This window comes from Nesoenas mayeri (assembly GCF_963082525.1).
Source record: "Nesoenas mayeri genome assembly, chromosome: 9".
NCBI classification, from domain to species: domain Eukaryota; kingdom Metazoa; phylum Chordata; class Aves; order Columbiformes; family Columbidae; genus Nesoenas; species Nesoenas mayeri.
The window spans coordinates 12,336,123-12,391,249 of NC_137557.1; the positions used below are offsets into that span (position 1 = coordinate 12,336,123).

At 39.5% G+C, this 55,127-nt stretch overlaps 2 protein-coding genes across 3 annotated transcripts; one reads left to right on the plus strand and one right to left on the minus strand.

The window, feature by feature from the left end:
- Positions 1–679: 679 nt before the first annotated feature.
- On the minus strand, positions 680–28,999 carry ECT2 (epithelial cell transforming 2; the record flags this gene model as incomplete). The annotated part of the gene is made up of 25 exons (XM_080349784.1): positions 28,908–28,999; positions 26,285–26,442; positions 25,355–25,434; positions 25,162–25,254; positions 24,043–24,225; positions 23,414–23,503; positions 22,298–22,405; positions 21,112–21,185; positions 20,856–20,986; positions 19,880–19,995; positions 19,625–19,687; positions 19,040–19,262; positions 17,336–17,472; positions 16,532–16,651; positions 14,821–14,889; positions 13,725–13,835; positions 12,621–12,717; positions 11,813–11,894; positions 10,770–10,848; positions 10,461–10,580; positions 9,161–9,299; positions 7,443–7,597; positions 5,360–5,467; positions 4,525–4,671; positions 680–769 (listed from the first exon to the last, which is right to left on the minus strand). The coding sequence occupies exons 2-25, from the start codon at positions 26,412–26,414 to the stop codon at positions 680–682; spliced, it is 2,745 nt and encodes a 914-aa protein (XP_080205910.1). The 5' UTR covers positions 26,415–26,442; positions 28,908–28,999.
- A 4,280-nt stretch (positions 29,000–33,279) lies between these two features.
- On the plus strand, positions 33,280–54,757 carry NCEH1 (neutral cholesterol ester hydrolase 1). Of its 2 annotated transcripts, XR_013922507.1 has the most exons (6): positions 33,280–33,528; positions 43,384–43,612; positions 45,473–45,542; positions 48,019–48,190; positions 49,697–51,401; positions 53,296–54,757. XR_013922507.1 is itself a non-coding variant. In XM_080349548.1 (5 exons), exons 1-5 carry the CDS (start codon positions 33,391–33,393, stop codon positions 50,312–50,314), a joined length of 1,227 nt encoding a protein of 408 aa, XP_080205674.1. In that variant the 5' UTR covers positions 33,280–33,390; the 3' UTR covers positions 50,315–54,756. The 2 variants fall into 2 exon arrangements, 1 of the variants encoding a protein (XP_080205674.1); XM_080349548.1 differs by having other exon boundaries at positions 49,697–54,756.
- Positions 54,758–55,127: the final 370 nt, after the last annotated feature.

Here is a 55,127-nt window from a genome sequence, read left to right on the forward strand (position 1 = left end):
ACTTCAAAGAAATTTAAAGAATTCAGTTGATCATAGTTGGTGGTCAAAGCTAGTCATAGTCTTTAAACTTATTCTTCAAATAAACACACATAACATATCACTGTGTTCCAGCGAGGCTGCAGAAAACCATAATCACAGAAGCTCATTTCTATTTCTTTATAAACAACTACATTTATAAAATATCTAGAATAAGCAGCTGTACAACAGGTTAACTGTCATACTTGGAAGGTCAGGTACTTCATAATGCATCTCTATTTAAGGAATCAACCACTCAAACAGAGTGCTCTGCCAATTGATGCAGGCCAGCAAGCACAAGAGTCATCCAAACTAGCGGTAACTTATGTGAACATCATCTTCATTTCAAAATCTGACAAACTAGTTTATTGCCTGGAGGGGACTATGTCCATAGAAGGAAATACTTTCATTATGTTGGTGAGCAAGTAACTTTGTGCAAGGGAATACTGTGCCTTAAATGAACACAGAGTTACTTATTCCACTGATTAGCTGATCTGCTTCAATACAACTAAAAACCTCTTGTGGTTAACTTAGTGTTATCTAACATTTTGCTAATCATTGCTAAGTGCTAATGACTAAGGTACCATTAATGTCAGTAAGAGGTCATTTGAACAGCCAGCTGCTTGTCAGTCACTACAATACAGCAGAGTGTTTTAAACCTGCTTCATATCAAGTGGGTTGTTGATCGACTTAACGTGTGACTCCTTTTTTCAAAAACTGACGTAAGACTGACCAAGGAAGGAGAAGGAATACCCTGTTGGGAAAGAAAAAAAAGAAAAGTTACTTGATCTTTTATTAGCCAATGCCAATAGTGCAATAGTAGTTTCTCAACCTTGACACACAGTATAAGGGATGTAACGTTACAGAAGATATTTAAGATGGGGAGCAGCAGCTTTTGAAATTAATGATTGAGCATTTCTAATATTTTGAACAGCAAATAGCATCAAATGAGTAGAGTGCAAATATTTTAAAAAATTAGGAAGAAAGATTTTCCTTGTTACCAGCCTTGAGAGATTCAGAATGCAAGAACATGTTTTTTTTTCCACCAAGTATTAGCATACATCTTGCATCACACTTTTTACAATACAAGTTGGAGGCACGATATATTATGATCATCTCTTACAGAAATAGAGCTCCTCTCAGATCCTACAGCTTTCTGTATTCTCACCAGCTTTGAGCCCCAAATTAGATGCCAAACACATGCCTTTTTGGCTACAGAAGGCAATAGGCAGCACAATGATTTGTCGAAGCTTCCTTTAGTGCACCCGGATGGGCACAAACCAGGCAAAAAGCTGACCTTCCTGGTGCTAGGAACACGGGCTGCTTCTGGGACTTAAAATTACAGGGAAACCAACACATCAGTATGTAGCACTAAAAGTTAACCTCTCTGGATCAGCTGAGATTTTACATTCTTTTTACATTAGACCTCAAGATACTTTCACAAGCAATCTTCTGTTGCTCTTTATAGCATAGACAAGCCTTTCAGCATATATACAGGTCATGGTACTTAGGCAGCTTGCTGCACCTGTGTGCTTCAAGAATCTTTTAAATAGGGATGTTTTGAGAAGGTGAGGATATACCACTTCACTGTGAAGTCTAATGTCTGTTTATGGCACATGTTCTATCTGCAGTCATAGGCAATATTTGAAAATTACATCTTAAACTCCTCTTTATAATAGCAGCTCTTATTAGATCTACAGTATTTTGCACAAGGTATTTTCTATTTACACATAGGGGAACAAAAACTCAAAACCACAGGTAAAAATCAGCTGGTGAAGACTTCCCTGCAACTGAGTTATTAAAGTCCTCAGAACTCTGGCCAATGAGCTACACTGCCACTTGGACAACTGCACTGAAACAAGAAATAATTCAATTGTATAGAAATTAATTAGGAAAAATAACTCAGAAAAATTAAATTTAAGGGATTTGTGAAAGAATTAACTTTGTGCCCAGAACCAGAAATAGAAGTAGACCACACATGGATGTTGACTCCAACTCATGCATTAGAACAAGTGAAAGAAAAACCCAACACCATTTAAAACACTTCGTGGATTATAGGGGTTTATATATTTGCACCATGTTGTCTTAATTTAGAGGAACAAAGATTTTTTGCTCACTTCGTGCAAGATGGGCATTAACAGTCAGGATTTGATGCACGGAATTTTTCAGCACCACACTGGTTATTATCTGCAGCATCACCACAAGGGGTAATAATAATAGAGATAGGACATGATCTGTCCAAGGCACCACCATTTAAGCTTTCCAAGTTTGAAGAGGTTTTTTCTTCTACAACATTTGAAAGATGAATATTTGAAGAGCTAGGACACAGCACAGGTCGAGGCCTGGAATTTGGAGAGCTCCAATCAACAGAATTGGAGCGATGAACATTAACAACACATTTGACAGATCCATTTAGGCTGCATGTAGAAGATGAACGAGCAATCTACAATTAGGAAGGGGTTCAAGAGTTAGTCCAAACAAGAAAAAAACTCAAGCATCCAAGCTTTACTGACATTTTTACTCTATAGTTTCCTTACACCAAAAAATCCCCATGCCAGGATTTTATTTAAATAAAACAATGCCTGAATAACAGCTTTGACTCCCACAACAGACTCAAGACAGCTTTCCTGCAGCTCTAGTTTCCTACTCAAGAACTGCACTGGTACCTCAACTGAGGTGCTGGAATCCAAGCCTCTCTTTTCCTCTCAACCTTATGAGATCCAACCAAAAAGGCTTTATACAAGTTCAGTGGTGTGTAGGATTGGTTAAAACAAAGAGCACATGACATCACACACAACATGTGATCTGCTGCCAAGTTACAGCTTAGTACCCACAGTTCCAGGACCTCTGAGGAAAACTTTGAAATAGGTAAATTGGTTTTACTACTATAAGTTCCTATAATTTTGTGGGGAAAAAAAAAAATGTGTATGAGGTACATACACACACATGAAGAGAGAATTTTCATGACAAATTAGATAGTGCTGTTATCAAGATGAACATAGAATATTAGAATTGAAAAACAATTGTTGGAACAATCATAATTGAAGGAAGAAAATATCTACAGAGAACTGGGGTATAACCACACTGGTAGATTTTTATTTCCTCTAAAGCAAAGAAGTTCACTGTTAAACTTTCTCCCTTATTAATTCATATTTTCTCATGCCTATCTCATGTTGGAGAGCAGGGCAATATCTTCATGTTGTATTTGTATTCCAAAACTACTCAGTCAAAACCACAAATATTCCCCCTCTTCTTTATTTAAGGAACTTATAGTTAAGAGTTTTAATTCAGATTACGTTTTTACTGTCACTACTGTAAATACTACAAAATGGCCACTCAAACATACTCAATTCTCTCTATAGTAAGCTACTGACATATCAGGCAGTAGTAGAAAGATACACAAGAAATCCCATTCTTGGCCTTCAGTCCTACAAGCCACCAACTTTAAAGAAATTTACTCAGCATACAGGTTTACTCAAACACTAGTATAAAAGATTATGAAGAATTTCTCCAGATCTAGTCTGGTTTGCTAGATTATCACAGGAAACTAAGTTTGACCTAGTGTAGCAGAAGAAAGCTGTCATAGGTAGCCAGGAATAGCAGAAGAGTTGCAGTATGTGAAACACCACATTATTTTACCAAGTTTTCTTAAACACATATAAGTAGATAATGCCCTTGCCTTTTTAGAAACTCTCAGACTGCAGCATCTGTATTTCTCTACCCTTTCACCCTAGTTTATTTCACAGGATGTCTATCAATCATCTCACTACTTTCACTGATACTTTATGCTTATGAATATCTGAAGGGAGGATGTCAAGAGGATGGGACCAGGCTCTTTTCAGTGGTGCCCAACGACAGGATGAGAAGCAACGGGCATAGGCAACTAAAGAATAGGAGGTTCCATATAAACATGAGGAGAAACTACTCTGAGGGGGCCAGAGCACTGGAACAGGCTGCCCAGAGAGTGTGGAGTCTCCTTCTCTAGAGACACTCAAGACCCACCTGGACACATTCCTGTGCAATCTGCTCTGGTGAACCTGCTTTAGCAGGTGGATTAGATTGGATGATCTCCAGAGGTCCCTTCCAACCCCAACCACTCTGTGATTCTGTGATACTTTCACAATACTATTCGGGGTTGTACACCACATTTGTATACATTGTCCAAAATCAAAAGTGTGAACCAACATAAGACAGTATTTTGGAAGTTACTCACTCCTTCAGAAGAGGATATATATTCCACCTCTGGCAAAAGAGGCTTTTTCCCCCCCTAACTTAATTGTGCAAGACAACTCCCACTTCCTAGTACATACAGCAGATTTTTCTGCATTTTCAGCAAGTAAGCCTTCTCATTAAACAACTCTTGCTCAGAAAATAACACATCTATGAATGTAGTTAAAAATATATTTTTTCTGCCGTGGATCTTGAAATTGTTAAAGATCAGCACCAGACATTAAAATAACTGTGATCTTAAAAGGTTACTTATTTGGCCTGCACAGCCAAATTACTTACCGCTAATGACGACGTACTAGTCAGTCTGCTGCCTATATAACTCTCATTAGCTGAACTGGGACTTCTTCCTTCTGTTGCGCTATGAGACATTAAAGCCCTCCGAAGAGCTCTCTTTGGTGTTTTTGAGAAAGAAAATGCTCTTGTAACCTGAGGAGTTTGACAAGCAGTTAGGCACCAAAAAAAAAAAAAAAAGGGCTGTAATAATAACTGTAATATAAGCTACAGTTGAACTTTTAAACCTTTGTAGGATGTGTAGTAAATGTTATGACTGCATCAAAACTAGCCAAACACACCCAGCCAGGCCCTCTTAGCAAAGCAGGGCACAGTTCTTCTGGCCATTAGCTGAGAACAGCCAAGCTACACACAAAGGAAAGCATCCACATGCAGACACCAGCATTTGACACATACTTCCTTGCTATTTCAAAGTCTGTTTTCTTACCAGACATGCATTCTCTACACCCATCCCACTTTTGAAGGTACTTGAATTTAGATAATTGCATGCAGCTTTAAAAACTCCATTCAATATGCTAAAAATAGTTACAGCTGAGGGTTAGGATGTTTTTTTTAATGTATTTGACAGACTCAAAAATGACTACATAATAATTATGACCATAATACTTAAGACTATATACAGATATTCCAAAACTACTCAGTCAAAATCTCAAACATTCCCCATCTTCTTTATTTAAGGAACTTATAGTTAAGAGTTTTAGTTCAGATCAAGTTTTTACTGTCACTACTGTAAGTACTACAAAACACCTGAAACAGGACTACTAGCACAATAACACAACCAAAGTGGGGTTTACTGTAAAGCACTGTCTTAGTAGTATCTTACCTTTTTTGACGTTTTCTTTATTGCCCTGGACGCTCTGCTTAAAGTACTGTCCATATCTTTAGTATTTACTTCAACTGAATCAGGATCAGCAGTATAGATGAGATTTTCCTACAGACAAAAACAGTCTTAATAACAATCAAACATCAGCACCTGTCAAAATATTTGCTAGTTTATTAGGTCAGATTTAGAGGCTTTAATTGCCATATTCCTCTGTATTTAACTCTTCATATACATTGAAGCAGCTATTTACTTTCATGCCATATCATGAGATTAACTGCTGGTGCAATCCATTTATGAAACCATCAGGAGTTGGACATTTGGTTTGTTTGATTCAGTTTCAAGATCAGGGTTCACCTTAAAAAAAACAAAAAGCAGTGGTTCTGAAGTATAACTGGGGAGATCCACACCACATCGACCCCTTTGTTCCACTGACACATCCAGCACCCTTCTGGAGTGAAATCCTGATAGCTCCAGCTGCCAAACATCAAGACTAAACCTTTCAGCTTAAGCCCAGTAGATGTTTCAGAATAATCACAAGCTTTGATTTATTTTTTCATGCCTCATTCTTAAACTCTAGCATGTGCAAAGCAATCTCTGGCTAGTTACTTACATAAATTGGGGGTTGGTTTTTTGTTGTTGTTTTGAGTTTATTTTGAGACATACAAATAAATACAAATAAAATACAGTTTATCTAGGAAAAAAAAGAAAAAAAAACACCAGGACACCAGACAGTAAGCTGTATGGCTATTCGTAGTGTCTAACGAAGTAGTAGTAGTAGCTAAAGCCTTCACTGCCACCATGTGGCAAACTCAACTTTGTCTCATTCTCACATGATGCTACAGAGCTCTTGGAAACCAGGAAAAAGGGGAAGCATGCTTAAGCTGAAGCTCAATGTGACATTCCAATCAGCAAGAAAAAAAAGTATTATACAGTTGGCAAAAAGCAGCAGTTACAGAACCAATGGGATTCAGCATAGTAGGTTACAATTTGTCAGCATATGATTCTAAGTGTCCTGGGGCAATAGGGTATGATACATTCATTACACTGAGTTAAATTTCTATTAAAAAAATTCCCATCCCTTTGTGTTTTATATAAGAGACTGAAGATAGGTAACAGACAAATCAAAGTAAATTAACACTTCTGAATCGGTACTTTTCCTAGTCAGTACCTAAGAAACAAAGAAAAGCACAAAGCCAAGTTTCTTATTCATAAGTCCATAGTTGACAAGCCAAACAAAATAAAACTAAAAGATGCTACTTTGATTACTTAACTACCTCTCCCAAAACAAGCATATCTCTAAAATTAATAATAATAATTAAAAAAATCACATATAACCAAACATCATACAGTAAGAGTACAATGGAGTACATAAAACATTTCTAGCTTAAATCAAGTTGTTTCAGCTATATGTACGGCACATATTTTCTGCAAATTTGGATGACTGATATGCATGCAGTCTTCCATAATTAAAACACAAGTGAAAGTCTCTCGCTCTAGTTGGAGATTATCTCTTCAAATTAGTAGTTTTCTGGCTGCGGAAAGCCCACATACTGAACTTCTAAGAATGTGAGGAAGCCAGTGTCACCTTTATTTCCTTGTTTTAAGATTGTAGGCTTGTGTCTATAGGAGGAAGATGCTTTGTGTCTCTTACATTGCAGTGCCCATGCAGATAAAGTGTAGAACAAAGAATTCAACCTAACACAGAGCTAAGCCAAAACATACAATTCACAACGCTGGGATTGTAAATGGAAACAAAGCTGCAAAAGAAGCAAGCTGAAGACAACTTTGTTTAGACGTGCCCGATTGAAGATCTGCAGTGGAGATTTAAATTATTTATAATTAATATATGGTGGGGAATGACATGATTCTAGATTAAGTACTTATTAGCATCCGAAGAAAATAACTTCCAGGCTGTTTCCTTTTCCACCTTTAAACCACTCACTTGCAGATGTGCTAGCAGAAATATTTTCTGCTCTAGTTCACCTCAAGCATGTCCACTATTAACAAGTTCTTTAGCTTCATGTGCTTCAAGTCAAAAAGAGAGAAATACTTCCAATCAGCAATATATTTCCAGAGCACTTACTGCATCTGCTTTACAAATAGTGTTAGCCACGTGCCGACACAGCATTTTCAACCAATCTTCTTTAGGAGGTTCTTCAGTTGTCATCTGGAAACTGAGTAGCTTGTTGTTGGGTTCTGTAGGTGGCCGCACAACTAAGGCAAAAGCTTTATGGCAATCTACAGTTTATTAAAAAAAAAAAAAGGCAAGGAGTTAAAACAAAGAATAGTCATTTTTCATATCATTCAGGGGAAACCTTTGGAAGAGTTACCCCCTCCATCTGTCAGGAACAATATGATTTGGTACGAAGATTTTATTTTTATTTACATGGTAGCTGGTGTATTACTTGCAAGAACACTGAGTTCTGTTCCTATCTTTCACCAAGAGGCTGCAATCAACTGTTCATGTAACAGTTGTTTATTCACTAAATAAACTGCATACAATAGTCTACAGACTAGTCAATCTTTATAGGATATAGCAGTAAATATCCATTTCATTGTCTAACTCATGAAACATTGGACAGATCATTTCTTTATCAACAGAGAACAAGAAAAACATCATTTACCCTATTTTGTAAAGCAGGAAAAAGCAACAAAGACATCAGTACTATTTATGACACATTAAAATAGTCAAGTTACAACAGTTTTACTGTTTAAACTTGACAAAGATTGATCACTTGATAGCAGAAAATTAATCCATTGTGGATACTGCTTTATAGCAGACATTGTTGAAGCATGCTAAACGCACTTGAGACAGACAGAAAAAAACCACCCATTGCCAATTCAAAAAAGCAGCACTGGAAATGCAGTCACATAGGAGTGTGTATAAGAGCAAGCAGCTGACCTCTCCCAAGATTCACATACTGAAGTTCTTAGCAGATGTTAGATGGTATGCTTACAAGTAGTTCCCATTCCCAAGTCCCAAACACTTGAGTGTAGCACAGTAATTTAAAGAGAACCCTTAACAGAGAAACCCTAAAGTACTTTTTCAAAATGCTGGTAGGCATCACACTACCTACCATCTTTTCCATCTCTTTTTTTACTCGGTTTCTATGTTCAGATGCTTCAGAGAACATAAAGCACAAGTATGACCTGCATACCATCACCTACAGTGATATATCAAATCTGTCTTTCTAGGGTATACATCTAGAAACTAGTCTGACTAGGCTTCTTTAGAGGACACTATCAAGTCTGGAACAGAGCATGAGTTCTGCTGCTGTAGCAACACATTACTTGAGTGAAACCCCTGCAGTCTCAGTATGTGGCAAAGCAGCCACAGAAATTAAGTAATCTAAATTTTTTCTTCTAAGGTTCTAAACACAGCTCCTCCTGAGCATCATTATCACCAGTTAAAAAGAAGATCTAGTTTCACAGCAACAGCACTTGTCTCTGATCGGTCTAATGCTCTGGACTGAAATTTGGTGGTTTTGTTCTGTAAATCCAGAACTGTCAAGTGCACTCCAGCTTAACTCACACTGCAATTTGGTCGGTTTATGCTAATGCCATCTAGTAGTTCTGCCAAATTTGGCATCCTGCAGTGATTTTTGAAAAGCCAAAAGCTGCCAACACAAGGAATTCTTAAGCTCATACAGAGCTTCAAACAGAAGCTTACACTAAAATCACATATCTAACACACCATACAGCAAATAATTTAGCATTCTATCCCACTACAGCAGACCTTCATCCTTTGTACTCTGAACCATGGTATTAATGAGCTACCACAACACTTCAGAACGTACAGACCTTCTGTCTCCCTGATGTCTAGGACTTTCTTGATCTGGGAGAGAGGCATGAGAACAACATGCTTGAGAGATGCAGGAGGTCTTGTATGGCCATGTGGACTCTTGAAAGCACCAATAACTTTATGCCGTTTCCTTGCAATCTGTGGTTAGATAAATAAGGTTAAAGTTTGAAGGTCTATCGACACTCATCTCAAAAATAAGATAAAAATCAAGAGGAATTCTGCACTACAGACCCCAGTTATACCTTGTATAACAGGCAAGGCCCCTTTGAAACCTACCACAAGGTAGTCTAGATTTAAACAAACAAACAAAAAGACAACACTTACATGCACAAACCAACTTAGACTGTGGTGTGTTATGTCCTAGAAACATCTGCTGTTACTTGTCCATGAAGCCATCAAGTGGGCTTTGCAGTAGAGGTTGGTCAATGAGTTTTTACTTTACATTAACACATAAGTATCTTACATGTTTTCTAAGTAAGGTATCTTCAGTTGCTTGTATTTGTACAAGAAAACCCAATAAGCTTTATTAAAAGTGTTTTCATTTTCCTTTCCTTCCTTTACAAAAAAGGATGAAGCTGAGTCAACTTGTCTCCCAGGAAGAATTCATCACTAGTCACAACAATTGGCTTTTGTGCTTAAGTGCTGCTTAAGACAGCGCTAATTTTGGATTATTTGAGAGCTGGTCTTCTACAAAGACAATGTTCTTTACTGCTGTACGCAGTAACAAGTACTTTCATGAATGTTCTTTGCAACCTCACTGTCTCCACAGAAGTCTCCAAGATCTAGTTAGATTACTTTTGTCTCTTAGTTCTTCCTAATATACTGTTAGTCTCAAGTATTTAACATGGGATTTTTTCTTTTTTGTAGCCTAAGTACAGAGAGACCTAGCCCAGCGGCTCACTATTTACTCACATTAAATATGACTAAATATGACTAAACTAAGGACAAACATCCTTCTGAGCCTTCTGAGGACTCTAACACTTTCATCCATTGACCTTACACAAACTATATTCAAATAAATGTTTATTTCTTAACACACTAAGCTGCTTTTAAATTTTTGATTGGTCTGCAAGACACTAAAGGCTGTATTAACACCTTTCAACTATCTAGAATTGACTAGCTACTGGTGTTGGCTTACACAATAGCTAATGGAAAGGCAACAGCATCACACATTAAGCTATCAGCTTTCTGTGAGTTAGAATTCTGCTTCGAAGTTTAAGTGTTACTTGTTCATATTCACGAGTAGTGTTAAGCCTTTTATAATTCAGTTCATGAGATGTACTTATATAGTCATCTTACCTCTAGGCAATCATTGAACAGAAAAAGTGTGACCTGTTCTCCCCTGTCACAGAGGTCATCACCAAGTGCTATGGTTTCCAAACGCTGAACTAAGCTTCGGTGAGAGGACAAGAGATTGGCCTAAGTGACAGAAGCACACAGCTCATTAAGCATTTAGTTCAAGGGCTGGATTACTGCTTGATTACAGCTTAACACTAGAAATCTCTTTAAAACAGCACCATTGCATTTTACTCACACATACTTTTGCAAAGGGAGCAAACTAGTGCACAATCATTTTACAGGTCTGCAAGTTTCAGAGAAACTACTTACTGGACATCCATCAACTTCATAGACAACGTCAAAGAACTGCCTTTGTGCCTCGGTTTTTCTTTTGTCTTCATTAATATGCCTGAGGGAAGCACATTATATTCAGTATCAAGCAACAATGAATGAATGCACTGCTTTTAAGATACACAAAATAATGAAGCTAAACATTCAGAGATATTGCTTACACAGCAGCACAGGCAAATACAAAAATGAACCACACTTGCTCATTGAAATATCCAAATACCATATGCTAAGCACATAGGAAACTTCAGACCTAGAACAATATTCTTCTTGTGTTATCATTCACTGACACACCATTCAGTTAATATACAATTCCCCTTCCCTGCCCCGCAAGATTTTAAACTAGAGACCAACCCAATGCAGTTCTTTACAGTCTGCATTTTATCTCCCAAAGTCAGGACTGCAGCTCACCAAGAAGCAAATGCAAAAAATAATTACATTTTAAAAGTAGTTGTTGCCGTGTTAAAAAAAAAAAAAAAAAAAAAAATCAAACAAACATTTACTCAATTAATACAGGAGATCTCATTGCTGTAGACATATACTACACTTCAAAGGAGGTGAGACCTACAATCTAAACAGCTTCAGCTTTAAGCTAATTAACTTATGGAATGGTGCCAAGAATACAGGACTAAAACAGAAACTAATCTTCCACCAGTAGCATGTCTGTCAGTGGATATACACATAGAAGTAAAATTTAAAGACAATACACATCTCTTTCACCCTGGAGAGAGCAGACAGAAATAAGAGTTGAAACAGAACAGAGGACTCTGGAGGTTCAGCTTTGTGCTGAGGCAGGGAGTCAGCAGACATTCAGGTAGAAGCGCTGGGGAACAATGCCACGGACTCCTTCAAGAGCTCTGGCACAGAATGCCAAAGTGACAGTGGCAAAAAGGAGACTGTAAAACACATAAAATTATGTACACCTACATGGAGACTAAAGCTATGGCAACATCACACTAAGAACTTGGAATGAACAGAGGTATCTAAACATTTTATCTATATTTCACAGAATGAGCACCACTTACGTCATCACTTCCTTTAATGATTCAATAGCTCTCTCTAGAGTTACTTTATCTGGGTTGTCTTCTGTTGTGTGCTTCTTAATATCTACAATTAAAAAACAAAACAAAATAACCAACCATACACATTACAAGCATCTGAAAAGGAATACAAAAAATTCAAGCTTAAATTGCAAGTCAGATGACTGAAGAAACCACAGCTATCCTGGAGTCCAAATAACCTTGATTAATTGGGGAAGTAGGCTGAGTAGCAATTGTCCATGCATATCATTTAGGAAAAACCCACCTATAATACAAAACCAAACCCTCAAACTATTTTAAAAGAAAAATCTCAACAGGACCAGGTGCTGTTTTTGTTGAAGTGCAGGGACAAGCATGGAAGCCTTTTTGTAACAGAAGCAAAGGGTGCGGTGTGGTTTATTATTATTATTAACATAATCATTATTACAGCAAGTGGTTGATACCAACTGGAACACATTAAGCTGTGAGCCTTGTCAATATGAATTGCCCTCTAATTTACGCTAGCTGCATTTGAATCTCAATTATATTTGTATTCAAAGAGGAAAAAACTGTTGTCAGAGCAAACTTTTCCTCTACCTGCATCCTGCAGACAAATATATGAACAAGTGAAATTTAGCCAAAAGCGTGCTTTCTTCAGTAACAGATCTTGCTGACTGCCATTAAACATGATTAGCTCTTAAAATCAGGCTCTTTTTATATAAGAAAAGCTGTTCTAATTATGACAAAAGCAGGTATTATCTTGGTTTTTAACACCTTCACAGATAAACTAATAAAAAATACATCACTAAATTACCATTTAATAGTAAAGCAACACTAGGCAGCCTTTGAACAGGACGGATAAGGAGTTCAGCTAGGCTTTGACGACCACATTCGGGTTTAGCCTGGTTTATCTGGGGAAAAGAAAGGGAAGAAAAGTAGTAATTATTATTTTTTTCCAGACACACACACACACAAAATAATCACAAACTACAAGAAAAATTGTCTTCCTTGAATCTAGCACTGTAATAAAAGTTAGAGAACCATCTACCAGAAATATCCAGCTATTAACAGATCCACATTATATTCAAATCTGTACAGTATTTACCACATGATTTATGTTCTCAGAATGTCTAGCTGTAAACTGTCCATACTATCAATCCGCTAGTCCTTGTTTCAGTTGCTAACATAGAACGGGAGAAGGGATAACCTGTTCTCTTACTCATTTCCCCATCTTTTAGATATCAGTACTTGGATACAATTCTGTATACTTCCAAAAACATGAGATGACATCTGTCAGTTTGATGACTCCAAGATTTGAGATACTTGTTAGATACAGATAAGCAGTTAAAGCTTCACTGCACTGTTAATCAACTATACACCTTTATCCGAAAGCTCAAGAGTTTTAAGACTCATCTTCAGATAACTCTTTCTTTGAAGATCATCTTCCCATTAAATTTCCATTATGTTCCTATTCATTAGTCACAAGAATGTTGAGAGATTTTACCTCCCTGGAACCTCACAGCTGCTGAAAACAAGTTAAAAGCTACTTCAGAAATACAAGTCTTTTAAACACAGGGATGGGGACCAATAAAAAGCAGCAGCTCTAGTTATCTTTACAGAAAAGAGAAGATGCATTCGGGAGAAAGAAGTCAGTATGAACTTTGTCCAGCAACAATCACATATAATCAAACTACCTTGGAAGCTGCATAACAGAGGAGGAACTTGGACATCTTATGAAAGAGTTTTATGAGGAACTTGAGGGATTGAAATTCAAATCTTTCCTATTTCTGTCTCACCAAGAAATGTTCACATCCCTCCAGGCTTCCAAAAATTCCATTCTTTCATCTACTGCATCAAGTAGTTTACTTGGTAATGGTCTCTATGTTCTACTCAGAGCCTCAGTTCTGCAGAGACTTACCTTTAAGAAGGCATGAAACCTTGGCTTCTGTTTTTCACATCTAGTAATAGTCTCCTTACTCATTTCAAAGAAATTCACAAATGGAGGGTATGTTTTCAACAAGTCTTTAGACTGAAAGAAACAACTGTTACAGCTCTGCTTTACATATTATGTAGCATTGTACATATGTTCATATGCCTCAAGTCACACAAAGCTGCTCAAAGGCACATTTCAATAAAGAATAATAAAAAGTATGTTGTAAGCCCATGAGTATTCATAGAATATTCACCAGTTAAGACATTTTTTGCATGCCAGATGCCTAAGATTCAATGCTGCTGATTAAATGCAGACTGCTCTCAAAAACATCAAGTACACGTGACAATCTCAGAAACTGCTGAGCAGCTGAAATAGAAGACAGATTCTCACCTAGCAAGATGCTTTTGGGGAGAATTTTAGAAATTTCAGAAAGGTATTTTCTCCAGTTACTGCAGTCACCTTTAAAAGGCATTAAATTACCAGAAGCAATACCTTAGACTGAAGATTTTTTAATGCCAAATACTGTTTGCCTCCAAATGATGAGGTCAGCAAAAGCACAGGATACCTAGCAGACTACTTATGTTAAAATGCACTGCAGTCCCAGATCTAGCTTTCTGTGCGTTCTGTACGTGGGAAAACAAGGAGCCCTTATTCACTTACACATTTCAAATATCGAAGGAAGAATACAAGAAGTTTCCACAAAAAGCTATTTTCCTAGTTATTTACTAGCTGATCAGAGGCACCGGATAGCTAAGGTCACAGGAAGAGCCCTTCCAATGTCCAAGTTAAAAGCATGTCCGTAGTGTTGCAAATTACAGTTCTCAACCATATCTATTTGTAGTTTTACACCTTCATACAAGTAGTCAGACACACACAAACCTGACTTGGATTACCCATACAAAATACATCACCTAAGTCTACTCAAAAGTCTAAACAGAAAACCCAATTATATAAGTTAGTGTTCTCTCTCACTCAGTAGTGCTTCACTTGTGTTTGCTAGCTCCTACAAATGAACTATTTGTAAGGCAAGATAATAGCTTGTAATAGCTCTAATGCATTAAAAAAAGAAACAGAAACTTACGTATTTAAGAATGATATCACCAATACTTTTGCTTTCAGTCCAGTTCACCATGAGATCTTCCAGGTCTTCCTAGAACACATGCAGAGATGTGGAGAAGAAAATAAGATGAGACTCAACTGCACAGAACTGTAAGATGGTATCAGTGTTCTGCCAAACACATATAATTAGCTATGTTTCCAGGCTGGCAAAACAGGCAATCTGAAAAGCTGTACCATTTCACACTAAGCCACATTGGTCTACTGAGAGCCAAAGGCAAGAGGCCTCTGGCTTACTATAGTTTTGAATCAATGCAAGCAGAGCCTAGTGGTATATCAGCACTAGCCAACTCTGCAAGATGATGACACTACTGTGTCCAACATACTATAGACCATATCCCAAATTATTATTTAAAAAAGTATACACAGAAGACTGTTGAACCAATTCTAATTAAGAGCAAACTACTAATATAGGACTGTTGAGTCCATAAGATAGGATTGAAATAGAACTAGCATAGATTTCCCTCATTTGCTGCACCAGGGTGTCAAGGAAAGAGAGACCAAGCTGGTAAGCCTATATCAAGTTGATAAGGATAAAGCTTATTCACTGTCAGCCAATAATAGAGACAGAAGGGCACAGCTGAAGGTTCAAGATTCACCTTAAGCAAAAACGATTCACCATTAATATTCGTTTGCTGCTGCTTCACCAAAGGTGAAGGAAAACACAACCACTACATCTCCACTGCACACTGCAGGTAAATCCCACCTAACACACATGCTCTACTTTCATCTCTGTCTCAGTGGGTGCATATCAATACCTAGTAGTGATTAACTAGACTGGACCCCAACGGTTGGAAAGAAAAACAAAACACCATCAAACCACTGAGTTACAGGCAGTCTGCAAGTCCCTCTATTTTAAAAGCCTACTGTGAAATGCAGACAGGAACAGACGTGCCATTATTTAAAGGATATTTTACTTCATATCTGAGGAACATTTGCATCATAGTCTATTATGAGACCTAGAGATGTCTTCAGATAGCTATTGCAATCCAGATCAAAAGATAAAATAAATAAAGCCTCTAGAAAATAATCTCTTAGGGAATTCTAATTAGCTCTTATTAAGCCTCAGTACTGGGTCAACAGCTTCAGAGATTGAAGCGCTAGCCAGTTTTATGAGCTGGTAGTTTCTGGCAATTGGTTCAAAGCCATTTAAGGAGGGATCAGTTTTTCCTCCCAAATATACAAGTCTCCTTATATGAACTTGTTCAAAGCCCAGGAAAATGCTAATTTTTGTTGTTTTGTTGGCTTTTTTTGCTTGTTTTAATTCCATAGCTTTAGCCATCCTCCCAAGAGTCCTTGCTTACTGCTTTTAATAGAAGCAAGTATGTTGTAAGCACTGGCGAGTTAGACCACTGTTTGACACCACTGGCCCCTTTGACAGAAAGCCTCCTACAAGAGAAAGGATTAAAACGGAAACGCAGAAGCCAGCTCATGAATGGCAGTATTAGTTACCTGCACAATTCTGAGACTTCAGATATTTATGTGATTCTGTGATCTATACAAAGCTGTTACGTCTTAAAGCACACCTTGGATTTGCATATAATTCCATAGGTTGAACAGCATGTAACAGCACTAGGATGAATCTACAGCTATTCAGCAAATACAACTCAAAGCATGCAGAAAATATTCAAGGTCTGTACCAAAGCTTCCCCTGCATGGGAGAAGTTGCAGCTTACCTTGATTTTAGTATGCACATCAAGAATATCTGGAATACTGCCAAATATGGTCTTAATCTCTTCCTGTGCAAGGATTGGTCCTCCAAGCTGTCCTTCCTTCTCCAACGGAACTTGAAATAACTGATGAATTAGACAAAAATGTTAATGTCCTTCCAATTGCCACACACTGCATTAGAAACAGTTATGACAGCAACAGTGTTTTCCTTCCAGATCATACTTTCCTACAGTCAGAGTCTTGAGATACTCCCATTTAGCAAGAGCAGGTTATGGAGGAGTGGTTTTAAGATACAAACACGAAGTTCAATACATCACTACCATGTAACCCCCTTTCATCTACTTTTTTACTCATACACATCAGCTAACTCTGTAAGTAGATAATCAGCTGCAACAGAAATAGACTTTCTAGAAATAAAGCTCTTCCTGTAAGCTATTTCATATTCTGCTTTTCTTGTAATAATAATAAAAAGCTTTTTCCCCTGCTACCTCTCTCTATTCACTAATATCTTGACAATCTGAGTTATGAAGATACTGTTTTCCTGAAGCTTAGAATTTCCATACAAACAGCAACTCCACTGCAGATCTCAAATTAGAAATTGTATTTTCCAGCCTTTATCATTAACACATACTAAACATTTTTATATGTCAGTAAAATTACATGTGACTGTTTACATGGTCATCTTTTTATAAACTTTTCATGCACCCAAGCCCTCAAAACCCTGCAGATCACAGGTTGAAAATAACCAGGGATATAAACACTGGATGTCTTATTACAGTTGAACTGTACTTGCCTTAAAACCAGCTTACCTGAATGATTGTTGTTAGAATATCAACATAGTTACTTTCTGTCTGATACAATTCCTTTGCAACCTGCCATCTTGCAGACTGCTTCAGTGGAAGAGGAGTTGAGTTTTTGGAAGGCCTTGCACAGGATTTTGGTGTTTCTGATGAAGATAAATTCCCAAAAGAAAATACAGCTGTATTATAATAGAATCCATAAAAAAAGCTCACCCTTAAAGACAGGAAAAAAACCTTCAGAATTTTTAAGGGAAGATGGCTTTTTTTGTTAAAAAAAAGGCTGTTCTGTAGGTTATCCTAGAGTTATCAGAGCTCTTTCTAGAAAATGGCTTCATTACAGCCTAATTACAGAACAACAGTAATATATTATTCTTCAAAATTAGTAACCCATTTATGGACAGGTCAATGATTTAACCCTATTATGTTTAGTAGAAAGTGAGGATTAGGTGCTGAACATTATTTAATACATACACCAGGTACAAGAGTACATTTCTACTTTCACTTAGCCACGTAAACAATTACCTTTCATTGTCTACCATCCTTGCATTAGGTACATAGCTCAAAACCATTTATTAAAATCAGTCCTTGCATACAACACCTAGATTTAATCTTATTGTGGGCAGGGGGCAAAGACACAGAAAATAAAGTGATTTCTCTTAATGATAAAACTGAGGTGGACCTGGAACAGTCCATTAGTTTTAAATACTTGCTCATGTATTGGACCTCAGAGATCTGCACTCACTCATTCTGTCACCATTACTAAAAGTACCTTACCTGTTGTTTTAAAACTAGCACTTTTTCTGAAACTGTCTGCTGATGTTGGATTAGAAGAAAACTCTGTACCAGAGGTTACAAGAGCATTAAGTAAGCTGGTCTTAAGAGTAAGCTGATCTTTCCTGTATCTCTTCTGAATTATCACTTATAGGTTGTGCCTCATGGAGATTTATTTTATTTGTATACAGGGGCTTTTTTACAGTAGTAGCAACTCCAGATACCTCCTCTATGATGGAATTGGGGCTTTGTTGTTGTTTGGGTTTGGTTTTTTGTTTGTTTTTGTTTGTTTGTTTGTTTTTGTTTTGTGTGTGTTGTTTTTTTTCCAAACCTCAGCTTTTAACTAATCCAAAATTTTGCAGTTTCTTCTCTTCCACAACCACCATGTGCAACCAAGTTCGTTGCCCATTAACTCATCAAAACCAGTTGATTTATATTCTTGTGAGGTTTTAGACATGACAGTTTACTGGTACAAATAGCATTACCTCAACAGAACATTTCAAAGATCTATGACAGGGCTTTGCAGGAATTTTCCCTCTGACATCCTCAGAACAGAATCTTTGTCATCCTTTCTCCAAGTATCCTACTGGAGAGGTTTTTAGATTATTTACTGTTAATTACGTTGCTTATTTGCTGCAGATTTTCAGCAGAGTATTTGAAACATTTTGCAGTAATACTTGTAATTCATATTTACCAAGTCCATACGTTTTCCTTCAGATATGAATATGCTTACTGTGATGACAAAAGGCAACTTGGCCTCTGTCTCTGTCTGAACTCTTCGGTCCAATTCTGCTTTCTGCACACTTTCAAAAGGAGAAAGCCTGGAATTATTTAAGAAATCTGTAGCAAAACCTGTAAGACTTCCCTACTACTACCATCACCACTTGTATGCAAAGCACTCTTAAGCATTGAAAGTGTGTCTGAATGAGTTATTAGCTCTACCTCCATTGGCAGTGCTTGACTCTGGAGTGTTAGAAATATCCAGCAAGGACCCAATAGAAAGCGAGTGTTCAGCTGACGGGCGTTTCCGAGGAGGGAACGGCGACAGGTCTGTTTCTCTGGTCAGTTGTGCAAGAGTCTCTTTCAAACGGCGTCTTTTGCGATTGCTGTTTGGAGTACTCAGAGAAAGCAGCGACACAGACTTCTTGAGGCCAGGACTCTCTGACTGTTGGAAAAGAAAGTTCAGTTTGGTGGTTTTAGCTGCCGTGTCCAGCTCAGTCCAGTGCAAAAGTAAGTTAACCATAGAGACCAGTAGGCAACACAACTCTCCCTAGGCAAAGCCTTTTTTTATTTTTTTTCTTTTGAACTGGAAACCACACTAATACTTTATTTAACTGAAAATAAGTTCAACCTCTGGAAAGCAGAAAATAATTTCTAAATTAGTATTCCATGTATAAAATTTATAATCCATCATCTGGAACGCAAGTGCTGCTTTAAAACATTGGATTTCTGTCCCCATGCATCCTATTGCACGTGCTAATTTTACCACCAAATACATGCTGCACGTTACATAAGACTTCAGCATACCTTCTCAAATAAATACATGGACTCTCCAGCTCTGGCATCCATTTGAATGCTTCCCCAGAACCACTAAAGGAAAAAGAAACCATACATTAAACACACATTACAGGGCTTCAACCCAAGTTAAAAATATTGAAAATAATACATGTAATAGTAAGGCAGTTTGCATACCAAATGCAAACATGTGGCTTATTCTGAAAAAGAAAGGTTTCTCACATAACAAATATTATATAAGAATTCCAAGAATTTGTCAGCACTAACCTCTTGCTTTACAACATAAAGTTTTTTTAAAGGTTCAAATGGAAGATCTTTCACTGTACTTTCTTCAACCACTAAGTGTGTACACCTTTCATCACCAACTGGTAAATAATGTCCTCCTAGGTTAAAAAAAAAAAAAAACAAAAAAGGCAAATTAGCAAGATTATTGTTAGAAATTAGTAGCATGAGAGAAGAGCCAGAGAGATGAACCCTTTAGTGAGCTGATCAGTTGTTGGGGTCTACATAACACCCCGCATATGTCCACCTGCAGTGGACAGCTTTTTGGAAATCAGACGTAGTATGCAGGAGTAAAGTTCATATTGAAAATTCAAGAGTACACAGAATTTAGAGGGCCTTTCAAGCCATCTGGCAATAAATGCAATATTCTTCTGGAAAACTTTTCCTGTTTCTTGGAAGAGCAAGCCAGCAATACTCACCCTAAAGACATCCACAAACTACAACCTGTGCATGTCACAACCTTATACATAGTTTCAGGTAAACAGAAGACTTGTAAGGTATCTGTTACCTCATTACTGTCAATGTGATTATTAATATTGTACTACACACTACTGAAAAACTGAACACTTCCAATTAAGTGTTTTACCAGGGATGATTCATATCAAAGTTGTAAACATCATAGTTGCTTTCTCTGAATTATGCAAAGATGAATACCACAAAGCTGATTACAAAAACTGAAGCAGAATATACATATTATGTAGCAGGTTTTCCCAGGTATCTTCAAGCATCCTATAATTACTTTTTAAATTCTCTAGTCTCAATCAGCCTAGGAAGTTTAAAGTCTTCGATAGCTACCAGAACCTATGCATACAGCGACATCTAAAAGTCAATCTGTAGTTCTCAAAGTTGATGAGTCTTCATTAATACTTCATGATTCACAGTCCAAGATTTCAGCTTCAGTTAAGTATTTATCAGTTATAAACCCCATTCTTTCCACAGGTCAACTTGCATAAACAATAACCTTGCATTTCTGTCATTTCTTCCATGCTAGCTTTCTCATCATCAGAGAAACCAAGGAAACTTAACATGCAGTCCTGGAAGGGAGGAACCTTGAACTGATTTCTGAAGTCATCATCAGCTGCACAAAAATCACTGGGGGAAAAAAAAAAAGGTGCACAAAAAGGTCAATCATCATTACATCACTATTCAAACAGAAGCTCACAACACTACAGGTTAACAGGATGCAAGGTTAAGGCAGAAGGAAAATAAACACCTACCTTTCATTCCTTTTCTCCCAAGCCTTATAAATCCACTCAGCTTTCACAATAGGAGTACCAAGACTTACAGCAATCTACAAAACAGGAAAAGCACAAGTTGTACCAAGTAAGAATTTGTATTTAAGTCTTTCTCATGCCAAGAAAAATTTGTAACCTTGCCTTTACTTTTCAAGACAGATACTGCAAAAAGTGAACATATTCCTTCAAGAATCATATCCAACTGTAACTCCCCAGAGTTAGAATGTATTAATTCCTCAGTCGCTGGGAAACTCAATCAATAGCTGTTTTGACACTTTTTAGAAAGTGCATCATTTTGTTAGTCTGATATCCTTCACTCACAAAACCAAGTCTCTGTTCCAGTGGAATACGGGACCTTTTTTCTGCTTTTGATACTTCGTATGAAGACAAACATCTTTGTCTGCTTTTACCCAAGAGAAAACAACTATTCCAAAGGTAACCTCCGTGACTGCTTGAGAGAAATTGTAAAATTTTCCTACTTTTTCCCTTTGAGCAGGCAGAAAGAAGTGTTTGAACAATTAGAAATTAGGTCTTCTCTTCCAACTGGAAAATTAGAAAGACAGACAAAGAAAAACTCAAAAGCCTACTAATAATTCAAACAAGGGAGAGTCAAGGGATATAGGCATTGCTATATCACATTCCATGTGACCTATAAACTTGTATTTACTTGTCAACTGGACATACATGACCTGAAGGATTCCCTTTTGGTGTTGTCAGAAAACATCTATACCTAACAAGTTAAAATAATTTTGATGCATACAAATTGAGCACTAAAGTTGTTTGCAAATTACTTTGAAGTTTAGTGTTTAGATGAGCAAAAAAAAGCGGGCATGTTGATACATAAACACTTGTCCATTGATGAACAAATGTTTATCAATGTCTTAAGTACTGATAACATCAGTAACATTAAGTGTCTTGGTTCTTGTTATTTACTATACTCGTCTATTTCAAAGCCTTTGCATTCAGGCAGTTTATATTATTTAGATCTTGAACAGAGACAAAAACATGTCAGAGCTTAAGACTAGATCAAGATTAATTCACCATTACAAGTCATTGGTTTTAGTACAGGAAAAACAGCAACTTACAAGCTGAAGTATAATTTACAGATTCAGTCTACAAGAGCGAAATTCTGAAAGTTTCCATGAAGTACCAGCTCAAGCTTACATACTCTGAATTTGTCTCCATGTGTTGAGTTAGCCACCAGATGTGTAACTTTGGAGCTAAAGTCCCTTCGAATAATACCACCCATATGATGAACCAAGGTCACTAGCTTAACCTGAAAAATATAGACAAAATAAGTTCACAGTATATCTTTTGAACTGTACAGTGCAGAGTGAGAGTGGCACAAAAATATTTCACAAAGCAAGCCACAGGAGATTACATTAAATAGCTCGGAATAGAAATGCTCCAATTTTTTCCTAAAACAACCTGTAGCATTACAGGAGAAGATATAGCTGATACATTAGAAAAACTATTAACTTTTCTTTTTCAGTATTTAATACAGCCTTGCTGTGTAGCTTTAGGAAAACTACCCACGCCACCAGTACTCTCGTGATAATCATACATAATCACTTCACCATTTCACACACAACAGATTTTAAGCATGTTATCCTCATTGATTTAGCCAATTCTATTATATCTGAAGGGGCAATTGACAGAATTTACAGAAGACTGTGATTAGTTCAACTTGAATCTAGCAGATCAAACCTGACTATCACTAATACTGGGCAAAGGCTTTTGTTTTGGTTTGGGTTTTTTTCTCCATATGAAGATATGGAGCCATATTGTTGATTCCCAGGTGTCCAATAGGAAAATTAGGTGCCACCTGTACCACTGAAATGGAAAACTTCTCTAATGTCAAGAGTTAAGTCCTGATAGCAAGATAGTATGTCTGCAAATGCTCCAAACAGAACTGCAAAGCTTTACTGGACCATACTACTACCTGTACAAATAAGATGACACTATTGGGTAAACATCATCTTATATGAAGCCCAAGTCTACCAGTCTTTAAGCCTTAATGAATTAGAGCCATTTAATGTCCTTCAACAAAAGAGCAACCAAAACCGGCATCACAGGACTTGCACAAGGAAACAATTTTGTTCCCATCCTGAAACATCACTGTCCCTGGACACACAACAAAACAAGAGAACAAAACAAACCAAGCAACCCATTCCCCCCATACGAGCTCTAGTCACAATTAAAACCTACAGGTGATAGAACAGAAAATTATTTAGAAAATAAAATTAACATAGCTTTACCAATCCAAAAGAAAAAAAAGTCTTACTAATTCATCTTTCTTTCTGAATCCTGTAAAGCACAGTACCAAGTTCAACATACTCGCACAGTACAGTGGACGACAGGAGAAAGGTAAAGGCTGAAAGTAAGAAGCAAGTTTATTAGTCAAAAGCATGCTGTTTCCATTAGATTTTTAACATTCTTTTTAGTACAGTACTATTGTTCCTAGTATTAAAATGCATCAGGCACTAGTCCAAGTCTGTGTATTCAGTCATACCTCAGCTCCAGACCTGTGTTCTGATAAATTAACTTGAGCATCCCAAGTTCCACAGGTAGCACTCTTGGTTTTTTTTCCTCCCCAGTCCATCCCCTGTACATGACAATTTTTGGACATGCAAAGCATCTGCTGGAGCTGCCTTTCCTAAGGGCACAGTTCCTACTAGTGGGTCAACAACTCCCACAACTACTGCAGTAGTTGTAGCCTTACTAGTCTCCCTGTACTTTCTCACTACATGCAACATTGTAACATGGTATTAGAAACTTGCTTTTCTTAACATTCAGTGTTAAGAATACTTAAGATTGATTGACAAAGCAAAATAGATTTCATTTTGAACACTTAATATTTAGAACTCTCCGCATCAGAGAAGCACTAAGCAGATTCCAACAGAAAGCACATACCTTTCCTTTGTGCGCACAGTGCAACACAACTGGAGGTCCAATGACGCGACATTCTGCTTTGCAGAGGTTGTTAAAGATAGAATCTTGGAAATCTGACACAACAAAGATGGTCTCAAATTCTGGGGAATCAGAATCGCCAAGCTCTTCCATCGTATCTGTCTTTATGTAGGGCACTTTAATTTCCTTGATGTAAGAGGATGAAGGGGAAAGCATTATTCAGGTGACATACTTACACTAGTGTCAAAGTTCAATGGACTTTCATTTTAGACCATTAGTAAAATGTATGATCCAGATTTCAACAGAGACAGACTCTTAGGATTTGTGAAAGCTGAATGAGATACACGGTTCTGTAGCATAAGAATAGCTATGAACTGCACCTAAAATGTCTTAAAGCAATTCCTCCTTCTGAAGAATAAGGACTCTAACTACTTCCGAAGTTTACATATCAGTTCACACTGATAATATAGTATAGAAAAATATCTACAGATAGGAAAAAAAACCTCACCAACTAAGCACAAAAGATAAATGAAATTTCAGACTGTCGGAACAGCTTACGGTACTTCTAGATGCTACAAAAAAGTAGCATCCAGCTTGCAACAACAAGTTCTGTGCTGCATAAGATATAAAGAACTGAAGTCAATCTTTTTCATTGCTTGATATTTTTAAGGGCTTTAAAAATTTGTTCTGTTCCAATTTCAGTCATTAGCTTCAAATTTTATTTTCTAGGTTTTTCACATCCAGAAATGAAGAACCACTTCTTACACTTAAGGTTAATTGCAGCTTTCAATTGAAAGAAAAGTCAATTAACCAATTATGAAGTCAGTTCATAGCAAAAACTTATGTGTTGACTGAATATAAGCATGCAATTGAGTGTCTCCATATTGCTATCCCCGTTAGGAAACACCACTAATCAAGAGCTGCAGATATTATTTCGATATTTGAGAAAGTGCTTGTAAGAAAGTGATGATTTTGACAAGCTTCAAGAGATACCATCAGAAACATTAATATATATTGTGACCATCACACGCAATTAATACAAATTCAAGCATATACACATTTGAGTCCCAGTGAAGTGTAACATGCTGCATGCAATCACATGTGCTTAATTGCATGACATACCATAAGAATAATACTTTTTATTAGCTTTTCTTCTGATTTATCAGGACCAGTTTCCTTTATCTTTATAACTGGTACTTCCATTATCTTAATGGTCTGTGGAAGAGCAGAACTTTAGTACAAAACCAAATCGGTTACTCAAGTCTAAAAGCACACTATCTCATTGCAGCAACTGTTTTATCTTAGGCCCACATACCTCCAAGGCTTTCAGAAGCTCCTCATGTTTCCCTGCTTCCTGAACCAAAACCACTCTTGTTTCTATTTGAGGCATCTCTTCTGCTTATAGGAAAACAAGGACATTATTTGTATTTTAAAAGAAAAAGCCACATTATTGCTAAAAATCAACCACTAATATACAGAAGAATACAGGCAGACTGCATCCTTTCAAGATACCTAATTTATATGGAACAAGCCTGAAAATAAATGTTACCTCAAGAAGCCTGTCCTTTAATCAAGGCAAACTCAATTGACCACAGAGCCTAAACTTTCTAGTATATGGTAAAACAAGATCCTACAATTCATGAGCAGTTACCTTACAGTCAAAGAAAGAACATGCAAGAGGAGTCAGCAACGGTGAAAGGGGGGGATGGGGAGAGAGGGAAGGAAGAAAGAAAATTGTTGACTTAATGCTTCCAGCAGAATTAGATACCAAGACCTGCTGGAAAATAGACAGCTGCTATCTTTTCTGCTTTCTGCATTCCTGGCTGACAAAGTCCACTACTTCCTAGTAACTGCTCGGTTTCACTAAGGAATATCAGCACTGAAGTTAGGTATCTTGTTCTTTTTCTTCATGTATTAATAAGCTTTCAAAATACAAGGAGGATTGGTTGCCTCCATGTCATTTACACCAAAAGTCTGCCATTGGATTTTAGCTACTGCATTGCAGGGGAAAAAAAATAAGCCTTTTTTGTTGTTGTGGTTGGTTTGGTTTCATTTTGTTTGGGTTCTTTTGGTTTTTTTGATTTTAGTATTTGTTCTTGTTCTTGAATGAGTTTCAAACTCAAGACTATTCATGTCTAAGAACATACAGTTCTGTAGTTCAGCAAAGCACTTTGCTTTTTCAAAACTGTTAAATACCTACAAAGTAATCATAGATAGAAGTCTTAAAATAAGCTTCTCCCATTACCTTCAACATCCAAAGCAGATCCAGGAACCACATTCTCTTTGGAGGCTTCTATAATTTTTGAATCAAGAACAGAAGAATCAGTCAAGAGGCTCCTTCCAGTTTCAGAAAACAATGTACTGCTGTCAGCCATGATTGTGTCTGGTTTCTTTCTTCAACAGCTAGAAGATAGATGTGCTAAACTGTTACAGTTGCAAAAAGCTCATTAATAAAAGTCTAAGGCAGTCAGAAGTAACTTCAGACTTCTGAACACTAAACATTCCAACTCTTATTTAAATCCCGCTCACACTGGCAGAGTAGTTATGAAATGGTGTTACAAGTGACACAACTGATAGAAACGTCTGACAACAAATCTATATAGAAGGTTCTGAGCAGGCAGATATCATTCATTTGTACAAGCAGCTGCAAAGACTATACTTGAACCCTAAGCAGCAGGGAAGCACTAACCCTAGTGTTCTTTTTAAAAAGCCTAATCACAAATGACCAAACTAAAAGTTATTCTTTGTTTCAGTGATAAACTATTATAAGCTAGATTTGAGACAAAGTTTAGCACTGTTGAAGTTAAACATCAGCAGAAAAAATAAGGTACGCATAGCGTCTTGCTAAAATTTGATTTTTCAGGTGAACTGGCTAGGGTTTCTGTGGTTACATAAAAATGACCATCCAGGAGCAGAACCAGCACAATTTACTCAAGGAAAAATTAGGTTTCTCAAAATACATGAGTGTCTCTATGAAGGTAATAATGGCACATATGTCTATCTATATGATCTAGTCTATTGTCGCACTTGAACTGTAATACAGTAGAAGCATCCATTCATCATCAGATAAAGAGGCCTGCTGTCTTCTCACAGATAGAAAATATCATGCTTTCCCAGCCCATCAAACAAACTTGTCACGCTTGTACCAGAAAATTTCCCCTAAGACAAAGTCAACAAATAGCACATTTTCCTTTGTGCGCGAAGCAAGAAGTATGCATTTCCTGTGATTCATCATTCACACAAACGTAAATATTTGCACAGTGATATCAGAAGTTATCTAGACTGGCTGCACTATATGAACAGCTATAGTATAATAACCCTCTGTATCACTTTAACTAGAGCAGTTCTCCTCATGACTGTAAGTGCCCCTTTAAAACAGTAGCCATCCAAATAACACATTAAACCCTGTGAGAACTGCACATGCTATTGTTCAAGTTGTGCAATGCCTGTCCAGTTACATAGCAAAGTAAAAATCAGAAGACAAGAAAAAAAAAGGTGTTTTGCATAATGGCACTATAGAAAAGAGTTTGTATTCTACAGCTTACGAGATCATATTTGAGACTCTTGGACAAGATTGATGTCTTGATAACACATCAGGTAATTCCTAATATAGTGATGAACAATAAGTCAACACTACAAATCTACCATAATTCTAGGCATATTCAATTATCAAAATCGCCACCTTAGTTGCAAGTTTAGTGTCACACACAAATTGTGCAGGCTCCAAGTTTCCCAACAGTAAGTCCCAGTTACCCAGCTACTATAGTTTATCTCCAAATAACCTGAGACCTAGGAAGAGGAGAAAGTCACTTTAACCAGAAAGAGTCTTGACGGATCACCCATCCAAAACCTTATAAAGATGCCACCGGGAACTGTTATACAGTTACCTTTTCTTCGGTAGTGAGTGTGGAAGGAAGCATAATCTTGAAAGATTCAAACCACGTTGTTAATAATGATTACCACATACCCTCCAATTAAGGGTACCATTAAATTTAAATTCTATAGATTGTTTTTAAAAAGTATGAGATGTCAATATGATTCCTTTCGTGCTGCTGTTGTTATATCTAACAACATGTATATGAACTTACAGAGAAGTTCATAGCATATTTGAGAGAAGCCCATACTTCAGGCTGAGCGTTGACTTTCTTTATGGCTTTTCCCATTTATTTATTTATGGCGTTCCATTCAGGTGTATTTACCAAAAAAAATCCCTGTCTTAATGGCCACATATTAATTAATAACATAATACCAGTTACTGGACTTACACACAGATGGTGCCAAGATACAGAAGACATGAATGCAACAGTCTTCCCTTACATAAAAGAGAACATAAGTCAGAACACCATTGCTACAGGATTCAGGCAGACCTGAATGCCCACACAGCGTTATGCTTACAAATGACCTCAAAACAGGTCGTAGAAAGCTTGAATGGCACAAAACACTCATACGCCAAAATACGTTTTCTAGAGCAAGAACAGGAGGTAACCCCCCCGCCCCATATCGCTCATTTCCCTCCAGAGAGCTACCCAGAAGCGTGACGAGCTGCGCTGCTGGGACGCCGCCGAAGGCGAGATCGGACAGCGGCAGCTGCTCCCGCCACAGAAGCCGGCAGGTGCCAGCGGGCCTGGGCCTCCGCTCTGCCCCGAGGAGACCGCCAGCAGCCCCGGGAGGGCCCGGGGCGGCGCTGAGCAGCGGGGCTGCCCCAAGCGGCCCCCAGGTCCAACTGGCACCCCCGGCCCAGTTCAGCCGGCCCCGCCTCAGGCCGCCCGCTGTCCTGCCCGAGCTCGGCCTCCCCCAGCCCCCGCCCGGTCACCCGTTCCGCGCCACAGCCGCCCGCTCCCAGCGCCCAGGGCCGGCTCCCCCCTCACCGCTGATGCCACCTGCCGCCAATCGCAAAGAGAAGCTCCGCCATGAGCGGCCACCAACACCAATTCAAAAAGCGAGCCGCCGCATTAAGTGCGCCGCGCATTGGCTGCCCGCCCCACCGCTTCTCTGTAAGCCGCCACCTCATTCGGCATCGTTCCGATGTGTCCCGCCCGCTTCCCGTCTCTTTTTGGACAGCGCTTCCCTCTCTGCCCTCTCTGATTGGATGCCGCACCTGCCGCTCGCGACCAGACGGCGCCCTATTGGCGGCAGGAAGTTTCGTGAACAGAACAGTCCTTGTTGCGGTACCCGGGAGCAGGTTGCTGAATGGGGTGGTGGCGCTCTGCGCTGATTGGCTGCAGAAGGGTTTCGAACGCTTCCAACGGCCGCGGCGGAGGAGCCCGGATGGAACGGCGGGGCGGGGCGGGGCGGGAGCGGGCGGAGCTGCCGCCGTCGTTCTGAGGCGGTACCCTGCTGCGGGGCAGGGCGGGCCACATGCCGGGGGGGTGCGGGGCTGCTGTAGCAGATGTGACGCGGCCGTACGGAGATAGCGGTTAACGGTGTGTGCGGAAGGGCCAGTCTCTCGGGGGAGATCCGCCCCTCAGCCCCCCACGCCGGCCTGTCCCGCTCCCCGCACCGTGTCCCGGTCGGACAGTCATGTGGCGGGCGCTGCAGGACACAGCGTGTCCCGCTGCCCTGCAGAGCACCTGTGGGCACTGCGCAAAAGGGAGGATAAATAATTACTGTGGCAGTCATGAGACTATTAACGCTGTTAATAATTTAGGAAGCTCTGCCTTGCCGAGAATATTAGTGTGCTTATATATTCAGAATAATCAGATTATAGGAAACTAGAGAAAAGAGCTGACATGAGAAAATGTGACTGGCCAAGATGAAAGTCAGTCAGCTGACTCAGTGGCACCAACCCCAAAACAAATTAATTTCACCAAATGCTTTACTGTCTTTTAAAATTTTCTCTAAGATTAAAACTTACTGATCTGGGAAGGAATTCTTCTAAAGAGGCTCAGCACCTCTGAAACCTGATATAGGATAATGTCCCACTGGCTGATTTAAAACAAAGAGAGAATTTTTTTTTTTTTCTATTCTATGCTAAATTCTTATGCACCAGATTGAGTTCTTAGATCTCACTCATTTTTTAGTACTGCAGATTTGTATTAGTTTGGACATTTTCATGAGTGATGCATCAGCTGTTAGTGCCAGTGAGAGTCCATTGACTTTATATGATCTCGAAGAAAAACAGAACAGGAGAAACTAGAAGAAGGTGACAGCAATAGCAGGCATTGTTTACATGAATAAACATTTGCTGGTGAGGTACATGTAAATTAGGACTATATTCTTGAGGAAAGGCTTTCAGAATAACAGTCTGGAAAGCAAGGAGGTCATTTCAATTTGGGCACTTGACCTAACCTGAGGTCCTTTTGTCACTTCGAAGTACCAGTTCAGGCCATCATTTTGCCATTCCAGGCCACGCTTCACTGGCCTTTTCCCATTGTCAGCTCTCTTTGTGCTCTTAAAAAGTCTTTTTCAGCCAGGATCCCTTGCACGCTGAACCAGGGACCAGGTTTCTCCTAGGTTTGGAACAAGTTCTGCTATATAGATTCTGGAAAAGATACCACCGATTGCACATTAATTTCCACCTGACCTCTAGATCCTTGAAAAAGCTATATAAAATGCTGTGTCTGCACAGACAGGAGAAGTATATTTATCAGGGCTGAGGATTAACACATGATACGTGCATCACTTCTCAGCTGAAGGTTTAAAAAGAATATAAGTGATACCTAAATGGTCAGTACATAAATATAGGTTCACTATGCATATGAAGAGTGGCTTGGACATTGGCCAGTTTTTTAATAGATTTGAAAATCTAGAATAACAATCTCATAAAGCAACTAGGGTATTCTGATGAACTGTTCTTCCTGGGACTGACAGAATGTAGACACATTTTAGGTAGTAATCACTTAAGAAAAGTGGCTGAGTTGTTTTGTTTTTTTTTTTAATCAAGTGCATTTCTTCTGACAGAAGTTTAGATCAGGAATGATGACAAAAATAATTAATATTCTTTATATGTCTGCTATTTAAAAATCTAAGTGTTTCTCATATTAAAGGCTCTGAAATAGAAACACCTAGTGTTTTCTGTAGTGTAAAATGTCACATGTAGTTGAAACTTGCTTCCACTTACCTAGTGTCAAGGTAACCCAGAAGTATAACATTCATTTAATGGTTAAATAGTTTCCTCTTGCAGTAACACCCACAGGGAGAAAGTTCCAGGAGATTAAATCATTAAAAGAGCCCTGTCACATCAGCTTGGTGGGAGCAGGATCTTGTACCTTGTGAAAAAACAAGGAGGCCACACTAGAAGAACTGAGGGAACCCCGCGAGCCCTGAAGGAAACCTTGGTGACCCACAGTGTCTCTGGGCATTGGCTGCAGGGGGTGAGTTTATGTAGGGAAACTGCTTGTCTCCTAGATATCTTGCAAGCATTTTGGGGTTTAATTTATCCTTTTTTTTTCTTTTTAATAAGGGAATTTTTCTCAGATGATGGTGTTTTAGTATTTCAACCAAATGACTTCCTGATAAGCACCTGAGAAAAAATGAGATACGTCAAAGAGCTATTGATTCAGTTTAGCCAGAGCAGTTACTTTCAAAATATGCAGAAGCGGGGAGATCAAGTACAAGATGTATGTGGGGATCAGTGGGAGCATGAGAAACCTCAAAACCAAATTCCGTCCAGCCCTTTTGTCTCTTTTTTGAAGAGATAAATAGATGAGAGGGAGGAGTGGGACTAGACCCAGTTTTACCGGAGGTTTGGGAACAATGATTTTTGTTGAAAGACACAAATTGTTACGCTGAAGGATGCTGGGTGTGGAGTTCAGGGGCAGATGCTGGGAAAAGCCTGGTAGTGTGCAAAGCACAGGAGGCAGAGGAGCAGGGCACATGGTAAAAGAGGTGTGAGCACAAAATAATACAGAAAAGGACAACTCGGTATAAAAAACTCGAGAGCTCAGGAACCTCACCTTGTGCTGTTTCCTTGGCAAAGCTTGTTTCCTGACAGCCCTTTCACATCCATAGTCTGTTCAAAACTGACTGTGAAAATTACACAAACTCCATCTGCTGTTGTTATGAAAAAAAGGTTAAACATGCTTGAGAGTCTTATTTCCTCACAAATTCCAAAAACTTTCTTCTGCAGCCTTTAGAATCAGCGAGGTTTTGCTTCATTTCCAGTAAACTGGCTTAAAAACTGCCCTTTACTTCTTAGAAACATGTTTCTCTTACAAATTTTCATGTCCTTTTTTAAAAGAAACTTGTCCTTTCCAGGACTCTATATTTCTATGTGACTTTTTAGTATTACAAATTCATTTTTTAAAGTAATGTTATTGTTAAAATCAGTGCTCATTCTTTTTTCTGCATTAAGATTCATAATACATGTGAAACTGGCTATTTAAATAAGTATTTTAATTTGCTGAAGATAGCTCTGTGGCTAAGAATTAAGTAGTCATTTGTGTTAAGGCTGAACTCTCTAGTATGTATATGTCCCGCATGTTGCAAAGAGAGGTTTTTTTATCTCACAAAGCGCTTATGGGGATGAAAGACTTATTTAGAAAATGTTGTTGTCTTCGGTACAGGAAATGTTCCTGCATTAAACTAAAATTTGTTACTGACCTAGGGTTAACAATAAAAATTCCCAGTCCAAAATAAAATTAGAACATAATCACACCTTAAAAAAAAAAAAAATCTCCTTTGTGGAATTGGTCTGTTAAACTGGAAACAGTACAGTTTCTTCAGCTAAAATGAGGGTGTTCCTCTTGGAAACACCCAGCAGCTGGGATCCTCCCGGACTGATTGGATTCGATCCATCGCAGCCTTCGCCTCCGCCACAGCCTCTGGGCTCGGTGGAGAAGGGCAGACCCTGCCTGGACCCGGGTGTTCCGTTCTCTGTGGGCAAAAAGCCGCCATCCTGCACATCTTCTGGTGCTGGAACCCCTCAGAAGGGAAACTGGGGGGTTTGCTGTGGGCTCGCTGCCTCCTGCGCCGGCCCTACAGAACCTCATGGATGCTTTATGGCAGCCCCGGGGTGGGCGAGGGGAAGCGGGCCTGAGTGCGGATGGCCCAGCGCACAGCGGAGCGGCCCCTCAGCCCCTGGCAGTGCCGCTCGGGGCGACACCAGCCTGGCGAGGGGAGACGCAGCCCCCTCCCCACCGGGCCCCCGCCAGCCATGCGGCACAGGCCTCTTCTCGGCCGGCCCGAGGTGCTCCCGGCCGAGAGGCGCGGCGAGGTCCGCGGAGCGGCCTCCCCGCCAGGCGGGCGGGCCCCGGGCGGGGCGGCGCTGCGCGGGCGCGGAGGCGCAGATAAGGGCGCCGCGAGCGGGTGCTGGCACACAGCCGGCGGGCTGGGCACGGAAACACCGGCGCTTCCTCCGGGGAGCCCGGCCCTGAGGTGGCCCCCGCACACCGCGGGGTGGCAGCGGCGGCGATGCGGACGGCCTGGCTGCTGCTGCCGGCGCTGGCAGCCCTGTCCGCGTACTACGTGTACCTGCCGCTGCCCGGCACCGTGTCGGACCCCTGGAAGCTGATGCTGCTGGATGCCACCTTCCGGGCAGTGCAGCAGACGGTAAGGCAGCGCCCCGGGCCCGCTCCCGGGTCTGGAGAGGCGGGCAGACTCCCCCCGCCGAACGCGCCCCAGTGCCGGGGGCGGCTGGAAGCGGCGGCCGCGCCCGCGGGTCGCGATGTGCACCCCGCGCCGCGCCGGAGGAGGTTCCCGCATAGCCCTCCCGCACCAGTCCCGGAGTCCCCGCGGCCCGAGGGGGAACCGGCCCATCCGGAAAGCCGCGCCGCAGGCAGCGCTCGATAGTTACAGCCGAGCGGGAGGAGTCGGCAGCATCACCGACATCCGCGGCTGCAGCCGATCCCCGTTGTGCCGGGTCCTGTCCCGGTCCCATCCAGGAGGAGCAAATGGCCTCGGGTGCGGGCGGAGGTGAAACCCGGGGCAGCGCCGGGCAGGAGGCGCGATGGGGTCGCCCCAGGCTGCTGGTGGTTTCGTCCTGATCGGTAAATCAAGCGTGCACATTTCAGCAAAGCTGGCATCCAGTCTGCCCTTGTGGGTTTCATGGTGTAGATTTTGTTAGATGTGATTTAGTCTCGTGTCTGGTGTGCAGGCTTTTGATCAAGAAAAGAGAATTAATGTTTTTTTATTCTGATACATTAAGTATGCCTTAAGGAAAGAAGACGTAGGGAAGCTCTTTCACATACAAAACTGCCTTGATTTGGAATAGTGTTCCTGAACAAAACTGAATGCTCGATATTTATTTATTTATTTATTTATTTTCGTCACAAGACACACATGCCAGTTCTGTCACTTCATTATATTTCCCTCATATTCTGCCAGTGCTTTTATGCTGACATCAGAGACCACAAGCTTTCTGATAGTGGCTTTAACTGTCAACTTTATTTTTTTCTAGGATGATCTTTTAAAAGGATGAATCAGTCATTGTCAGGCCTGATGTAAGGTAGTATGTATGTGAAAGGTTTGGGGTTTTTTTTTGTTTTGTTGTGGGTTTGTTGTTGTTTTATATTTTTCTAGCAGCATTTCAGTTTACTAAGTTGAGACTAAAATGTACAAAACCTTGGACTTTGAGTGGAGAGCACCAGCATATTCAAAATGGGATTAAATTAATTAACAGGGACTAGATGGGAATGTACCTTCTACATTCCTAATACAATAATTGCAGATGCTGGGAAGCATGAGGGAAGTGGCTTACACATAGTGTCCAGACTTGTATTAACATATTCTGCCTGAATAGCTTCTCTGGTTGCCACTGTTGGAAACAGTCTGGGAGCAGACAGACCACTCCTCTGAGCTACTGGGGCATCTTTTCATTGTCAAAATGTGTCACTGAATCAAAGCATATATCTAGGACAAAAGGATAAAGCCTGCTTGCTTGTACAGGATAAAACCTGCTTACTTACATACCCTCCTGTATGTCTGCTATGAAAATTAGGCAGACATGGCCTACAATATCTTAATTCTTCAGGAAAATCTATGGCTTGACACTCACTTGTTCTATGTTGTTAAGTAACTGAACAGCAAGTGTCCATCTCAACCAAATTCGTCCATGGTATGGACAGAAAGGCCATGATGCCCCCCAGCTTGCTGCCTGCAAAACACCCAGCTCAGCCAGGAACACCTGAATCAAGTCCATAACCTCTAGCTGAAGGAGACCTATCTTTAGAAAATCATATGACTGTGACTATATATATGTATATTGCTGTTGGCTTATGTACGCATTCAGTTTGTTTATGTGGTATGTGGGGCATAGTCAGATGAGTTCTGGTGCCTCTAGCCTGGAGGCTAACGGGTATCTCTCTTGAGATATTCTAGAGGTTTTAATGCCAAGAGGATCTGGCAGGACAAAGCCTGACTGGTGGCATCTGGATTAAACTGGCAGCGAGAGGCCGACATGCTCATATCTGTCCCTGCTCTCTGGGGTGGGGAAGTCTCTGTTAGGGGGAAGTGGTAATTTCTTGGTTGTTTACATCTCTGGCCATAGAAATACAAACTTCTATAGTGAGAAAAGTTACTAAACAAGTAAAAGTTCCTGTAATGTGGCTTAGAAACCAAAGGAAGGAACAAGTGCTTACAAACCAAAGAAACAAGTGAGTTTTGCACAAAAGCATAAAAGTGAGGTGTTAGAGGTGCCCTCAATCATAAACAGGTGAGCCTTGGGCATTCGGAGAGAAAGAGAAGTTGCTTTTCCAAGTGTTAGAAGTCTTTCCAACACAAAAGAGACAGCAAAAAGTCAGGAATAAATGACTGCCATTAAGAAGGAACTGTGTGAACTGAAGCTAGGATTGCAGAAGTTAAGCTTGAGTATTTACTTTGTTAGACAGCTTTTGTGTGTATCTTAAATAAAGGATATGCCTTTTCCTAGAGCTCAGCTTCTCCTTTCTTTCTCTACCAGCTATTGCAAGACCAAGTGGTTTAACATTTCTCTAAATGTGACCATTGAACTTTGCCCCACTTCTGAATGTATTTTCAGCTTGCTATTTATTACTTTCCTTTGTGGGTTTGATAGCAGACAGAAGTACATTTCTGACTTTTAAATTCTCTGAAATGTACTGTAATCATTTTTTCCAAAAGCATGAAACAAACTTCATGTGTTTCAAGTGCAATTATTTGTCTTTTCCTTATTTTGAAATAGATTTGCAAAGACACTGACAATTAAGCATGACAATTTCTTGTTAAGGATAATGTGTTTCTTTTCTCAGTGCATTAATAATCACTACCAATAAAACATTATAAGGCTGTCATTAGCTTTAAGCCTACTAATTATATAAGGACCAACTCAGCATCCTAGTTTAGGATGAGACACTTCAACAAAAGTTGACGTATAATCACATGGTTAAAAATATACATAATGCTTATATGGCAGTTGCTGTGAACAGGTTTCAAAACATACTACAGAGAGGACTGATACTGTCATCGTAATCTTAAATTGGGGGGAACAGAGATAGGAAGAGAACTTACCTGAGGTCACAAAAATTCCAGTGGTGGAGCTGGTGTCCTGGTTTTGTTAAAAAAACAAGTTTCTCTTTTAGTGAATTTGCCTGACAGCTAAAGCTTTCATATTAGCTGCATTTTCCTGGAGAACCAGATACATGTTTTGGTAAACATAGCAATGGAATGCAAACTTACAGATAAGGACAGATTCACATCTCCCGAGAGGGGCAACGAGAAGCAGGTGACCAAGAAACTGACCACCACATTCCATTCACGTGAATACTTCATATAAAAGTGGGAGATCACGAGGATCTCGTCCCTTTTCCTTTTTCCCTTTTCCTTATGGCCAACATTAGGAAAGGACCTTGCTAGTCATCCCTGCGAACTGAGGCCTAGTGAGAGACTGAATCCAGCTCCTGTTGGCTGCAGAGTCCAATCCAGGACTTTGGTTGCCGGCTCTGCAGTTGTTGAGACTTTCAAGATTGGTTTTGTATATTTTGTATTATTTTCTCTATTCTTATTAGTAGCATTAGTAAAACATTTTTAATTTTTCCAACTCTCTTCTCTCTGTCCTTCTTTCCCTCCCAATCGCCTGTCCTGAGTGGGAATAGGGGAGAGGGAGGGGCAAATGGGGGAAGGGAGGCGGGGAGGAGGTTAACAATACATCTGCCAGGGTTTTATTGTCACCCCCCTCGACAGCTGGAAACTGAGCTGGGTTTTTAGAGCCTTGTTCCTGCACCCTCTTTAATGTCCTGTGCCGCCCCAGAATGAAAGCACAGAAACTTGGACTTTAAAAATATCAATGAATTGATGTGAAAGTGCTTAACTGAGAGTAATTTGCCCCTCTCACTTGTCTCAAAATAGGGCATGGTAACATTTTTACAGAAAACTGATATAACACAATCTTAGATCAGAAATTAAAACTATGTACATACGTATAGGTGTGTTGGAATTCAGATTCACTGAAATTTGGACAGCCACATAAAATTAATTATAGGACTGAGCAACAAGTTTAACCATAGTTGTTGTTTTACTTGGAGTCTGTCAAGAAGTGTCTAAAGCAGCATGTTGTAATTCTGCAGTTAACAGCAGGATTGATAGAGGTGTTTTTCACTTCTTACTTTAACCAATCTCCCTTATCAGAGTAAAGAGAGCAGTATGTGTTTACTTAATAAGCAGTAAGTTCTTTCTGAACACCGCTGTCAAGATACTTGCTATTCTGGTGCATGGCAAGGAAGAAAGGATTTTTCTGGAACTTGGACAGCTGTTAGCAGAGGTTTAGAAGGATGAATAGGTTGGCATAGAGTCCATACGATAGATGTATATGGAAGAAGGTAGGCAGCTGCACGGGGAGAAAACTATCCTCATATTTGTCCTCATCAGCCAAGCAATCAATCCCTTCATGACTCTCTGCCACTAGCTTTTGTAATGAATTCTAGGGCGTGGGGCATCAACATCTAGGATTACAGAAAACAGTAGTTAGTTCTAGCACTTTAATCTGTCTACTCATATATTTCACAGCGTGTGACTTCTGGATATAAGTCATAGTTGTAGCCGCCCAAGTAAGTTCTTGATGTCTTTACATGCAAGAAAAAAGTCTTGGGATTGCTTTACAGTAAGCCAAGCTGCTCCTTGTGGCAGGTGAGTCTCACAGCAGTGGCACCGGAGCAGAAACGGAATCACGCTGGAAGTCCTCTGTGCAGTAACATAGCTTGTTTTTTTGTCTCTGTCTAGTATAAAAGCACATACCTATTCATCCATTATGTGCACAAAACCTTACATTAAAAATGTAATCTGGTTTCTGCTTCTAATTGCTAAAATGTGAAGCAGTCTACTTGACTTCAGTTCTAAAGGCAATTTGTAGAACTAAGAGCACTTGTCTTTGAGGACTGTTTTTATATAACAGTGTTAAAAATACATATTATTTACTAGGCAATAAGGCATCTGCATTAAGAAATGTGTCTGTAAAGTAAAAGAAAATAGGCATTCACCTTTAAACAGGATAAACTGCATGAAATGTACAAGAAAAATTATGTTCTGCCCATAGCTAAAGGGGGAAATGACATAAGTGTATTTTTCACTAATCTCTGTTACTGACTACAAATACTGTAGCTGGCAGTTTGGACTCTAATGTTCTAGAAATGTGTTTTGCAAAGTGATGCCTGAATTGAGGACAGTACCTGCATCTTTTAAGGTAGGAAGTTTAGTCTTAGACAGTTCAGTCACCCAGTTCCAGCATCATTACTCATTTGAGTCATGAGTGAGATTTGGCTCAGTCCCCAGTAGTGTTACATGAAGAAAGAGCCTTAGTTGTTTGCCTAATTCCTGATCCTGCTGAGGCCTGTAAGGTCAGAGCGGGACCTTTGGTCTGACAGCTGTGATGGCAGCAGAGGAAGCAGCTGATGCACTGGGACACGGTGCCTTTGTGCGCTGTCTGAATGTGACCTGCTGCAATAATTGTGTGACTAAAGGTTGGAGGTGTGAAGCCCAACAGTATTAGCTCTGGAAGTCATATGAGGACAAAGAATTCCAATATGTGGAGTACTGTTAAGAGGTTAATAGAAATTAGCAACAGGAAAACTATTTTGGATTTTTTTTTTTTTTTTTTTTTGGTAATACAGAACCCATGACTAATATGGAATACAAATCCATGAGGGATGTAGGTGTAGTAGTCATGAGCATTTGGGATTCTTCATGAAATTACCAGATGAGGAGCCAATAGAAGAATCCTAATAGTTTAGGGACAGATATTGGTGATTAAAGTGAATATGTTGCCTGTCTAGAGCACTACTTTCTTCATTCTGTCAGCTTTTTACCACCACCCTGACTCCTTTCTTCATTTATTGAAAATTTTCTCCTACGTCAATTAAATCTGTCACTATCCAGTACCCCTCACCAAATAACTCACTAGGAGGAAGGTATCAGTCTTGAACAGTTCAATCTCTAGGGGGTCCCTGGGTTGTCCCTACCTGAAAACTCCTGTTATGGGGATGTCCTGGTAAAAGAGAAGGAGACTGTGGCTGTACTGGTTGCTTTGCCTGACTTGTTGGAGGGCTGGGGAGCATAAGCCACAGTGCTGCTGAGGCAGATGTGGGTCTCACAGAGAGCAGCCCAAAAATGAAAAGCTGCAATCAGAAATGAGCAATAGGGGTAGTGTAATACGTCCACGGTGGTTATTTGCTTAACTGGCTCAAAAGCCAGCAAAATACTCACATTTGCATTGCTAGCCTGTCTTGTGGGGTCCTCCTGTTCATCCAGCTCTGCCTTACTTGCCATTACTCGATCCAGCCCATGATGCCATCAGGTTCACCTGACACGTTTTCCCAGTTACCTGTTCGGAAAACAAAAGTGTTTATTCAGCTGGATGCATAAAAACTGTTCCTACGTGGGAAAACTTGTGGTTGTGACCCAGACTGAATGATGTGCTGTGCCATGCTTGGGGCTGGTGCAGCAATTCTGGGCTAATTGCCCATAGGGCTTTCATCTTTGTACTATCCCCTCTTATTTTTTTCTGTAGTCCCCCAAATTTCTAAACTTCCCCCTTGTCCTTTTGCTGTGTCTTCACTAGCTTTTATTACAGCGCTGTCTTGTCTCCCTTTTCACCAGCGAACACTCTTTCTCTCTTCTATTCTGCATGCATAGACACGCACACGTAATTTCCATGTATTTAAGTGCTGTATTTGATAGCCTGCAACAGTCCTGCATTCTGTCACAGTAAGAGTGATAAAGTCACAGATACCAGCAAGGATCAAACCACTCACTGCTGACATGAGGTGACTGGATACGGTTTTGATAATGGATTTAAGCCAAATCCAGCTGTAGACTGTGGCCAAAAGGGCTGGTTGCATCTTTCCCCCCCCCAGTCTCTCTGTCCTGCCTTGGCTTCTCAGTAAGATGGTGACCTGGCTGGAATTTGCTGTTGTTTCTCTGATTTTGCTGGCTTCACAGAAAGCTGATGCAGCAAGGCAGTACTCTGAGGTTTCACATTTGTTCGTGTCTACACAAGAAAGGTGCCAGGAATGCACAGTCAACAGAATGGGCAGGTTTGCTCTTTAGGGGGCAATGTAGTCCTAGAAGAGTTGGCCAACCATTAAACACATCTGCTGCCAGTAGTTATATTACAGAGTGATAACATATATCTATTTTAAATGTTTGTTTATAGAAAAAAATATAAATATCAGGATTTTATTTATAAGAACTTTGGACAAGACTAGCTCTTTGCCAGCAAAAAGTGCAATCACGATGCCTTATAAAGGACAATCAGACAGACTGATTAGATAGGTGTACTTACAAAAAAATCTGTCTGATAAGTGTTTAGCAAAAAAAAAGCCAATGCCTAACAAAAAAAATAGGGCTGTTGTTTTTGTGCCCTGATGTACAAAGTGTCTCTTCCAGGCTTTTGGATTCTTAGGAAGAGTGGTCTATTCTAGGAAAAGAAAAAAGGCATGAAAGCCTGTGATAACCTGGGGATGGCCACGGCGCTTTGAGTTTTAAAGATCAGGGCAAAACTCTTCCTGGTAAACAACACTAACTAGCCTTGAAAGTAAAACATTTCTGATTCCAGGGAACATTTGATCATCTCATCTACAAAGAATGTGGACTAAAGGGGGAGAAAACTAAAACGGGATGTCTATTGCAGAACAGTCAGGCTAAAAAAAAATAAATCTACAAATGCACAGTTTTCCCTGGCAGTATTTCTGAAGTTGATTCCCAGTGGTTACCATCCCCAGGAGCCTCCATGGGGCACAGCGAGGGTCTGGTCTTCAGCTGGTTACATCAAGTGGCAGCCCAACAAAGTGTGTGCCAGATTATTAATAGATGTATTGTTCCTCAGATTTTGAGTTTGAACTGGATTTTCCTGTGGGAATTTTTCAGTAACAGTAGGAGAAAAGCATGTTCTGAAATTCAGAGGTACAAACAGCCTCATGAATTCAGCATTTCTTCCCAATGGCTGGATACTTTGTGTTTCTTCTCCCAGAGAAATGCCTTGCAGTATAAAGAAATGATATTCCATCCAAAAAGCAGCAAGCATTTTAAAATTTGGATTACCACCAAACTATGGCAGCAGGGTGACATTACTACAAGCTAAAGCAAGAAAATAAGGTCATTTTTGTAAATTCTTGTTTTGGAAGTGAATTCTTCTCCCTGCTCTCATAGCAAGCCATATAAAAGCTTGTTTGTTTTCTACAGCAATCTGCAGTGGAAATACAGCTATGCAAGGCTGTTTCTCTACAGCACCTAACTGAAAGCAAATATATATATATATTTATTATTATTTTTTTTTAACGTTCAAACTAAGGATGACAGATTAAAATGCTACATGTAAGAAACTGGGGCTGTAGACCTATGAAGACAGATCTTCATGGATGCTGCTGAATGCTTCAAAATCAGCTTTTCCTCCGGAGGTGTGTGTGTCTCCTTGTGAACAGATAATAGAAACCAGAAAGAGACTCTGAAACTCTTACTTGCAAAATCACGGCTGTCACAAGGAACCAGACTTGGCTTCCACTTAGCTTTTGTACAGGTTAAACTATGGCAAGTATCTGTTCTTCACAATGTGAAATGTGGTCAGACCGGTACCTGGGTGATCCTGCTTTTGCGGATGTCAGCACTTTTAATTCATACTGGCGGTTTTGCGCTGTACCACTGGTTCCAGCAGAATTAAAACAGTAAAGTGGTTGTATGTAGCCGAGCTGCATTTCTCCTAACAGGACACTTTTTCTTCCAATTATCTGTTACCTCTATCCAAAATAAAAAATCCCAGCTGACAGTTTTCTTTATGGTGGTCATCCTAAAGATACACATCAGGCCTGTATTAATTTTACCTCCCAACTTCATCGCCTCGACTGAAAAAGTTGTAGAAAAGGCTGAGCTGATTTTTCCAATTTCTAGCCTTCATCACTAGCATAGAGATTAACTTTGCAAAATGAGAAAGACCTCCACTACTTTTTAATGTCCAGTATCAACATCGTGGTTCCTGCAGCCCTTTGGCTCACCCTTTGCCTCCCCTTTCACACCAGCCAGGGAATGGGCACAAGTATTCACCGCAAATAGTGTGCAGGTCACACAGGGGGAGCAGGTCGTGACCATTTGGGCTGGAGGAATGCCTTGGATCCCCGTGCTATTTGCTGAGACAAATAGGTTTTTAATCTCTTCAGGGCAAAGTTAAAAAAATAAACATGAAAACAAGAGTCCTGAATAGGTGAAGGAGATAAAATGTTATTCCTTCTACTGTAAGGGGACAGAAAGATCAGATCATTCTTCATTTTCATAGTGTGTTACACCCCACCTACCCAAAAAAAAAAAAGTCATGTGCTTTAGTTGCTGGAGTTGGGGGAAAAAAAAAGTCACTAGCCTGCCATGGTTCTTGGATAGTGTTTTGGATCCTTCCCAATTCAGTAGGTAAATACAGGACAAGCCAATAAACAACTATTATATTCCTTTAAGACCATTCCTGTTTTCAAATTTCTTTGCAATCCTCAAGAACATTCTTAATTTGGAAGGGGAAATACTTAACGCTTTGGGGTGGAACAAGAGAAGTACTTGGCATTTTTGGCATCTTACCACCACAAAAAATTAGTCTGTGTGGTATTGCCCTCTGCTGGCCCTGGTCTGAGGAGCTTCCCAGGTCCCATGGTGGAGCACACTGGCGATGTTCATCTCTTTTCAGAGGTGTCTTTCAAAGGCAAGGATCTGAGTGCTCATTCACATTTGTTTTGATCCATGTAGTGCTCATAGTTTGATTTATTTTGACAACACAGAATCTTTTATGGACAGGGTTTTGTTTTAACACAGCTTTAAAAGCATTAGAGGTCTTTGATAATTGTTCATTTTCTGGTGAATATTCTAAGAATCCATATTCGTTTTCATATAGGACCTGCCCTTTGAAGATGGTTGCATTAAACATCAATGCGGTTTTGTATGATATGCTCTGAAGTAACAGAACTGTCCTTTTTTCTTTTTTCCTAGTGTCACCTGATTCACTACCTGAGACTCAGCCATCACTTAATAGTTCTGAATTATATAATTTGTACCTTTGACAAACTGAAGTCTGTCTCCTCTGAAGACCTTACCATCACAGATGCTGTTTTTGATGGCGTGGAAGTCCGAATATTTGAACCCCCTAGGAAGCGGGATGAACAGCTCAAGCGCAGCGTTGTTTATATCCACGGAGGAGGCTGGGCCTTGGCAAGTGCAAGTATGTGTCTGCCAGGAATTAAATAGGATTCTGGGCTGGTGTCCTCCTAGCGGGAGAAGCCAAAAGCTGCTTTTTCTGCCAGGCATGACCGTTTTGCTAAGACATACCTGATTTCAGTAGTAGCTGTCTCTGCTCTGATAGATCCAGCTCTAAGGAGGGAGGGGAAAAAATATCATGAACACACAGCAAAAATGCATCTCTTATCTGCACATGAGCTGTAAAAAGGCCAAAAGATTAATTTTGTTACATCCTGAGAGGAGAAAATAGCTTATTGTTTTAAATTCTTGGGATGCCTGGGTGGGGTAAGGCCACTCCTCCGTTTTCTATGGTCATGTTCAAATGCCGATCAGGATCCAGCAACCACGTGTAAGGGGTTTGCCCCATTTTCACTCAATAATTAACAGAAGAGTGAGCTGAACAACACTGTAACAGCATCGCTAACGTTTGGCTTTTAAATAATGCATACTTGGAATATATCCTGCTGATCAGAGGCAATGGGCAGAGTGATGGAGGAAATGAGTAGAGGTGGGTTCCCCTGCCATGGTCTGGCTCCTCCCTTAGGGGACAACTGTCACCACCAGCAGAAGTTACCTTGAAAATTAATGCTGTTTACTCCAATTAACTTGGAAGCTACAAACACAATCAGAGAAATTAAGGTACAGCTATAGACCGTGATAAGCTAACTGCTGATCCTACCACCTTGTACAGGAGAAAAACCCTGGGAGGAGAAAGGGCATGTGGTTCTTATAGCTGGTCCATCTGATGGGAGTCTTACTCCTTTTACTTCCTCATTGCTCTTGTGACATTATGAAGTCCATACAGCCCTCATGCATCCTGTGGCTTCATCTGTAGCAAAAGAACATTAATGACATTAATGGAGTTTTTCCAAAATGTTCCAAAACAAAGACGGGTTGCATTTGGACTATGCATGTGTAAGTCTCTTAGACCATGATTTAAGTGAGATTTAGGTTCCTAAATAACTTTAAAATCTGGCCTTCACATGCCTTTGGAAATCCCATCACTTTATCCTATAGCACTTTAAATTATTTCTCTTCCTACAGAGGGCTTGTACTCTGAGATGGGTTTTCTTAGGCCTGTCTAAGGGATGTTTGTTAGTGTGCTGCCCACCTCATTTGTTTTGTAACAGTTTGCATATGACTCTTGTGACAAAAGTTTATACTAAATTGTCACGCTTTGTTTGGATGACTGTAGCTCAGCTGTGTCAGGACACTGTCCTCGAGTCCAAGATGCAGAAGTTAATGGCACAAATGTTACGCTAAATATTAAATTCTAAAACTAGATACTTTAGGAAACGCTTAGTGTCTTAATGTATTTTATAGTACCAGGAACCATCAATTAAGTAACTGGAAAGTAATAAAATTAAAGAAAAGCAGTCCACCGATAAATATGATCGCTGTGATTAATCCTCCCTTAAATGAGTAGTTCAGTTGACACTAATAGGCAACTCATTAGAATTAAAGCAATGCACGCTATAATAAAATGACCAACAAGCAGTGACTCATAGAGTGGTAACTCTGGACGCTAATGCCCCCAAGCCTCTGGGTACCCTAAATTTTGCCCAACTGAGAGAATTGTAATAGGTAGATGAAATGACATGCCTCAAGTCACCAAGAACCAGCTGAGAAAGAAAGCATTAGACTGCAGGGACTTTTCAAGGCATGAATTATGTTCCTTCTGCTACAATATGAATTTGGCAATTATCTATTGCACGCTGATCTCATTTACTTTGCTTATATTTGTATAATGTGTTTATATTTTCTGAGAAGGTTTACCTACGGCTTTGTGAATATTGACACAAATGGACTCGTATGTTCCTAACACCATGTCCTTTCATTCCAGGAACAAGCCTTTATCACAATCTCTGCAGAATCATGGCTGAATCTCTCAATGCTGTAGTTGTCTCAGTTGAGTGAGTAATCTAAAACTGATCAAATAATTTTAAGGTATTAGAAATACATAATATAGTCCTTTTAGCTCTTCTCTTGTCACTGGCTTGTGTATAAGGCTTTAACTTGGACAATCATTCTCTTTATCGATGTGATATTTTTACCGTTTTAAAATCACAACAAATTGGAAAGGTATCAAAAATTCATTTGGGTTTTTAATTATTTTAGAGGTCCTTCTAGAAGGCAGAAATGTGGGAAAAGAAAGTAGCACTTAATTCAGTTGGACAGTTACTAAAATGCAAATTTTAGTGCATCTTGCAATGGTATCTATATTTAAGGAGTGCAGCTAAAACCTGAGATCACTCAAGTACCAAGTTATGATCCTGTAAATACTTGTGAACTTTAAGAATAAACAACCAAACAAACCAAACAGATTTGGACATGATATATACCTGAAGGAAGGCTGAACTACATCTCTATGCCTTCTCATGTGGCAAGAGGGACTTCTGCCATCCTCAGTGGCCACTCCCATGGGTGCAAGGTATATTTTTAATATATTTACATATACACATACACATTAAAAATCATATGGTATTAAAATATATATATGTTAACACCACTGAAGTCTGTCTATAAACCGTAATTTCTATGTCCTATTGAGCAAGGGTCTGCAATGTAAAAAATTCTCAAATCATTCTCCCCGGCTCATTAAACAGAATACACTGAGGAGTGTGGCATTTCCCTGCCGCTCTCTCAACCTCCTGCTGTTCCACTGTCTCGTTTAAGCTTTGTCCTCCACTCAAGAGCCAAGGACTGCCAGGGTGTCAGACAACAGAGAAGCAGGGTTGCTTTTTTAACTTGCTGAACAAGTCTAAAGTAAACAAACCTCTCGACTAGCTGACTACCTAGATGACTCCTACTTGATTGGTACTTTTCCCATCCTTATTGTCAATTTTAATATTTTCTGTTGCACACCCAAGCACTTGATGTAACTACTCAAGCTTCCCACCTGCTGTTGATTACAAACCAAGCTCTGTGATCTAATTGCAACTTAATTTTACGGAGTTGATGTTACTCATTCACTCATTCAATACTTACAGCATACTTTAAAGGATCACCTTTTTTTTTTCCCCCTTTTTTTTTTTTTTTAATTTATTAGTAGAAACAATGAAAAGTACAAAAGCAGCTGTTGGTTATTCCAGACGAGCTGCAATCACAGTATTGAAAAGTTCCTTATTATTCCTTTTCTGATTTATGGTGGTGTAATTCTGCTTGTTTCTCTGAGTTATTGTTTACCTCTTCTCCTTAGCCATTATATCTTTCAGTCAAAGTTTTTTACTCAAGTAATGAAGTCTAATTAGATTTCTCATTGGTTTAATTGCATGTCTCATTTTCATGATACATCCATAGTTTGTTTTCCAGTTTTGCAAGGAGTTCCCAAAGGACTCTCTCGTATTCCTTAGTAGTTGATGCAATATATAGGTTGCTTTCTGAAGGCAGGTCAGATTTGGAGTTCAAAATGCTTTTTGCATAACCTAAGTTTAAAATTTATTCTGCATATGAAACTTTTTTAGTTTAGATTGTAAAGAAAATGTTTTGATAGTTTAGATTGTAAAGAAAATGTTTTGAATCAGAAAATTGGATTTTGTTTTGCTGAGCTCTGCTGAGAATATGTAAAATCTGTTATTTGAAAAGCTACAAACAGAAGACATACTTTGTACCATAAGGCCTAGTAACAACTCTTATATTACATATTATTCAGTAAATATGAACAGACTTCTCCCGCACTGTTTAGAAACTGAGAAAATCTCGTGAATGGGATTCAGCTGCTGGCTCTTCCTGGGCAGACTGTTTTACTGTTTTCTCTCTCTGTGCCTCACTCTCTCCACCTGTGCAATGGGCATATTCTTGCTCCTCTCCTTGATATAGGAGAGGAATTACTGAATCTGTTGCACTGAAACGAAATTGGTTCTTCTTGGCTTCGCTTCTTGGGTATTGTTGGTTTCGTGGCACAGAGGTGAGCAAGGTTCACCCCCTTCTGAGCACAGGTAAAAATTTAGGAAAAAAACTGCTTAGCTATTTGGCTCAGTGGAATCTCTTGGGAGTATATTAAATATTCTTCCTCATACTAGTCATGGGGGATTTGGATCAAAAACAGGCTGATTATAATGACTCCCTTGCCAAGGTTGTTTTAAATACTCATTCATTTTTATAATGTGTGATTAAATCCTCTATTGGGAAATCCTAGGAATGAGCTGCACAATTTTATACGATTTTGGTATTATTCATATCTAGTAGGTTTGTATTAATTCTTCAGAATTAGAGCATTAATTATAAGATTAAGTCTTACATAAATATTACACACCTCATATTTTTCTCATCATATTTGTGCTAATGAAATAGTAATTTGCCGTTAAAGAATACCTGATAGCACCTGCTAATCCTGAAAGAGAGGTAGATACATGGTAATAATTGTTTCTCACCTCATTTCTTTTGCAGATACAGGCTGGTACCAGAGGTGTGCTTCCCTGAGCAATTCCACGATGCTCTTCGGGCTACTAAACATTTCTTGCAGCCTGATATCTTGGCTGAGTATTCAGTTGACCCGAGTCGAATTGCAATTTCTGGCGATAGCGCAGGAGGAAATTTGGCAGCTGCTGTGTGTCAGCAGGTAACGTCCAGTCTCTGTTATGTATTACACTACGACAATCCCTAATTCAGAGATGCATATAGGTTGACAGGTTCTTTGTGCTGCATCATCACAAGGTGATATGCCAACCCTAGAGACAGAATGGTAGAAAGCCGGCATCTGGTCACTTTACAGAAGAAAAATGAGTCAATTGCAATATGAATCACATCACTTGCAATGTCTTACTACAGTTATGAGTTGTTATGGGTGAGATTTTAAGAGCAAGTAGCTAAATTACTTTTTTTATCCCTTTTGTTGGTGAATTCTTTATTTTTCTAAGTAGGTAACTAGGTACATGTGTAATTTATCAATTTAGCTTTCTATTTTTAGATGCTTGTCTCTGAAAATGTTTTTATTTCTTTCAAATAAAAATGAGGGACAAAAATACAATAAATAGAAGCTTAATTCTTCTGTTAAATTGTCATCCTGTAGCATTTTGCAATTTTAAGGAAATTTCTTTTGTATATCTGCAATTTAAATGTAATCTGAATTTAATCTAGTAAAGATTTTAAAGGCAGCCTGGGGCAAGTAACAATATTTCACTCAACCATGAAAAATATTATTATTAGGTTTTTTATATTACCATAACCATTGGTGATAAGAAAGCAGTTATCATGTGCAGACAGCTAATTATTATGACAACCTTGCAATATTGAATTAGGGTGAAAAATTAATAGGGGACAATTACACTAAAAGTTTCAAAATTGAGGACTGATAAGCATGATAGTACCATGTTTTGAAAGCAGCATTCCTAATTCATTTCCCTGATGCATAATTCTTTTTAAAGCAATGATGACGTGGGACTGTTTCAGGGAGAGATTAAATACACTAAGGTTCTTCAGCCTGAAAAAGAGACAGACAAGATAGGATATGATGGAGAACTTTGTGTCTCATATAGAAGATGAAACAAAACAAGTGTTTGCTGATTCTTCCAGAAAAAGATTAGAGGGTACCAAATGTATAATTGGTAGGATAAAATCAAATGCATATGGCGGGTTCAGGTCACAGTGAGGTAATTCTGTACAAGGTGAGCCTTTGCTAGGGAAAACTGTGGATGCCAACAATTTGCATATGCTCAGAAAAAAAATAAATTGGATAAATTCCTGGAAGAAAAATCCATTAAAAACTGTTAAAAGCAAGAATAGCTCCTTTGATTCAGGAAGTTCTTCAATTGCACATTGTTTAACTGGAAACTGCATTAGCAAAATGCCACTTTACTCTTTTTTTTTTTTTCTTACACCCTCCAACAAGCTTCTGCCATTGATTTCTGCTGGAGACAGGATACTGAGTCTGCCTGGATGGCCATCTTAACAAAATAAGAAAGATCGCCCTGCTAATACTTCAGACAAGAGAGCAACATTATATGCATAAGAGCAGAATTCAGCCTAAAAATTGTCAAATGAACGGTTGCCTGCATGAAGCTTTATGTTGATATTGTAATGTTTATTTTCTTTATAATCCAAATTCTACCCTATATTCTTCACACAGCTTAGCAAAGATGAGCATTTGACCGTCAGACCGAAACTGCAGGCCTTAATTTACCCAGTCCTTCAGGCGTTTGACTTCAATACACCTTCTTATCAGCAGAACATGAATATGCCTGTTCTTCCCCGTTATGTCATGATCAACTATTGGATAGATTATTTCAATGGGAATTATGACTTGGCTCACTCACTGCTGATTAACAACCACACTGCTCTGGATGTTGGCGAAGCTCTGTCTTTCAGAGGACGTCTGAACTGGACATCTCTACTACCTTCATCGTTCAAAAAGAACTACAAGCCATTAATACAAACCACAGGCAGGGCTGAAATCATCCAGGAGATCCCAGCGCTGCTTGATGTACGAGCAGTCCCGCTCCTTGCAGACAATGAAACTCTGCAGATGCAGCCCAAGACTTACATCCTGACCTGTGAGAACGACGTCCTGCGAGATGACGGGGTGATGTACGCCAAGCGCTTGGAGAACGCCGGCGTGGAAGTCACGCTCGATCACTTTGATGACTGCTTTCATGGCTGTATGATATTCACCATCTGGCCTACTGACTTCTCAGCGGGTGTTCAGACCAGGAACAGCTACATCAAATGGCTGGATGAAAACCTCTGAAGAGAAATCTCTTCAGAAGACACGGGGTGCCCAACTCTGGTGTCTGTTCTTGCTAAAGAGCAAACAGTAAAAAAGTGCACTTTTCCAAATTCATCCGTTCAACTGCAGCTGCTGGTGGGGGGTAGTTACAGACGACTAACTACAGCATTTACTAGCTCGATTGACCTTGCCCAGCAAAGAATTTTGAGAAATACCATTTCAAACTTTGATTATTTTTTGGCGCCCCCCTTTTTTTCAGATGACTATTGCCAAACATAAGCAAATGTTGAGCAGGGAGATCAGCATTCCTGTAGCATTCTTAACTGGCTGCAGCTCTCAAGCTTTGACTCTTAATTAGTCACAAAGGCCATCAATTTTTGAGTGATGGGAGATAAGCCAAACACCTACATCTACATGTGAATATGTAAAAATGGGAGCTAGTTTTCAACAGCGGTGAGCACTTGCTGTCAAAGAAAGTGTGAGCAGTCTCGCCTTTGACAGGGGAGCCATGCATTTTAATGTCATGCATGGATTTAAGTGTTGGCTTTAGGCACATAGTCAAATGGCTCGTTTAAATTTTAAAAAAATAAAAAGCTCTTCTGGGCAGTTAAGACGATGCTAGACAAGTCTCCTAGCCAAACATGTAATTCAGCTTTGGAATTCGGTCTTTTTAGTTATTTATATTTTATAAAAGCACAGGACTAAATATATTTTCAATAAAAAGTATTACAGCTTGCATAGAAATATATAGGACAAAATACTATGTGTAGCAGCAGAATCCAGGTGGTTTATGTGAGTGAGCTTCAAAGCTGACTACTTATTTGGCTAAAGAATGTGGCTTTGTCTGTGTTTAAAGCCTCAGCTTCATGACTTCCTTACAGAACATACAAGCTACTAAAAAAATCTACTGTGTCGTTTGCACTAATGTTTGTAATTAATAGTAGTTTTTGTTCATTGACTTTTCTTTTGTGCTTGTAATGTTTATTATATTTCATGCTTACTGGAAGGATGGCAGCAAGGGAACAGAAGTGGGCTCTAATCTATATGGAAGATTTAAATCTGATCTTTGCAGCTAAACTTTGTGTTGGAGACTGACCCAAATCGTGAGGTAAGATGATCTTGTTATGCAACAAATCTCTACAGTTTGAGCCAGTCTGTAAATTCCAGACAGCAAGACAGGGAAGTGAAACAACTTGTGACACTGTGTGTTGTCCAGGATGCTTACTGCTTGCAGAAGCGAAGGTTGTGTCAAAAGCCCAGTCTTTCTAGCAAAGAGGAGAGAATGGCTGTCCCGTGACTAAAGTACTGGATTAAATTTGTCCTTAGCTTTACCACAGATTTCCTGTGGGACCCCAGGAGAACAACTTAATCTCTTTACGCCTCACTTTCTTCTTCTGCAAGAGAGGGAGCACTAATTTCCTACCTCACAAAGGAGCTGTGAAGCTGAATTCACAGGTGCAGGTGAAGCACAGGGACGTGAGGGTGACTGGCAAGCACTGAACGGCCCCCGTAGCTTTGGAATTTCCATCCTTCTTTGATGGCCATGACGGGTGGTGTTGCTCTGTTGTGGGTCCTCCTGTGCAGTTGGCTCATCTCTGTCCTGGCTGCTGTCAAAGTACCAGAAGATGAGGCTTCTTGGCTGTTGCGAGGTCATGACAAAGACAATTTCATTAGAGTGGTTCTTATGGCAGGATTCTGAAAAGTTCTTTTAAAAAAAAAAAAGGCACTGGTAGAGCAAACTGCCTTCTGTCATTGAAAATATATACAGAGCAGTCCACTTCGATTGGTATCTGAATTAAATAAGAGAGTGGCTGTGCTGAATCATTGCTTCCTAGAAACATCAGGATGTTAATGTGGTTGTAAGTATTAAGAAAAGCTATTAATGGGACAAGGCCTCAATGTCGGCTCAGTCATGCAGGCTGAAACTCATTTCTGGGCTTAGGTTCACGCGGAGGTCACAAGCCAAAGCTTTTTCAACAGTGGCCCAGATTCTTCTTCCATTTAGTTTTTACAAAGACTCGATGGAATCTGACAACCTGAATCAGAATAAGCTTTGGTCAAGATACCCAGTTAACACTGCAGAAGACTTATAACTTTTTTCTGGATTTAAACCCTCTTTCCTCCATAAGCACAGCTTCAATAGATATAATTTACACTTAAAACAGCAACCAAAGTTATGTCCATTCAAAAGACAAATTACTAATCTGCTCCAGAGTCCTTTTCCTCTGTATGGAGACAGCTCCATTTACCTGATTTTGAACCATGACTTAAAGAGAATAAAAATATATTGTTACACTGAGTTGTAACAACATGATTCTTCCTGGCTTTCCCACTTAAAGAGTAAACCCATGTCAGAAAAGATGTAATTTATTTCCTCCTGCTGTCATTAAAAGATAGTAGTAACTGTAATACTGGAAAAAGAAAGTGGTTAATATAAGTTCTATAATAATTAAGTTTGCTTGAGAGCTATCTGCAAAGCTTTAGATCAGCATGTGTTGATAGCCAAGTTATAAATACCTGCTATGAAGCTATAATATAATTGCTGCTGGTTTTTTCATTGAAATGAAATGGAGAGCTGGAATACATATTAATGGAGTCAGTTGTAAATTTTCTTCATGCACTGAAGCACATTGAAGTCTTGGCACAAGAAACGGTAGTAAGTATATAACTGGATGGAATATGTTTACTAAGTCATCATCAGCTTGATGCGACATCTAAGATCGCAGCACAACTTGGATGAGATGTTACAGTATTACCTAGTTCTGTCAAAATGTCCTGACTACTTTTATCGTGCAGCGACATGGTTTAAGTACGTGATAGCTGCAAAGATATGTGATGGATCCTGTAACAGGTAAAAAAAGGTCTGAGTTCCAGCTATAAGAAGACCTTTCAGTATATTGCTGCACAAGACACCTGATTAAAATTCAGAGTAAACCTTGGAGTAAGTGTTAGTCCAAACTCACCTTTCCTCCTACCTTGCTTTTGTTCTCCTTTGCACGTAGTCCTGGTACGCGAAGTTGGAAGTTTGCAAGATGAAGATTAAATGCATGTTGCAACATCCTGATTTCTTCAGGTGTTTAGTCCTGCATCTCCAGAAGCGTTTCCTCAGGCGTACCCAGCAACTTCATTCCTTGGTTATTTCACAGAGCAGCTTAGGGCACTTTGCATGTTCTAGGATCCGATCGAGTATTTGTAACAAAATTTCACTAGCACATACTACAAAGTCACTCTTGGAAAAGAAGATACTCAATAAATCTGTCTACATTTCATTAAATAAAGGAGTATAGCTAGCTACTTTTTGAAGATAGCTTTTTTTTTGTTTCCCCTCCTACAATTAGATTTTTATCTATGCAAGAATATCTCCCTAATTACCATCAAAGCATTCAAATGTAAGCTTTAAACAAAAAAAAGAACCTATAGGCATTTGCATCCTGCTTTTGGGACCTGGGAACTATATTAGCAGGTCTCTAGTATTTTGATTAATATTTGCAGGAATAAACGGAGGTTTTGTTTGCCTAGCTTGGAATCTCTTAAAGGGTGGGTGTTCAGCATTTCTGGAAACCCAGACTAATTTAAAGGTGTTTTGTGTATAGAAATCACAAATAAGCTGAATTTCCTAACCTTTATTGAAGTAATTCCAAAATCACATCCCTAGGCAAAGTAGAAAGGCCATCATGGGTTTAAGTCCTACAAACTAAACAGAAATGCTTAATCTTTAAAACATTGTTTTGTAGTGTTTGGGCCTCTATATTTTTTAAGTAGGTGCATCATGGGTATATTTTTAAATCTCTTACTAAACTTTATTAGAAATTTTTTCAAATGAACATACTGGAAGTCGATTAACTTGTCTTAAACCTTTTAAGCTGCTATAATCTGTAACAATTATGTTGTTCAAAACAAAACCAGCCTGTTTAATGATATTTATGATATTTGGAACTCCAAAGTACAGCATATGTGACGTGAATACATTCAATATCTTATGCATGACCATTATTTGCTTCTTTCCCAGTGGAGGGGAAAGATCTTGTAAGACCCAATTGGCAACTGTGATTGAAATGTGCTATCAAAATGAAGAACAAAGAAATAAAGTTAAATAGATCTGTGATGTTGTTTTTGTTTGTTTAGGGGCTTGGGGGTTTTGTTTGTTTGTTTTGTGGTTTGGTTGGTTGGTTTGTTTCTCCAGGACCATTGTTTGTTGTTGTGGGTTTTTTTCTGTTCGGTTCTTTTGTTGTTTTTTTTTCCGCCTGATGTACAATATTTCCAATTTGAGTTTTCACTTAGCAGAGGTCAGTGTCACTGTTTTAGCCAGTGGGAGCCCTAGTTCCATTTCCATTCCTATTTGCCTTCCCTTCACATTCTTTCTTTCTGAACTGTCACCCATTTTCTTCCCCTGCTCTCTCATTTATGAAAGGTCATATCAGTATTACTTTCGAAATATCCTAATGTGGGGGTTTGCCATTTTGTCCAGCAGGTTCCTGTGACTTTAACAAAATATAAAGCTTTCCCCCTGCTGAAAAAAAGTGCTGGGCAAAAAAGCTTCAAAGTACTTCTGAGCCTATTTTTAAATCAGCAGGAGCCATTCTCCTGCTTGCATTAAATTGAATGCATCAAAAACAGGCTGGGCCCCACAGAACAGTTTTTCCCATCATGTTTACTTAAATTCAGTGAAAAGGCTGAGTGTGCAGGCTGGGCTGTGCCTCCCAGGGGTGGGTGCACATCACCCCATGCCCGGTGCTGCTGCGGGAGGATGCACAGTGAGCACCCAATGGACTCTGAGCTGCCACCTGAGACCTGACAAAGTCTCTGGCACAAAATCCTCAACAGCACCTTCAAA

Excerpts from the sequence above, each read along its gene's own strand:
- NCEH1 (XM_080349548.1), top strand. The coding sequence starts at position 33,391 with ATGCGGACGGCCTGGCTGCTGCTGCCGGCGCTGGCAGCCCTGTCCGCG. Across the intron at positions 33,529-43,383 it reads TCCGGGCAGTGCAGCAGACG|TGTCACCTGATTCACTACCT; the intron begins GTAAGGCAGCGC and ends CTTTTTTCCTAG. Across the intron at positions 45,543-48,018 it reads GCTGTAGTTGTCTCAGTTGA|ATACAGGCTGGTACCAGAGG; the intron begins GTGAGTAATCTA and ends TTTCTTTTGCAG.